A 72,089-nucleotide genomic window follows, 5' to 3' on the forward strand; every position below is an offset into this window, starting at 1 on the left:
TTACAGATCTCTGGCCTTTCATCCTCCACAACAGTCCGGGCTCATTCCCTGGATGGGCCAGGAGTTCTGTGAGACATTGCTACACACGGTGGATCCATTTGACACGAGGGAGGATGTTTCGGGGAAGAGTAGATGTAGAGTGGTGGAGAGGTGGGGATGGGTATAGCATTTTGGAAAAGCGCCTTTGGGATATTTTCCCACCTCTTGTATGTAAGTTTCTTGTACTGTGGTGGCTGTATGTTGCTGGAAGCGATGTCACTGGTATTTCAAATGCCAGCAGAGTCACTCACAGAGAATGGATTTCAGCTTCTAAACTAAGAACAGACTACCAAGAAAATATAGGTTGTCCAGAGACACTCAAAATATGACTAAGAAAGAGCTTCCCTCTCACCTAGAGTCCACAGAAGCTACTTAGATGGCGTACAGTCTGTGGGTGTAAAACTTTCAGTACCTTCATTGGCTGATGGGGAACAACTAAAATTTTGAAGAAACAGCTACAAACATGAATTAATAACTGTACCTGTAAGAATTATGAACCTAAGAAAACTGAAAGTTGCAAAAAAGGAAATGTTTTGCCCATAAAAATAGCATTTGATGCAATAATGAGTTGAACTGGACTGGAATTTGCTCACTGTGAATCAGAAAATGATGCGGTTTATCAGGTTGGGAATGAAACAGTCAGGACTAACATTGTATTATTAATCAAAAAGGACATTTCAAGATCTATCCTGAGGCACAATGCTGTCTGTGAGAAGATGGTATTTATCTGCTTTAAAGGAAATCCAGTCAATACAAATAGTATTCAAATTTATGCTACAACAATTAATGAAGAAGAGACTGGATAATTATACCTATGTCATCAGTCTGAAATTGACCAAGCTTGCAATCAAACTGCATTAAAAATTATTGGTGATTGTAATGTAAAAGCTGGAAATAAACAGGAGGGAATAGTAACTAGAAAACATGACACTGGTGATAAAAATGAAGCTGGAGATTCCATGATAAAATTTTGTGAGACCAACAAATTCATCTGAAAATTCCCTTTTGGAACAACACATATATCTTTCCAGGTGAACTACACGGAAATCAAATTTACATCTTCAGAAAGAAATGATGGAGAAGTTCAATATCAGCAGTTAAAACCTGGCCAAGGATAGATTGCACAACAGACCTCACTGGCTCAAGTTCAAGTTGAAACAAAATAAAACTTTAAAAAGACCACAAGAATAGAAATACTGTCTATCCAACCTGAATTTTGAGAAAATCTCAAGAACATATGTGACTCATGGAATACTAATGACATAAGACCTGAAGAGCTGTGGAATTACATCAAGAATAGCACACATGCAGAAAGCAAAATATCATTAAAAATCAAATTATATGTCAGAAGAGACTCTGAAATGTGCTTGTAACTTTGGAGTATGTAAGGCACGTGAGAGAAATTGTGAAGTCAAAGAGCTGAACATAAATTTTCAAAGGGCAACTAGAGTTCAGTGAGACATTGCCACAAATTTCCATAAATAATGAGATCTGACCTAAAGTTACCAAAAAAAATAAAATGAAGACCACGCTAGGCATATCTTAAAAAGAAAACAAAAACACTTAAGGCAAAAGGCAAACTTGAGTGGAAATGTTGAACGGCTCTGTGGTGAAAATTTGCACAATGCAGGGAGCATCACCAGAAGATGGAGCTAATACACAGAATCATCGTACTAAAAATAGTTCGTCAAGCATTCCAAGATTTATCACATGAGTCAGAACCAATGGTACTAAAGGACGAACTTCAAGCTGCATGGAAAGCATCCGCCAGAATCAAGGCTTAGGAAATAATCAACTACCAAATAAAATGTTTCAACAAACTGATGAAATATTGGAAGCATTCACTTTTCTTTGCCAGGAATTTTAAGGGCTCTACTTGGTCAAATGACTGGATGATAGCCACAATTGCACCCATACCAAAGAAATCTGAGACAACAGAAAGCTCAAATTATAGAACAATATCATTAATATCACATGCAAATAAATTACTGGAGATCATCTAACAATGGTTGCAGCAATATATGGACAGGAATCTGCTAAAAATTAAGGCAAATTCAGAAGAGGACATGGAATAAAGGATATTATTGCTGATGTCAGACGGATCTTGGCTGAAAGCAGTGAATACCAGAAAGATGTTTACTTGTGTTTCAATGACAACGTAAAGGACCAGAATAAATTGGATAACCTTGAGAAGAATCAGAATTGCACAACAATTGATTGTGCTCATGCGGAACTTGTACATGTATCAAGAGGCAGTTGTGTGGGGGGGAAAGGAGCGTTGCATGGTTGAAAATCAGAAAAGCTATGCATGTGCACTGTATCTTCTCACTATAATTTTTTCAATCTCTATATTTAGCAAATCACTAGAGAAGCTGGATTATAAGAAGAACATGAATCAGGAATGGAGGAAGGTTTATCAACTACTGGTAGTCTGAGATGGCACATGTTTGCTTGCTGAAAATAAGGAGGACTTGAAGCACTTGATGATGAAGATCAAGGATTGTATCCTTCTTTATGGATCAAAACTCAATGTAAGGAAGACCAAAATCTTCTCAACGGGGCCAATAGGTAACACAATGATACATGGAGAAATAATTTTGTCTTACTTGGATCCACAATCAATGCTCATGGAAGGAGCAGTCGAGAGAACAAAAGACTAGTTTTATTAGGAAAATCTACTGTTCAAAACCTCCTTAGAAGTCTGGATGACAGGTCAAATCCAGGGATGCACATGGTAGACAACTGGGGAGGATGTTGGGAAAGGAAAAAATAAAGGATGAAAATAAAGAATAAAAGTAGCGGGGGCATGGAGCGCTAACCCACACAAGGAGAGGATTTTATTTATATTTCCACAGGGAAAGAGGGACCAGACTTAAACCCAGTGCCCCAAGGTGTGAATACAACATTCCGGCTTGGAGTCAGGAACCAGTGGAAAGGTCTGGGGGGCTGGCCCTAGTACAAAATACTAAGTGGATTCCTGTCCCTCTCCCAAGAAAAAATTATTTCAAAGGACGGCATTTAATCTGAAACTCCGGCAGAGGGACATGTCTGATTGGAGCACATGGGAGGAGATGAAGTGGGAGTAGGAGAGAGTGGAGCACATGCTGGCCCACCAGGCCTTGAGTACAATGACCCCACTTAGAGCATCCCGTCCACAGAGAGGACCACATGGCCAGTCCCACTATGAGACATGACGTCCCTCACTGACCCATGGCCCCGTGGGGGACAGCACCAGAGACAGAGTGTGAGAATTGCACTGGAACTGATCCCACCACACTGAGGCAAAGCACTGGGGGAGTGCAGCAAACAGCAAAGGAATGGAGCAGTAAGGTCCCCAGTGAATACGGAAGGTGGACTTTGGGTCCAGGGCGTGGTGCCCCAACAGTCTGGACTGGATAACACTCCTAAAGGTCAACAGATGATTCTTGAACTAACTATAAGCTTTTCTTTCTTGTTGTGTTTTGTTTTGTTCTTTGTCAGTCGTTTGTTGTTGTTTTGTACATTGTTGTTTGGTTTTGCTCTGTCTTTTTTGTGTGCATGTTATTATCTCCACAGGTCTGTCTAAATAAGATAGGCTGGATGAACAATCTAGAGGGGAAAAATGGGACTGGTAGTTCCGGGGGGACATGGGATAGGGGAAGTGGGGGGAAAGGAAATGGTGTTAACAAACCCAGAGAAAAGGGAACAACAAGTGATCCATATTGGTGGTGAGGTGGGTGTGTCAGGCCTGGTCGGGCATGATCAAGGTTAATGTAACTAAGAGGTATAGCTGAACCCCAGGTAGGGACGGAGCATGATAATGGGACAGGAGGAAAGTCAAGGGAAATAGAGGAAATAGCTGGGAGGCAACGGGCATTTATAGAGGTCTAGACAAAGATGTACATATGCAAATATAATTATATATGAAGATGGAGAAATAGATCTATGTGCCTATATTTATAGGTTTAGTATTAAGGTGGCAGAAGGACTTTGGGTCTCCACTCAAGCATTCACTCAATGCAAGAATACTTTCTTCTATTAAATTGGCATTCTATGATGCTCATCTTCCCAACACAACCGCTGAAGACAAAGCGGGTGAATAAGAAAATGTGGTAAAAAAGCTGATGGTGCCCGGCTATTAAAAGAGATAGTGTCTGGGGTGTTAAAGTCTTGTAGGTAAACAAGCAGCCATCTAGTTCAGAAGCAACAAAGCCCACATCGAAGAAACACACCAGCCTGTGTGATCATGAGGTGCCGAAGGGATTAGTTATCAGACATCAAAGAACAAAAAACCATATCATTGTGTGCTCACATCCCTAATGCAATCGCTGAAGACAAATGGGTGCATAAACAAATGTGGTGAAGAAAATTGATGGTGCCTGGCTATCAAAGGTATAGTGTCTGGGGTCTTAAAGGCTTAAAGTTAAACAAGCGGCTATCTAGATCAGAAGCAACAAAGCACACATGGAAGAAGCACACCAGCCTGTGCGATCAGGAGGTGTCGAAGAGATCAGGTACCAGGCATCAACAGAACAAGAAATCTTACCTTAGTGAATGAAGGGGGAAGTGCAGAGTGGAGATCCAAAGCCCATTTGTAGGCCACTAGACATCCCCTTAGAGAAGGGTCTAGGGGAGGAGATTAGCCAGTCAGGGAGTGATGCAGCAAAGATGAAAAATACAACTTTCCTCTAGTTCCTAAATGCTTCTTCCCCCGCCCCCACTATCATGATCTCAATTCTACCTTTTAAGTCTGGCTAGACCAGAGGATGTATACTGGTACAGATAGGAACTGGAAACACAGGGAATCCAGGGCAGATGATCCCTTCAGGACCAGTGCTGTGAGTGGCGATACTGGGAGGGCAGAGGGAGGCTGGGTTGGAAAGGGGGAACCGATTACAAGGATCTGCATGTGACCTCCTCCCTGGGGGACCAACAACAGAGAAGTGGGTGAAGGGAGATGTCAGACACGGAAATTATGACAAAATAATAATTTATAAATTATCAAGGGCTCATGAGGGAGGGAGCAGAGGGGAGGGAGAGGGAAAAAATGAGGATCTGATGTGAGGGGCTTAAGTGAAGAGCAAATGTTTTGAGAATGATGAAGGCAATGAATGTACAAATGTGCTTTACACAATTGATATATGTATGTAGACTGTGATGATAGTTGTATGAATCCCTAATAAAAGGATTTTTAAAAGTCATTAAAAAGACAAAAAATAAAAAGACCAAATCAAAGAGAATAGAAAGATATTAATTATTTATAAGATTTTCTGCATATGAAACCTTGTTATTGTTTTACTTCATGCAAGCAATAGTATCACTATTTGCAATCAAAATACAGTAAAACACTTTGAGAGGAATTTTCTTTTTGAGATTTCTTGTTACCTGATGCATAACTCTCTGTGGGTACATGATTTTGGCTATGAAGCTTTTGAATAAATCTTATAAAAGTTCACTATATCAAGAAGTCACAGTCTATTGAAAGGAACAAGTTAAAGTTAAATAATAGCCTAGGGGATGCAGATCTGAAAGCTAATTTTTGAACTTCGGTTCAAAAATAGCGAATACAATGAAAGATATAAAAAAACACAAATGAAAATGTAGATGTCTTTTGCATAGTTTTTCTTCAATTCATGAGGAAGAATATACATGTAGTCAACATTTTTATAGGCTTAGCATTTTCCAAACAGTCAGATGATTGGTATAGATTATTTTTCTTCAATTTAAAACAGTGTTTAACTGTTTATACCATTTAATGAGTATGTCGACACACATATGTCTCTAATTTTGCTAAAACATTGGTTATTTATTTTTTTGACAAAAGAGTAAATGAGAATGCTCATGCTATCACTAGAACTGTTACAAGTAAGCAGACTATAAATGACAACATAATCAGACAAATTACGATAGAAATTGAGTAAGATTACATTTATAATGAGCATCATTCTCTGCTACCAATATTATTACATATTTCTAAAAATTAGAAAATCAAATGTCATCAACAGTGCTGAAATTGCTATGATCATATCATTGACTTCTAGCCCTGCACGATTTTTCCTCATATTTCTCTTATTTGACAAATATATTTACCTTCATATTTTAGTTCTTAACTGTTCTGATTCATAATGGCTTCTATTTTTACCTAAATTATTTTTTATTAATATATGTTAAAGAGCTATTTAACCACAGTGATTTGGGTATTTGCTTATTGGGAACTCTAGTTTTAACTGTCACTGTGGTAAAATGAGATTTATCGTTAACACCATATGCATCATAGGTGAATAGTTTTGTTTTTATCTGCAAATGGAAAAAAATAAAAGCTGTAATTTTACATGGCTTGAGTGAACTTTAAATTGGAAAACACATGTATATTACATAGTTATATATATCTATAGTAGTTAGATACATATTACATGATTTATGTAGATACATATGCAACATAAAATTTACATACATACATATATACATCGATGCAGGTAAACATACAACTACACATGTATATGTGTATAATGAGATGTATATAAATATATGTGTGTTTTTAAATGTCACCAAGTTAATTCAGCTATTACAACCTATATATTATAGAAAAAATATTGCTCAGTCTTGTGACATCTATCATCGCGATAGGTTTATGCTTCATCTCATTCCTGCAATCACTGTGTTAATCCATCTCACTGTTTTTCTAACGATCCTCCACTTTACAAAGAGTGATGTTCTTCTTCAGGGACCACTCACTTATGACATCATATAAGTGCTACAAAGTCTCACCAAGGATTATTCTGGCTGTATTTCTTCAAAGAGATGTTTGCTTGTATTTCTGGTCCCCATGGTTCTTCCAAAATTGCTTACAAGCATGGTGATTCTAGTAATAACTTCTTCCTCGGCCTGCCTTCGTCATTGCGCTGCTTTCATACGCATAGGAGGAAATGGAAAAAGCCATGAGTTTGGTCAGGCACACCTTAATGCTCAAGGTGACATCTCAACTCTTTGTAACTTAAAAGAAGTTCTATATGGCAGATTTGTTCCATGCAACATGTCATCTGATTTCCTCACTGCTGTTTCCATGAATATTGATCATGAGCCCAAGTAAAATAAAGCCTGACAACAGTTACCAGTTTACTGGTCCTGGTGTGAGGATTTTCATTTTCTTTACTTTGAGGTTTTATTGATACTGTAGGCTGCCGTCTTTGATTTTCATCAATTAATCCTCCAAGTCCTTAGATTCAGGAAGCAAGGTTATAATCTATATATGGTAAATTATTGGAGTCTTCATCCGATTCTGACTATTCGTCTTCATCTATTTCAGCATCTCAAAGTACTTGTTCAGTATAGAAATGGAATACATATGGTGAAACAATACTTCTTTCCTGATTGTAAACAAGGTAATATCCACGGTTCTGTTTAAATGACTACATCTCGGTCTAGGCACAGTTGCAGTACGAGCAAAATGAAGTGTCCTGACATTTGCATTCTTCACCATGATAACTAGAATTAGGTATAAACCACCTAGTCCAAGACAGTTGCATAATCAGTACATGTCCGACTGCTAAAAGACAGTGGCTTGGAAGCACCAGCTATTCCAATGGCATGTGGTGAGGCTTTCAACTCCTGTAAAGAGCGACAGCCTTGAAACCCCACAGGGACAGGTCTACCCTGTTCTATAGGGTCGCTTTGAGTTGGAAGTGACTCGACAGTGAGTTTGAGGTTTTTTGCTTGTTTTGAAACTTTTCCATGGTATTCTATACTTTCAGTCAAGATCTGATTGTCCTCAGCATGTGTGAATTATCTTAAGCAACATCTTACTGTTATGTGATATTAATGACATTATCATTAATATCTGCATTCTTTTGAGTCCACGTTCATGGAAATAGTAAAAATAAGAACTTCTTCCAGTCAGTTTTCCAGGTAGCTGTCTTCCAAATGTCAGGACATAGACTACTGAGAGCCCTTATACCTTTATCAACTGTTGAAACATTTTAATTGATAATCCACCAATTTCTGGAGCTTTATTTTTCAGTACTGCCTTCATTGCATCATGGACTGCTTTATATATATAGTTGTTTGCTATAGAAAAAGTTGTGACACATAGGGACTTTATAAGTATAACTGAACAAATTGTTTCCTAGTCCTTTACAGTTATGATTGTGTTTGTGTGAGAACTGATGTCGCTATATGCCAATTCATCTAATTTAGAGTTTTTCTAGTTTTCACTAACACATTTACAAAACACAATGGCCTTTTTATAGTGATAAAGTAGAAAAAATGATTGAGTTCCAGTATCTCCCTCCTGGTGTCTACATAGAATTTCTTATAAAGAATTCTTATTTTATTTGCATTCCTTATATAATTGTTATATCTCTTCTTCCAGAAATCCATTATAAATGCAGTATTGGTTACCAGCATCACAGTTTGGTTCAAAAATTATTTTCCATTTTCATTGCCAATCACTTTTTACAAACAAGTGATGTGATTGAAAATACTTTGAGTCAGATTAAATTTTCTCATCAAAGGATGTATTTGCTTTTGGAACATTAAAGCATTTATTGACAGCAAAATATCCCAATGTAATATATTGCTTGGGTTCTTGATTGCTGATTCCTTGGAAGTTGATTATTGATTTAAGCATAAGAAAATATTTATCAGCTTCAAATTTTTTTAAGCTTCCTCCTAACTCTGTCACTAATTGTTTCAAAATGTCTTCATTTTTTGGCAAACAAAATCGTGTCATCTGTCCACACAAATTGCTAGTGAATCTTTCCAAATTTCTGATCCTGATTTATTATTCATAGTCTGGCTTCGCTGATTATTTGTTCAGCAAACAGATTGAAGAGATTAGATGAAACAATACAACCCTATTGCCCAGAATTAGTATTGCTCGGTCATAAGGTAGTTCAATTTCCATCTATTTAGGTGTCACCATACTGCCTTCAATAGTAGCTGTACGTATTTACAAGTCCACCAGCAGTGGATAAGAGGTCCTCTCTCACCACACCCTCTCCAACATTTGTTCTCGGTTTTATTATGATTACTTTAAGTTGGGCTACAGTAATAGGCTTTAAGTGGTATCTCTTGTTTTGACTTTCTTTTCTTGGGTGGCTAATTACGTGGACATTTCCTCACGTGTTTATTAACCATTTGAGTGTTATTGTTTGTGCATTCTTGGTTGAGGTCTTTTGCCCACTTTTTTGCAGGGATATTAATTTTTATATTGTTGTAAACTTGTAAAATTCTCTATATATTAGTCAATAGTCCTTGGCTATGTCATTGCTAAAGACATTTTCCAAATCTGTGAGGTCTCTTTTTATCCTTTTAATAAAGTCTTTCCACAAAAACAAGTGTTTTATTTTTAATAGGTCCCATTCATCTATTTTATCTTTCAAGAAGTGCTCTTTCCTATGTTAATTCTGCTACCCTGTGTATTCCCTGCACTAGGGCTCCTAGCTTTGTCAAAGTGAAGTTTTCTCACTGATGACGCTGATAGCTCTGGGGTTTACATCTGGGTCTTTGACCCACCCCGAGTCTGTTTTAGGGCATCGAGGGAGATATGGGTCTTGTTTCATTCTTCTGCTCATCTACATCCAGCTTTTCCAATACCATTTACTGAAGATGGCATCTGCTTCCCATTTAATATTTTGGGGGCCTTTGTCAAAAATCAATTTTCTGTATGCAAATGGTCTTATTTCTGGGTTTTCTATATGAACCATTGGTTGAGTATATATCATTATACCAGTACCGGGCTGTTTTGACAACTGTGGCTGTGTAGTAGGACTTGGTGTCAGCTAGTGCAAGGCCACCTCCTGTGTTCTTCTTGTGGAGGAGTTCTTTGCCTACACTGGGATACTTACCTTTTCCTGTGAAGTCAGTAATCAGTGTGATTATATCTAAATGTAGATTGGTTGCTCACATCTTGTATTATTTGTGTTTAGTATTTTCCTTTCTTCTCCTTTATACAAGGGAGTACCCCCCAAAAAAGACAGACTTCTACCCCCCAAATCTTTTTATTTGAATTTTATTACAAAACAACGTATCATCTTCAAAGTATTCTCTATTGCACTTAATATATTTGTCAAATCTGTGATTTTATTCTTGGAAACATTTTTCAAACTCATCAGTTTGGATGGCTGACTGCACCTCCACCCCTCATTTTTCTCTATCTCTTCTACACTGTCAGATTGCTGTACTTTTATTTCTGTCTGCATTAGTGAAAATAAAGAGAAGTTGCATGGTTTGAGATCAGGTGAATAAGTTGTGTGGGCCAAAAGAGGCAAGCTGTTTTTTTTTTGCCAAAACACTGGGGCACAGAGATGGCTGTGTGTTTAGGCGCATGGTCATGGTGGCATAACTAGGCCTCCTTCTGCCACAAATCAGGCTTTTGGGGCACACACTGTAACACAATGCTTACAGAACCTCCAAATAGAAAACTCGATTAGCAGCTTGACCTTGTGAAATGAACTCCAAATGCACTATGAGTTGATATTTTCATCTGTTGGAGAAGTTGATAGCTGTCCAGAACGAGGTTTGTCATCAATCAACATTTTACCTTTTGGAAAGGAGAAAACCACGAGTACGCTGGAGTTTTTCTCATAGCGCTGTCTTGTAAGCTGTGTTCAACATCGCAACAGTTTCTGTGGTAGTTTTCCTGAGCAGACAACAAAATTTCACAGCCATGTGCTATTCTCTTAAATCAGCTATCACAGAACCCGAGACTAGAGCAAAAGGGCTGTTAGGAAAAAATTAACTGTGACCAGAGAGAAACTTCACAGGCAATACCTTTGGGCGCAGTAATTCAGAGTGAGATGTTTGATGTTCATCTAGAGGGAAAAATGCATGCTATAAAAGCTCCGCTCTGCCCAGTAAAAGTGCATTTTTTTTGGGGGGGGGGTGTTGTTAAACCCATCATAGCATGGTGTGTGTGTGTGTGTGTGGAGTTTATTCTTGTCTTTGTGTCTCCATTGGACCTTTAATGTATTGGGAACTATTCTTAGTGTGTTTGCTTTTGGGTGGTGTTACCCCACTCTGATGATCCATGTTCACGGGCTGTGGCTGTTATTTTTCTCCCCGTAAAGAACCGTATATTATTTTTTGTAATGCTGGATTTGATTTTAATAATTATCTAACTTATTCCTTATCAGAGAAAATGTTAGTACCTCCTTCAAATTTGATAGAGTGCAAATTTTATCCAGCAAAGTTTGACAAAGAAAATTATCTGGGAAAGTGAGACCTTTTAGAGAAGGAGTGGGGCTTGAGACCCTCTGGGTTTGACGGCATTCCTTTGTATGCTGTAAAGCACGTCTCCTCTTTCCCATTTCTGAAGTTCATTGTAACAAGTTTGATAGCATTCTCTCAACTTGCCACTTTGTTGAGGTTATATAGCTGCCTTGTACTGAATTGGTGAAGCTATTCTGTGTGTGTATGTGGGGGGGGGGGGCAACCTTGCTACTTCCTTCTGTTGAGTTCTTGCAGGAGTAAACTTAGAAGTTCTTGAATCCACTTGCTTCCTCTATTTGGCTAAAACAGTGCCAGGCATCCCAGACCTCATCACCTGGTATCAATCTGGCAAGAGAAAGGGTCATTTGGGTAAAATCTAGTTGCCAGTCTTTTCCAGGATAGCTTCTTCTTTGCTCAGCTGCATGGGCTAAATATGGAGGTCAACTTGCTCCCTGTGGGTTGTTGGTAGTATTACAGGAGCAATTATGGCAGCATTGGATAATGGTCTCATGTAATCATGTTCCAGAAATGAGGCCCCTGCATACCTGAAATAGATGCATTTCCCCAGTTGGTCCGAGAGCTAGCACTTTCAGTAATCCCCATTGTGATTGTTATGGCAAGTGATCATATCATGTAATCAGTATGAATCATTTAGCTCCCTGGAATATCCCTACTGATCTTCCCAAATAACTCCCTCCATGGTGTATGAGACCTTAGTGTTTCCAGTACCAAGTGTAGGAATACGGTGGTCTTCAACTCTTGGATACTTCTGTCAATCACAGCCCCCTTAGCAGCCCTACATTCCATTGCATTACCAATAAGTACTTCATCTATCCTTTCAAGTGATTTTCTGCGGTGTGATATCGCTACTTCCTTTTAGAATTGAACCCTCTAGGGAAGCTTCAGGATTTGGAACGTGTGATGTTTAGTGATATGTCAGTAGACTCTCCTGGCTAACAGTAGATGTGATAGACAATTTTATGTCAACTGGAAGATGTATACGAGTGTAGGTGGGTATTTCAACTAACCCATTAGGTCACAGCTTGATGGGCTCTCCTCGGCCCATGCACTTCTCATAAAGAGAAACCTGGGAACCTCTCTTCCCTCAACATCATGCTTGCTGGCCACCCTGAGAGCTATTGGGGCCCTGCTTTATGTCCACAGACCAATGGTACGCCAGACTCTGAACCCACTGGACTGTGATCTTCCTGCACTTTGCATCATTTCATGTGGCTGTGTGAGTCTGAGTAGGGATTTGTGAATTACTATTGGACTTATGGACTTGAGTTGGAATGGGCTTGGATGCTTTATTGATATGTAATGACTTCTTGCTATAAAACTCTTTGTTGTAAATATATGAGTGTCTCAAGAATTGTAACAGTCAATCACTGAAGACAAATGTGTGCATAAGCAAATGTGATGAAGAAAGCTGATGGTGCCTGGCTATCAAAAGATATAGTGTCTGGGGTCTTAGAAGATTGAAGATAAACAAATGGCCATTAAACTCAGAAGCAACAAAGCCCACAGGGAAGAAACACACCAGCCTGTGTGATCATTAGGTGTTAAAGGGATCAGGTATCAGGCATCAAAGAACAAAAAAATCATATTATTGTAAATGAGGGTTAGTGCAGATTGGAAACCTAAAGTTCATCTTTAGGCAAGTGGACACCACCTTACTGAAGGGTTGCAGGGAGGAGACAAGTCAGTCAGGGTCTAGGGTAGCAATGATGAAACACACAACTTTCCTCTTGCTCTTAAATGCCTCCTCCCCCAACTCTCATGATCCCAATTCTACCTTACCAATCTGGCTAAACCAGAGGATGTACCCTGGTACAGATAGGAACTGGAAACATAAGGAATCCAGGACAAATGATCCCTTCGGGACGAGTGGTAAGAGTGGCAATACCTGGAGGGTAGAGTAAGGTGGGGTAGAAAGGGGGAACTTATTACAAGTATCTACATATAACCTCCTCCCTGGGGGAGGGACAACAGAAATGTGGGTGAAGGGAGACATTGGACAGTGTAAGACATGACAAAATAATAATAATTTATAAATTGTCAAGGTTCATGAGGGAGAGGGGAGCAGGGATGGAGAGGGAAAAATGAGGAGCTGGTTTTAAAGGCTCCAGTAGAAAGCAAATGTTTTGAGAATTATGATGGCAACAAATGTACAAGTGTGCTTGACACAATAGATGTATGTGTGGATTGTGATAAAAATTGTACAAGCCCCTAATAAAATGATTTAAGAAAAAAAGAATTGTGACACTAGCAAGTCAACAAGGCCTAGTACTGTAGGGATGGAATATGACCTATCAATAGAATTGCAAATGATGACCTCCTTGAGGGGGAAGGACTTTGTGTAAAAGACAGAGAGATTGAGACAAGGCAAATATTCTCTGGCCTACTGTCTTCTTCTGGAGCTGGAACTAGTTCCTGGCGCTGGATCATCACAAATATCCTGAACTTTTAGGAACCCAATAACAGTGGGTTTATTCACTGCTACTTCATCAGCCTGTTTCCTGTTCATCAACTTGCACAATCAGGAAAACCCTGGCCTGAATGGGAGTGAACTTACCTGCTTGTACAACTGTGTAAGCCAATTCTACATGCAAACACATACAATTGTCACTGGTTTTGCTTCTCAAGAAAACCCACTCTAACATAGAGTTCATATTTATAGGGGTGATTCAGGCAGTTCAGTGCATAGTCACTGTATCAGAAAGAACTAGTCAGCATTAAACCTTTTCAAGAGATAGCATGTGAACAAGAACCCATGGTGCTGAAGGAAGAACTTAAACTGCTCTGGAATCATTAGGACAAAACAAAGCTCTGGGAATTAATGGAGTGCAAATTGAAATATTTCAACAAGCTGAGTCAACACTGGAAGCACTCACTCATCTATGCCGGGCAATTCAGAAAACTTTTAGTTGGTCCACTGACAAAAAAAATTGTTCCATATTTGCACTTGTTCCAAATAAAGGTTACCAAACAGAATGCTCAAATTGCAGAATAATAACATTGATATCACATGCAAGTAAATTTTTGCTGAATATCATCCAACAATGGTTTCAGCTGTGTAATTACAAGTAGCTGATAGAGGCTCAGATGTGATTCAGAAGGTGTGGAATAAAGAATATCGTTGGAAATGTCACATAGATTTTGGCTGGAATCAGATAATACCAGAAAGTTGGCTGCTTTGTTTTATTGACCATGAGAAAGCATTTGATTTAGTGTACCATGACAAAATATGGATAGCTTGGATAAGATTGGAACTATAAGAACACTACACTATGCTCATGCACAACCTTCTACATGGATCAAGAAGCAGTTGTATAAATAGAACTAGGGCATACTGTATGGTTTAAAATCAGATAAGATGTGTGTGTGGGTTGTATTCTGTCCCAAATCATCAGTGAAACTGGATTTTATGAAGAGTGGTACGGTATTGGAATTGGACGAAGGTTTATTAACAGCTCTCAATTTGCAGATGACATAACCTTGTTTGCTAAACACGAAGAGGACTTGAAGCACTTCCTGATGAAGATCAAGGATTGAAAGCTTCAGTATAGATTAAAATTCAATGTAAAGAAACCAAAATCTTCACAGCTGGAACAGTAGATAATATCATGATAAATGGAGAAAGATTTGAAGTTGTCAATGATATTTTTGTAGCTTGGATCCACAATCAATACCCATGGAAGTAGAAGACAAAAAAATTAAAAGACATGTTGCATTCAATAAATCTGATGAACAAGGACCATTTAGACAATTGAAGAGCAAGGATGTTACTTTGAGAACTAATGTGTGTCTGATCCAAGCATGATAGTTTTAGTTGCCTCATATGCATGAGAACGTAGACCATTGATGACTGAAGAAACATGTATGCATGCGAATTGTGTTGCTGGAGAAGAATGTTGAAAGAACAAACTGGCCTGTTAAAAACACAAACTGATTTGTCTTGGAATTTTAATTCATGAAGTCATTTTACCTCCAATGCTGCTGCTTTCCGCTCTCTACACAGTAGCTGCTCTCCACACATGTGTGACAGGTGCTCATAAGGACCCACCTGTATTTGTACGGGGTGTATGTGATGGGGTTGGCGTGATTATGTAATCACACCGGGTACTCGTATATGGGTGTATCTGCATGTGGGTAGACTCGCCTGGAGACAGATAGAGAGCAGTGTCTTGGTTCCTATGACCATTAGAAATATGTGTTTTGTGATGGTCTTAGGTGACCCCTGTGACAAGGTCATTCAACCCCCAAAGGGGTCGCAACCCACAGGTTGAGAACCACTGCTCTAAGTTCTTCATTAAAAAAATACACTATAAATAAATTATATACTATTTTTAGTATTGACAACTTACCTCTTAACATCATTATCTCAATTAACATCATTGTTTCAATTATCTGAATTAAGTTTTAGTGCTCAAATGTAGCACTGCATGCTAAAACCTTGCAAAATACTGTGTCTATCATTACTAACATTGGGAGTACTGACTTGACTATGCCAAAAAATTTGGATTACAGCTACCTAATAAAAGAATAGTAATATTTCTGTATTTGTACCCATTTCAAAGAAAGATGAATCCACAGAATTCACAAAGTATAGAACACAATCATTAATATCACATACAAGTGAAATTTTGCTGAAGATAATCCAAAAAGAGTTGTAGCAGTACATTGACAGGGAGCTACCAGAGATTCAGGATGGATTCATAAGAGGACATGGAACAAGGGAAATCATTAACGTTGTCAAGTGGATCTTGTCTGAAAGCAGAAAATACTAGAGAGATGTTTAGTTATGTTTCATTGACTATGCAAAGGCATTTGACTATGTGGATCATATCAAACTGTAGACATCCTTGAACTATTTGAAATCCAAAGACAATACACTGTGTGGATGTAAAACATATACATGGATCAAGAGGCAGTTGTATAAACAGAGTAAGGGGATACTGCATGGTTTAGTTATGTGCATAAGGGTTGTGTCCTCTCACCATAACTATCCGATCCGTATGTAGATCAAATAATTAGCCATGTTGGATTTTATGAAGGAAAAAGAATGACCTTAGAATTGAATGAAGACTTATTAGCAGCCCATGATATGCAGCTTGCACAGCCTTGTTTGCAGAAAGTAAAGTGGGTTTGAGGGACTTGCAGATGAACATCAAGGACTGCAGCTTTCAGCATAGATTACAACTCAGTGTAACAAAAACAAAAAGCCTCACAACTCAGTCACATCATGATGAATGAAGAAAAGACTGAGATTTCCAAGAGTTTTGTTTTGCTTTCAAGCACAATTCATCCTCCTGGAAGCATCTGTTCATAGATCAAATGATGCATTGCTTCGGGTGACTCTACTGCACAAGGCCCCTTAAAGTGTTGTAAAACAAGGGTGGGGCTCTAAGGACCAGAGTGACTCTGGCAGTGATATTTTCAATTGCCTCTTATGTGAGTGAAAGTGCCTATGAGAAGTGAGTCAAGAATATGGAAGAAAATCAATGTCTTTGAATTATGTTGCTGTCAAAAATATCAAAAGTACCATGGACTTCCAAGATAACCATAATCTTGTCTTTGAACAAAGATGGCATGACTTCATCTCATGTATTTGGGACATGTTATCACGAGAAATTCATTCCCCGCAAAGAATATCATGTTTGGTGAAGCAGAGATATTGTTAAAAAAAATCATTGAAACATTTAGTAACCAATAATGTCTATATTTTTTTCTCAATGTTTTCTTCATCTATCTTCTTCTGATCACATTGTTTCCATCTCTGTATCACTTCTTGAAAAATGCTACACTCTTTGATTGTTACCATGTCAAAAAGGAGTTCTGTTATCCTCACTGGTCTCAAAAACTTTCCTTTTAAATGACCCTTGAGTTTGGGAAATAAAAATAAGTCTGATGGGCCAAAACAAAGGCTGCAGAGTGGATGGAGTAGGGTTTCCTAGTAAAGTCCTCAGAGGTCATCCCTTTTGTGGATGCAGTAAAAGCAATTGTGGGCTTCAGGCGAAGCAGTCTCTGTGCAAAAGGCATGACTTGAGGATGTCAAAGGGGGAACAGGGTGCATTTCCGTGATGGAGGAAAAAATCCTCCATGGATCTTTCTGGGTGTTTTTGTCACCAATGCAAGTTTCTTAAAGATTATTCCTCATGAGCTTCCGTGATTGTCTAGTCCTTCAAAGGAAGCTACTAAGATCACCCTTTTGCTCCTGAATATAGAACTTTGTAAAATATAAATATCATATTTATATTTCACAACTGTAACAAAAATACGGTTACTGAACATTACTTTGGATTTGATGTTATACCAAAATTGTATTGTATGCCATTGAATCTTCATAGCCATTTGCATGAGTTAAATAGTACTATTAATATGAAAATTATCAATGTTATGGCCAATACTAATGGATAAGTGAATTATCCGTCAAAAGGTTAAACTAAAAGAAAGTAGCAGAACTTACAATCACAACTAAAATCAAAGAATAGAACTTTCACACTTTTACAAATACTACATTATTTTGCTGCACATTTTATTGGGTCAGTAGACTGTCAAACACTGAAAGGCAAAACTGTTTTACATATTTATGCTTTCAATGTCTAGTCTATTACTTGAATTTTGATGTGCTATCTTTTAAGAGAAAATCCGCAGTAAATGCATGCTTCAGTTAGTTGTGCAATGAACTGAAACCAAATGGACAAGAAACTATAAAGTAAATACTGTACAAACCCCATGAAAAGAATCTGCGAATCTTCTGCACAGCAGTGTTCCACGAATGCAGAACACACCATTGTATTTAGAAGAAGGCTATTCAATGTTAAGTGAGTGCTGTCATTTACAATAACAGGGTAAATACAAGGATGTGATATTGAATGATGTTGGAAGGATGGGGCTGAAGGAGAAGTCAAGATTTAAACAAAGCATACAAGCATTGTAGGAGAGAAAAGAGAGAGAAGCAAGCTGGAAACTCCCTAAATATAATGCTGGAGATAGGTCTGCGTACTGTTTCTTTTACTCCTCTTGAATCTCAAACAGACACAATTCCTGATTCAGAAGTTAGTATAAAGCATGGAGCAGTGTTTAGGTGTTGGAATCTAGCCGCAAGGTATACAGTTCATAACCACTAGCTGCTCTTCTGGAGAAAGATGGGGCTTTCTATGCCTGTAAATAGCCAGTTTATCAGAAACTTACAGAGTCATTCTAGCCTGTCCTACAGGCTCACTATGAATCTGCATCGACTCTTTGGCAGTGAGTTTAACTTTTATATCTTTCTAAGATCTAAAGTAAAGCAAAAGCCAAAAAATAAATGAGTTTTCAATAGTTGGAATGAGAAAAATTTACCCAAGTTGAGGTAGGATTGCATAACCAATTAATGTGAATGTTTTCAATAGGTTGTCAACCGGTAAAAATTTGAAAAATTCTCTGATAGGGATAATGACAAAAAGTAAGAAAAAGAAAGAGTGACTATTGCACCTGCTCATTTACATCCAAAATTTTCATGAGATTTGGCTTTTTGTTTTGGAGATTAAACAGCATGTTTTTTTTTTCATAAAACACCATAGTTAATTGGCCAAATAACTTTGACGCCTGTCTGTTTTATTTCCCTGTTTGTGGGGTAGTGTCTGGTAGTGCGTGGCATCCTAAAAGCTTACAGAGAGCCATTTCAGGTTGAACACCTGGTCTCTGTTTGCAACAGAGGAAAATGGAGAGTTGGACAAGGGAGTGAAAGGGGATGTGTGGCTAACAGCCTCCACGAAACCATTCATCTTTTGGTATGTGACACAGAGAACTCGGTGTCAGGCTATGGCGGTGAAACATTTTGATCAAAGATTCCATAGAAGAAACAGAATTTCAAATCTTCATACAATTCATACATTCTGGGGCCATCGAGAGTGGTGAAATCCCCCAAACTATTGCTCTGAAATCATCTTTAGACCTTAATCCAAAAATGTCCCCTGAAATCTACTCTAAATCAAACCATAGTTTACCTTAAGTAACAAAGAATGCCTTTTTATTTATTCTTTTTTTAAAGAACTATCTGCATGGAATTGACAATGACAATTTAAACTACTAGATAGGAATCCTAGGGGTAGCGAGTTCATACCAATGAGCGGACAGATGCAGATGCAGCTATGAAACAGAAGGTGGGAACAGATGCACAGTCAGAGGCAGGTCATGCAGGTCACTGACTTGAGGTGCTGTGCGATGCGCTGTGTAGATTCTCAACAACCACCCACCACAAGAAAAGGAACGTGGGGCAAAAATTAATGTATCCAATGCCAGGGAAGAAAGCATGCAGAAGTGGTTTAAATAAAATCTATTTAAACAATGAAAACTCAGAATTGTACCATTCCTTCCATAAGCCGTTCCCAAACACCCTCTTTCTTCCCAGGTACTTTGACATCATCTCCCCTTTATCATCCTCACTCATCATCACCCCTTTATCACACTCACTCCCCTGCACCCTGTCCCTGACACCCTTGTTCTCCTTGCTGTCCCACAGGTTCATCAATTCTGGGTTTCCTATACCAAAAAATAGAAAATGTATTTCACAACTTCCAAAGGGTAATCTCACACTCCATTGCACCTCTGAGATACACCCTGATATGAACAAACAAAAACCAAATATATCAGTACATTCTGCTTGGAGATTTTGAACAATATGATTACATGCCATTTGGGTTAATTCCCTAGTAAGAATAAATTGAAAGACCAAAGCAAACAAACAAATTCATATAGGTCTTTTTGACTCACACTAAATCAAGTCAATGCACATGGAAGGAGTTCACCATCATCATTCCCTGAAGGATTGTGAAGCATACGATCCAAAATTGAAGGGAGGGTTAGTATCAGAGCCTCACGTCTGAGAATCTGGTCTGCAGACAGCTATGGGGGATCGTGGGAGCCCCAGGGTCAATGATAGGACTATACAGGAAATGGCCCTCCAGTGAACTCCCTCTCCACAATTGAGGGTTAGGAGGAAAGTGGTCAGCAAACGGACTGCATGGCTGAGTTGAGTGTAGAAGGGCAAAGGCAGAAGCCTGACTTAAGCTGTTAAAACTTGTCAGCAGATTCCCCCCCAGGATGCCTGCTAGACCTGATCTGATTTCCCAAATCTTATATATTTCGGGATTGTTTTGTGTGTTTTCTTGATTGTACATTTTAGAGTGTGTAATGGGAGTTGGTACCCCTCTTGAATTTTTGGTATATGTTTTTTGTTTCTTGGTGTATGATAACCAGGATTGATGAGCCTATAATGTCAGCAAGTGGAATAAAGATTTGAGAGAGAGAGAGAGAGAGAGAGAGAGAGAGAGAGAGAGAGAGAGAGAGAGAGAGAGAGAGAGAGAGAGAGAGAGAGAGAGAGAGTTTGGGGGGAAGGCAGACAACACGGTGGGTGAAGGGTTGATGATGTGAAAGAATCCATTTAGAAAAGGAAGGTTTGAAAACAGATTGTTGGTAGCAAATGCACAATTCTACCGGACTTGACTGAACTATGGAATGATTTGATATATGTATTAATTCAAAATGATAAAAAAAGAAATATAAAAAAAATTTTGTGAAACCTTGAATTGGATTTGGAAAAACTCAATGTTCCAATTTCGCAATGACTGTACAAAAGAGACAGAGGATCCCTGGGGGAGCCATAGAAACTGCTCACCTTCTGATATGTTGCCAGTTTAAACTCATCCAGTATCACCAGGGAAGGGAGTCCGGGTGGTCTGTTCCCGTAGAGGCAAGCCGAGGAACCCCTAGGGAGGGGTCTACTCGGTTACCTTGGGTTTCTGTGTTCCAGGAAGGACTTGAGGGTCTCTAACCAAGGTAGCTCGTGCTGTGGCTCTTGCTGGTAGATAATTCAGCTGTGACTCAAAGCCATCTTCTGTCAAACAGCAAACGGTCGTCCACTCCTGCGTGATCTTCAGAACAGTGCTCATGTGTGAGACAGCCCATGCACCGTCGGTGTCCATCCATTCAGCAACTCCTTCTTTTCCACAGACCCGTCTGTCTTCAAGGATTGGTTCCTTCCGATAACATGTCCGAATTAAATCCGCTTGCATCTTACATGCATCCCAGTCTGGCTTTCTCCAGGACAGATTGGGGTTTTAGTCTGTCTGTCTGATGTCCGTGGCATTTTTAATCCTCTTCACCATCATTGAAATAAATCAGTTCTTTGGTAATTCTTTTCCATTGTTTCGTTTTCACACACGTATGATGAACTTGAAAGTACCGACACATCTTAGCGTTCCAAGTGAGAGCTTTGCTTTGAGCCTCTTTTGCTATCCTGGGCTAGCCCTCGTCTAGACGCCACAGTCAGAAGCTACTTGATTAGGACAAGGGTGGAGAGGTCGGGTGCGAGGGCCCATGCAGGGTGCCTCTCTGGCCCACCCCAACGTATGCAATATCCCTGGGTTATGATGACCTCACAGAGCTTCTCAGTGGCCATGGGCCACTAGAGGGACAATCTAATGCCCTCGGCGACAATTCCCTACCACTTCTCTTTGAGAGAGCAGTTGATAAGGTTGCTGGATAGACAACGTGTGAAATGATTTGTGCATTCATTCTGATACGTCCTGTTCCCTGGGAAGGAAATGCAGCAATGCAGCATGAACCCTGCACTGGCGTCTGTAATAGAAGTATTTTTTTTCTTACACACAGCATCATCAGGATGACACCCACCCATCCACTACAGTTTATCAATCCCTTCAAAGTAGTTGCAAGAGTCTGTGTGTCTTCCGGAGTGCCCAGCCTACTCATGATTGACCACACACGAGGTGTTGTGCATAGACAAGTTACACTTTAATCTTTATCAAGCTACTGTGCCCCATTGACTCTCATGAAACTGCCTCCCGACCTATCATCTTCACCGTATTGTCCTGAGATATAGCCATAAGTCCTTTCAGGCACATAAACCAGAAGACATACACCTTAAGATATGTTTCCTGTATTGTGGCAGGGTATGATTGATAGGTCATGAGGAATGTACTGGGGAATGTACTTTCTGGTGAATGGGGTCTCAGTTTCCAAATCTGCTATCGGCACAGGCTCTACAAAGCTCCCTTTACAATTAAAATATATTCTGTAGGCGACCCTGAAAGGCAATGGGCTAGGACTGTGTTTTAAATGACAAGTGGTTAAGAGGACTTCATCCAGTTATTTAACATAGCAGCTGCCAATGCATTTGGACAGTAATTTGGTCTATTTTTTAAAATTTTATTTAATTGGGGGTTCTTACAGATCTTATCACAATCCATGCATATATCCATTTGTTGAACACATCTGTTTTTTATGTTATCATCAATTTTTTTCAGAACATTTTCTTTCTACTTGAGCCCCTGGCATCAGTTCCTCATTTTCCCTCTCCCTTTCCCACCCTCCCTCCCCCATGCCCCCTTGATAATTTATAAATTATACTCCTTTTTTTCTTTTTTCATGTCTTACACCAACTGCTGTCTCATTTCACCTACTTTTCTGCTGTCTGTCCCCCTGGGATGAGGGACATATGTCAATCATTGCGATCGCTTTCACCTTATTTCCTCCCCACCCCCACCCTTACCCTGACCCTCCCAGTATTGCTGCTCCTCTTATTGGTCCTGGGCAGTGTATCTGTTCTGGATTCATTGTGTTCTGACTTCTTATCTGTACTAGTATACATGTTCTGGTCCAGCCAAATTTGTAGGATAGAATTGAGCTCATGGTAGTGGGCGGGGAGGAAGCATTAAAGAATTAAAGGAAGATTGTGTGTTTCATTGATACTATACTGTGCCCTGACTGGCTCTTCTCTTCCTCGTGGTGCTTCTGACAGGGGGTGTCCAATTGACTACAGATGGACTTTTACTCTCCACTTTTCCCTCCCCCTCATTCCCGTTTTCTTCCCTAAAATCTGCCTTATATCAAAAATTCTCATGGACCTTTACAGGAAGCAAAGTTGCTTGTCATTTAGTAGTTGTTCATATCTGCTTAGATTAATTATAATAAAATTAATTATTTTGCCTAAGTCTGACAAAATTATGCTTCTGTAAATGCTTGTATAAATACCATCCCTAGTTTGTAAAAAAGTGTTTACAAAATGCTGTCTTTAAGATTCAACAATGACTTCTAGAAATGATCATTCCATAAAGCAAAGGGTGATGTGTGCAATTAATTTTAGTGTTCTTCAGGAAAGAAAATGTAAACAGAAATAAAAATAATACATTTCCGTGCAAAACTAAAAAATAAGGGGGCGGGGGCTTCATCCAGCAATGGGGATATGAGAGAGGGGAAACCTGGACAGCCATTTGTGTAAAGTATGCACGGCTTATGAGTTCCATTTTGCTTCGTAGCTTCAAAGCACCTCCCCACTCGAGGACAGTGCCATTACCTGTATGTTGGGTGTGGACAATCTCATGGTAGTTGCCATGGGGGGACATACAGCCTAGGTGGTGGCTCACGATCCTTTGGGAACTCTCCTATAGTCCCTCCAGCAAGAATGGGTGCAGCAGAGCCAAGCCCCAGTCAGCTTCCTGAGAAACACTGGCCCCCAAAGAGACATTTAGCTCCCACAGCGTTCTACAACTACTAATTGGGCCATCAAGCTTGGGACCATGTGGCCACCAGGTGGCAGGAGGCTTATCTGCACCATAGAGAGAACCTGCCCATGAAGGACCACAGGTTGTCTTTCAGCTCCACCACAGGAGGCCGGCTTCAGACATTCTGCCAGATCCCTCCCCATGCCCAATGTGAAAAGGGGCCAAACTGGAGGGCTTACTAGCCCCTCCCTGGGGTGATCCTGGTCTTTAGTCCCAGATTTTACAGACCATGTAAACTTCTACACCAATAGCAATCCTTCTACCAACAAAACATATTTTTGACAGTTAAAGCATATTTTAGAGGCCTTTGTAGAATGTTTGCCCTGTATAATATGGCACTTACATCCCTTGCTGTTCTTTTTCATGGACATTGATTGTGGACTCACGTGAAATGAAATATCTGAGCGCTGAAATCATTTCTCCATTTATCATGATGTTGTCTATGGGCCCAGTTTTGGGGATTTTTTTTCCTTTACATTAAGATATAATTTATACAGTCTGCATGTAGTCTTTCATCTTCATCAGTCAGTGTTTCACATCCTCTTCACTTTAAGCAAGTAAATGGTGTCATGACAAGTTCTTACTGAGGTTTTCTAGTGATGCTTCCTACCCACCCCCATCCCAGGTAGTCCAAATTCTTGAATTACATAGATGCCCAGTGAGGTAGTTTAGTGTGCCAACCTGGCTGATAAAACACATGTGGGGATAATTGATGGATGGAAGGATAAATGGCTCGGTGAGCCTCGCCTTTCTAGTTCTAGGTTCTCTTGCTTTGTGATGGTCGGACCTGGGTGCAGCTACCTTAACCAGTTCCCTGCTTCAGCTTGCAAGGCTCACGTCCTGCAAGACATCCCTGAGGAGAAGTCACATGCACCTACCCTGATGCAGCCCTGGGTTCTGAAGCAGCCATTTGGAGACCTCTGCCAGCGCCGAGATGCTTACACGTTCACTGATTTTTCTTTCTTCCTGCAGTTGGCATCATAGTGTGTGTTTTATGAGATTGAGGAGGACTTTGTGCATTGATGTCAGACATATGGGTTACTGTTGGACTTGTGGGTCTGGGAATCATGGGTTGGGATTTTTTTTGATGTGCACTTACCCTTTATATAAAACTCTCTCTTATCCTTGAGTTTCTGTGGATTTGTTTCTCTAAAGTACCCAGACTAACACACCCAGCATGTAGACTGAAGTATATGACATTCAAACACCCCTTTTCTTATTTTAGGACATACTGTCTCTGCTTATTCTGTTCAAATTATTTACTTCTTGATGTATGTTGTGTCTGCATAAGCACATTCCATTCTTTGAAATATTGCCCACAATTTGCTCTTGTCTCTGGTCACAAAGTGGCTGAGCACTAAGCTGCTAACCACAAGGTCAGCAACTTGTACTAGCCAGCTGATCATGTAAAGACTTGGTGAATGTACCTTGCTTTCCTAAAAGTTATGAGAACGAAGTATATCATAAGCTGTATCCTATTTTGATTATATAAAACAAAATGATAAATACAGGCTTTTCCATAGCAGGATAATGAACCACTAAGTTAACTAACCTGTGAATTCAAGTCGTTACCTGTTTTATTTCATTCTGGTACAAGAAGTAGCTCACAAATCACTGAGGCAACTCACAACAAAACATGATTTAATTGCTCTCTATTATAATCCCATACTGATTACAAAATTCCACTCAATAACTGAATAGTCAATTTCAAGTGCCTTATGAGTGTAAAGCACTGCAGAAATTTAAAGACAGTAACATATGCTTCCTCAACTTCAAGGAGTCCATTAGTGAGACAAATACCCTATTGGTTTTGTCGTGGAGAATTAAGTAAATGTGGATGGAAATGGGAAGCATTGTAAACTCAGAAAAAACACACACCTCCTTGTCATTGACTCATTTCTGACTCATAGTCAGTCACTCTCTATTGGCATTCTGAGATTGTGTGACTTTCTGTGAGCTTTCTCCCATAAAGTTTTATATCTTCCTCCAGGGGCACAACTGATGGGTTTTACGTCTGGTTAACAGTTGAATGCTCACCCAACAGTGTCCTCAGAGTAAAGCATCTCTACAGCAGCAGAAACTGGACGTGATTCATTTACCCTGGAGGAAATGAGGTAGCTTGTTGCAGCATTCAAAGCTCACATTATAAAGTATGTTGGAAAAACACTGGGTAAATATTAGTCTTAACAACTTTCTCCATTTAGTACAAAATACTTAAAAAATCTCATTGTGATTATTATAAAATGCTCTTAAATTTCATGGGTGGTATAGCCATTCTTTATCTTCATAGAAATTTTAATGTACACTTAGCGTGTTTACCAATACTATTCAACAGACGAAAAAATACAATTCTTGGTTTTTGATGTAAAACATGCAAACCACAAAAAACAATAATAGTAATGAAATCATCTTCCCTTATATTCTCCCCCAAATAGTAGTGAACACAAATATAATGAAGCATCTTTCATAATTGTTATGTCTGTGATAAAATGGTAAATGCTCATAAGAAACCTATACATATTGATGAATCTATTCACTCTTCCTCATTTATTTATTTTCAGATTTTGGCCACAAATTTTACTCATTTAAGACATTGGTTTGAGAATGATGATGGCAACAAATGTACAAATGTGCTGGACACAATGGATATGCGTATGGATTTTTATAAGGGTTGTATGAACCTCCAATAAAATGATTAAAAGAAGTAGACATTGGAAACATCCTCTGCAAAGTGTCTGCTAGGTAAATTCCTTTTTAAAAATCAAACATCAGTGATAGGTGATGTACAGACTCACTCACATTGAAACACATACATTTTCTAATGTAAAGAAGAAAATGTCTTAGATATTTAGCCAAATTTAGAACAACAACGACAAAATAAACACAAAATCATGTATATCAATATGGCTGAAAACAGGAAGTGAATTCAAATTAAATTAGAGATGTGGAAATGAAGCCCTCATAATTATTTAAGGTAGATTTGGGTCCCTAGATTTAATCTGACATGCTTCTGAAATTAACAAGGAGAGAAGATTCAAATTCTTGTCATTGTACTGTTTATTTTAGCAAAACTACCAGCATTCTAATTTGTCCATAAAAAGCACCCTACCATCTTTTTTTCTCCGACACCAATTTGTAATTTGCTAGCTTCAATTTCACCAGGGAGGCCTGGTGGCATGAAAGTTAGAGTGCTCAGCTTGTAACATTAGGGTTCACCGTTTGAACCCAGGAGTGACATGGGAGAATGGTGAGGCTGTCTGCTTCTATCAAAATCTACAGCTTTGGATACCTAGTAAGGCAATTCTGCTCTGCCTTACAGGGTCGCTATGACTTGATGGCTATTGGCAAGAACTTACTTGAATACACCTGGTACATGCTCAATGTGCTGGATCCTACAGCCTCCCCAGCCTCCCCACCATCCTTCAGGTTTTATAATTTTCTTTGTTACACTCAAAAATCCCACTGCCATAGGATAAATTCTGACTCAAAGACACTCTAGGGAGACGTAGTAGGATAGAGTGGACCATCCCTTGTATGTTTCCTAGGCTAGACATCTCTATGGGAGTAGAAATCCTCTACTTACTCCTAAGGAGCACTTGGTGTATTTGAACTGCTGACGTTTAGATTAACTGTCCACTACACCACCAGAGCTGCTTTCTCATCTCCACTGTCACAATATTATTCTAATATGTCACCTTAATTTCAGAAATACACTTTTTTTAAAAAAAAGTCCTCTATACTGCCATCATCATGTTTGAGACAGATAAATCCCAAAATAAATTCATGTACTTCCCCCTTGTTTTCAATGGCTTTGTCTCAAAATCTCCTGTCATGTAATCAGTGCATATGTAAACAATAGTCAAGAAATCAAAATTTAAAATCCCATTGGGCAAATCTGTTGCACAAGACCTCTTTAAAGTGTGAAAGACCAAACATATCATTTTGAGAACTAAAATGTGCCTGACCCAAGTCATGTTATTTTCATTCACTTCATAATCATGTGAAATCTGGAAAATAAATAAGGAAGATCAGAGAACAATTTATTTGGATTATTGTGTTGGTAAGAACATTAAAGTACCATAAACTTCCAGAAAAGCATAAAACTCTAGTGCTGAAAAAGGACATTCAGAATGCTCCAGAGAAGCTAAACTAGCAAGACTTGCCTCACTTACTTTGGCCTCTCACGAGAAACTTGTACTTGAAATGAGTATCATGCTTCATAACTTTCATTCATTGCCATCACTTGCTGAGACTGAAACTATGTACAGGTGTAGAAAGCCCAGTCTTTCTTCCAAGGAACTGCTGGTGGTTTTGAACTGCCGACCATTTGGATTGGAGCTCAATGTGTAAGCATTACACCATCAGGATTTCCTGCTTGGCAAAGTACAGAGAAAAAGACAAAGACTCCAGCAAAATTGACACAGTGGCTGTAAGAATTCAGTCATACATATAAGCAATTGTGAGGATGATTTCAGACTGGGACATGTTTTGTGCTATTGCGCAGCACCTAATAAAAAACTGTCTTTGAGGTCTCTAGCAGAGCAAAGTCAGTGAAAGCTATAAGAATAATGAGAAAACCTCTGGCAATGGGCAAAGAGACACCTGATTGGTGGTGGTGCTCTTATATCAGTCAGGGGCAGAGCAGACTGGCAGCCCTTTGTTCATCCTAGCTTGATGCCTAGATCGAGGCCAGAGCTGTTTCATGCTTAGGACCCATTAAAAAAAAAAGAATAAAGAGAAAAAAATTTCAATGATAGGACTTACTCAATTGTGCGAACAAAGGGGGGGGGCTGGAAGATTTCAAATCTGTGAGCCAGGTAACAGCCTGGAGAGTTATTTTGGTGCATTTGGTTGTGAGTGTAGAGGAATAAAAATTGTTTGGTTAAAGTTGTAAACCAAAGGCTTCTGCAGAATTATATTTCCAGAACTGTATAGGAGGGCACAAGAAGAGTGTAGGAGACATCGACGGAGCTGTTCAAGATCAGTCACTTACAGTTTGGAGTCAGGCCATACCCCTATGGAAAATTCTCTTTCAACTGATAAGCTGTTCATGCCACATCACAAAATGGAAAGTGATTACATACTACCTGTCTAACTACTTAGAATTAGACCCGTGTCTCATTGGCACATGGCATTAATTATCACATGCTGTGAACTCTCAGATGTATTTCACAAACGGTGACAAAAAACATCTATTTTTCAAAAGCTCATCGCTTATCATTGCTCCAGATGTTCTTGCCCTTTCACTTTGTACATTTTATTTCCACCTATATTCATGTAAAATAAAAATTTTACAATGTAAATCTTATTTTTCGTCACAATGTGCCATAAACTTGACCAACCCTGAGCTGTACTCCATTTTCTGCGCACTGCCATTCTTCCACCTTGTGAAACACTCAGTCAATTTCAAATCACAGAGACCCTATTGGAAAGAATAGACCTTCCCTAGTGAGTGTCTGAGACTGTCAGTCTTTATGGGAACATACAGTCTCTATCCTGGGGACTTCTTGGTTGATTCAACTGCTGCCCTTGTGTATAATGTCCTCCAAAATCATCCATGTTTCTGAGTGTTTCAATTTCATCGATATTATTTAATGATGCCTAGTCTTCCACTGGGAGCCCTGGTGGTGTAGCGGGTTCTGTGTTGGGCTGCTAATTGCAAGGTTAGCAGTTCAAAACCACCAGTCAATCACAGAGAGTAAGATGAGGCCCTCTATCCCCCCAAAGATTTACCATCCTAGAAACACACAGGAGCAGTTTGATTCTGTTCTATAAGGTTGCTATAAAAAAGAAAAAAAAAGATTGCTATGAGTTAGAGTCCACTTCATGGCACCTTGATAATTGATTAACCATAGGATTTTGAATTAACATATTATAAAGTGTGCCCACTAACCTTCACGTGGCTTGCATGACCCTCCATGATTCAATCCCATCATTTTGCCAACCTCATTCTCAATAATTTCTCACAATACTTGCAATAGGCTAATGATATTTCTGCTTCCCAAATACACTAGGCATCTTTTTAATTTGCAGATATTTTTCTAACCCATTTCGGAAGTCTGAATGCTTCTAATTTGTTTCCCAAAAGACTTATTGGCATGTAATTCACATATCATACAATTTAGCAGTTAAACCACACCAAGAAGTGTTGTAGATCATCAAATATTTTAGAACATTTTCTCCAATCTTGTACTCAATATTATTACCTCCCACACCCCGCCCAAAGCCTCCTCTGCCATACCCCAAAGGCACCATTAATCTAGTTACTCTCTTTATAGGTCTAGCTAACCTGGATTTCTTTTTTTTTTTTTAACAATTTATTAGGGGCTCATACAACTCTTATCACAGTTCATACATCAATTGTATAAAGCACATCCATACATTCCCGCCCCAATCATTCTCAAAGCATTTGCTCTCCACTTAAGCCCTTTGCATCAGGTCCTCTTCCCCCCCTCCCCCTCCCTCATGTGCCCTTGGTAATTTATACATCGTTATTTTGTATACAGAAGGCATTTAAAAAAACAAAAACAAGAATAGCACAGTAAAACAGAAAAGCTTCCATTGAAAGGAACGGAGAGCATATCCAATACTAAAACAAATTTAAAAGGATCATAAAGGAGATCCAATGATAGGGTGCTAAATTTTACCCAAAATCTATCTGCAAAAATCCATTCTACAATGCATTCTACATGCTAGTAAGACTATTCAAATCCCAGATCCATGATCAGAAATGAATCCCCAGGGGATCAGTCCATGTGAATTTCTCCTCCTCCTCCTCTTCCTCCTCCTCTTCCTCCTCCTTCATTGACAAAGCTTTAAAACGACTTGTGCTCTGCAGGTTGGCAGTTCAAACCATCATCAGTTAAACATAAAGAGTTAATGTTACAGATGTCCACAGGGGTCACGCTGAGTGAGCGCTGAGTGGGCAGTAGTGAGAAAGGAAGTTAGAATTTTAAGATATTACATTTTTACCTATGTCTGCCCTAATCACAGTGACATTCACAACCCTCAACTAGACCCAGAGGGGATCACCCGAAGCTAAATCCATGTGTGGATAATGCAAATGACTTTGAACTTCCACTGTCATCCATCAACTTCTGTAAATTGGATGTTCCTAATTTTAACTCTGGTGCTATTCCATCCCTTGTATTTGGAACGTACTAGTCGCAGTCCTTGGATCACACAGGTTGGTGGGCTGCTTCTGTATGGACTTACTTGATGTCTCACTTAGACGGTTACTTGTTTGAAAACAAGCCTTTAACAGCCCAGACATGATTCTTTCTGATAGGCGCCATCTAGTTTCCTCGCCACACACTGCTTCACCCAGAGATCGCTCCATGAGAGGGGAATGCTTCTCTTTATTAGGCCCTTCATCAAAACTCCAAACTCACTGCTAACAAATAGCGACCCGATAAGTCAAGGTAGAGCTGGCCCTGTGAGATTATGAGAGATAACTCTTAATGGAAGTAGAGAGTTTGTCTTCTCCTGAGGAATGGTGGGTGGTTTCAACTGCGGACCATGTGCTTAGCAGTCCTACTAGGAACCACTACACAAACAAGGCACTTAGATTATTCAATTACCTGTAATGTGTTTTCATGAAAATCTACTGTTCCACTAAATGCATTTTATAAATAATACACATACTATAGAAATGCTTTGAAAATGATGAGGGAAATGAATGTACAGATGTGCTTTACACAATTGATGTATGTATGGATTGGGATAAGAGTTGTATGAACCCCTAATAAAACATTTTTTTAAATGTACTGTCTTCTACATTGTCTTTTGCTTTATAGCATTTTATTTACAATCCATAGGATTTGTTGCTTAGCCATCATTCGAGACATTTTAACATTGAATTTCGTTATTTATTTTCTTTTTTTAAAATTATTTTATTAGGGGCTCATACAACTCTTATCACAATCCATACATACATCAATTGTGTAAAGCACATTTGTACACTCATTGCCTTCATCGTTCTCAAAACATTTGCTCTCCACCTATACCCCTAGCATCAGGTCCTCATCTTCCCTCCTCCCTCCCCGCTCTCCCCTACCTCATGAATCCTTGATAATTTATAAATTATTATTTTGTCATATCTTGTACTGTCTGAAGTCTCCCTTCACCCACTTTTCTGTTGTCTGTCCCCCAGGTAGAAGGTTATATGTAGATCCTTGTAATCAGTTCCCCCTTTCCACCCCACCCTCTCTCAACCCTCCCACTATCACCACCATCACCACTGGTGCTGAAGAGATCATCCTCCCTGGATTCTCTGTGTTTCCAGTTCCTATTGTACCAGTGTACATCTTCTCGTCTACTGGATTTGAAATGTAGAAATAGGATCATGATAGTGGGGGTGGGGGCGAGAGGGAGGAAGTTGGAGGAAACTTTTTTTTTCATCAATAGTATGTGTTGTTTATTCCATTATGCTTCAGGTGATGCTATCTTTTTTTTTTAACAATTTATTAGGAGCTCATACAGCTCTTATCACAGTCCATGCATATACATACATCAATTATATAAAGCACATCTGTACATTTTTCGCCCTAATCATTTTCTTTTTTTTTTCCTCCTCATTTCGTTTTTTTACATTTTATTAGGGACTCATACAACTCTTATCACAATCCATACATATACATACATCAATTTTATAAAGCACATCCATACATTCCCTGTCCCAATCATTCTCAAAGCATTTGCTCTCCACTTAAGCCCTTTGCATCAGGTCCTCTTTTTTTTCCCCCTACCTCCCCTCCCCGCTCCCCCCTCCCTCATGTGCCCTTGGTAATTTATAAATCGTTATTTTGCCATATCTTGCCCTATCCGGAGTCTCCCTTCCCTCCCTTCTCTGCCGTCCCTCTCCCAGGGAGCAGGTCACATGTGGATAATTATAATCAGTTCCCCCTTTCCAACCCACTCACCCTCCACTCTCCCAGCATCGCCCCTCACACCCTTGGTCCTAAAGGTATTCATCCACCCTGGATTCCCTGTGCCTCGAGCCCTCATATGTACCAGTGTACAACCTCTGCCCTATCCAGCCCTGCAAGGTAGAATTCGGATCATGGTAGTTAGGGGGAGGAAGCATCCAGGATCTGGGGGAAAGCTGTGTTCTTCATCGGTACTAGCTCACACCCTCATTGACCCATCTCCTCTCCTGAACCCCTCTGTGAGGGGATCTCCATTGGCCGACACTTGGGCCTTGGGTCTCCACTCTGCACTTCCCCCTTCATTCAATATGGTATATATATATATATATATATATATATATATATATATATATATATACACACACATACATATACATATATATATATACATACACACCCACATATATATACATACATACACACCCACATATATATACATACATACACACCCACATATATATACATATACACACTTATATCTTTTTTTTTTGCAAGATGCCTTTATACCTAGTCCCTTTAGCACCTCGTGATCGCACTGGCCAGTGTGCTTCTTCCATGTGGGCTTTTTTGCTTCTGAGCTAGATGGCCGCTTGTTCACCTTCAAGCCTTTAAGACCCCAGACACTATCTCTTTTGATAGCCGGGCACCATAAGCTTTCTTCACCACATTTGCTTATGCACCCATTTGTCTTCAGCGATCCTATCATGGAGGTGTGCAGTCAATGATATGAATTTTTTGTTCTTTGATGCCTGATAACTGATCCCTTTGGGATCTCTCAATCACACAGGCTGGTGTGTTCTTCCATGTGGACTTTGTTGCTTCTGAGCTAGATGGCCGCTTGTTTATCTTCAAGCCTTTAAGACACCAGTCACTATCTGTTTTGATAGTCGGGCACCATCAGCTTTCTTCACCACACTTACTTGTTTACCCACTTTGGCTCCAGCCGTTGTGTCGGGAGAGTGAGCATCATAGAGTTCCAATTTAATAAAAGAAAGTATTCTTGCATTGAGGGAGTGTTTGAGTAGAGGCCCAACGTCCTTCCGCCACCTTAATACTTAACCTATAAATATAGACACATCGATCTATTTTGCCATCCTCCTATATATATTTGCATGTACATGTCTTTGTCTAGACCTCCATAAATGCCCTTTGACTCCTAGCTCTTTCCTCCATCTCCCTTGACTTTCCTCCTGCCCTATTACCATGCTTCATCGCCACCTGGGCTAGAGTATATCTCTTCTCTACGCAACCTTACCCTTGATTATTCCCCACCAGACCTGCCACTCCCCCCTCTCTACCATTTGGGGTCCCACGTTGTTCCCTTGTCCCTGTGTTTGTTAACACCACTCCCTTACCCCCACTACCCCCCCACCCGATGTCCCCTGTTGTTTTTCCTCCAGATAGTTCATCCAGCCTGTCCTATTCAGACAGACCTAACATGCATGAAAACAAGACAGAGGAAAACAAAGCAACAGTATACAACCAGACAACAAAACAACAACAACAAACCACTGACAAAGAACAAAACAAAACACTTCCCAAGAGAAAAGCTTGTAGTTAGTTCAGGGATCGTTTGCTGGCCCTTAGGAGCGTTTTCCAGTCCAGTCTGTTGGGGCACCACGCCCTAGCCCCAAAGTCCACTTTCAGCCTTCCCTGGGGTCCTTGCCACTCCATTCCCTTGCTGTTCCGCTGCACTCCCCCAGTGATTTGCCTCGGTGTGGTGGGATCAGGTCCGGTGCAATTCCCACACTGTGTCTCCGGTGCAGTCCCCTGTATCGCCCTTAGTCACTGATTGGCATCATTTCTCATAGTAGGGCCAGCCATGTCGTCCTCTCTGTGGACTGCCTGCTCTACTCAGGAACATCATCCTCACGGCCTGGTGGGCCAGGCTGTGTTCCACTCTCTCCTCCTGCCCCTTCATCTGCTGCTGTGTGATCTGATGAGATATGTCCATCTACCGGAGCTGCAGAGTCAATGTCGTCCTTTGGAACAAATTCTTTTCGGGGAAGGGGCAAGAATCCACTTAATTTATCGTGCTGGGGCCAGCCTCCCAGACCTCTCCACTGGTTCCCTACTCCACGCCGGGATATTGCATTCACACCTTGCGGCACTGGGTTGAAGTCTGGTCCTACTTTCCCTGTGGAGATATAAACAATACCCTTCCCTTGGGTGGATTAGTGTCCCTAGCCCCCACTCCCCTTTTCTTCCTTATATTCATCCTTTTGTTTTCCTTTCCCCTCCTCCTCCACCATTGTCTACCATGTGCATCCCTGGTTTTGGTCTGGTCTCTGGCACACTACATAGTCTTCACCCCACAAATGTTTGTATACAGTAACTTTTTCCCCTATGCCACTTTTGTTTTTTTTTAAATTTTTTTAATTCTTACCTCAGCGGGCTCATGTTGTACTTGTCCTTTTATGCCTGACTTCCCTTGCTTAGCATGATTTTGGAGGAAACTTTTATGTTTCATCATTGCTACACTGTACCCTGACTGGCTCATCTGCTCCCCACGATGTACAATTGCCTACAAATGAACTTTGAGTCCCCACTCCACACTTTGCCTCATTCACAATAATATGATTTTTGTTCTTTGATGCCTGATACCTCATCCCTTTGACACCATGTGATCGCACAGGCTGGTGTGCTTCTTCTACGTGGGCTCTGTTGCTTCTGAGCTAGATGGCCGCTTGTTTACCTTCAAGCCTTTGAGACCCAGATGCTATATCTTTTGATAGCCGGGCACCATTCTTTCTTCACTCCATTTACTTAATGCGTCGATTCTCAAGGACCATGTGTCTGCTACTGGTTTTAGTTATCTCTTCCCTAAGCTCTTATATTTCCCTTTGGTGTATGCACTTTATCTCCCCTATCATTTCATCCTGTTTCTGTATTGTTTACCTCATATCCTGTATGACTTCAAGCAGGATTCTGAAAATTTCCTTTTGTGGCAACTCAATGTCTATTTATTTTATGCATGTCATTATGTTTAGGACATCTTCTGCCATTGCCTTTTGTTTCTCCTCTTTCTTCGTTGAGGCCGTTGGGGCTGATGGCTGTTTACATTACATCGTTTTAGAGGAACTAGGTGTCATTTTCCAGGGAGTCAAAGAGCAATGACTCTCAATACTTGTAGGAATGCTTCTTTGAACTGTCTACTGCTAATTTCACTATGGAATTAGCCTACCACTTTATCTTCCAGTGGCTTCCCTCTCAGAGGAATTCCCCAGAAAGCTAGTGAGTTTTCTGCTTTGGTGTAGAACACTGCAAATGGTGGGCAGAATTACCTTGGCTAGGTAGATCACTGTGGAGGTTGGGCAGAGGTTCCTGCAGCAGCTTGGAACATTAGCGTGTGCTGGCTGAGCTGACTTAGGGCTTGCGAGGCACTAAGGTAGGTGGGAGGATATTCCCTCAGTCACGTGGGCTCACAGAGGAAAAAGAGGAGCTCTCCCAGCCACACAGACAAGAATTTCCTGGTAACAAGTTGGGCGGAGTATTACCTGGTGGAGGTTTGCTGCACAGGATGGAGCTCACTTAACTGGGTGGAGAGGGACGTAAATGCCCTAGGCTAAGCGGAGTGGTCTGGATGTCCACAGTGGCATGTGAGAGAACAGGGAGGAGACAGAGGATTTAAAAAAACCCCTAAACCTGCTGAGACTCGGGGGGTGAGGGGCAGGATAAATGAAGAGAGGGAAACAAAAGTAACAATATAGCAGAGACCTGATCCCTGCCCATGAGGCTGCAAAGTCTAATCCCTGCCCTGAGGTGGTGACAAACTATGGTTGTGTTGATTTAAAGTCCCTGCACCGGTTCCAAGTGGTCCTGGCTCTGGCTGAGACAGTGGTAGGGCTAAGGTCAAACCCTAGCCAGCCTCCACTGTGGGAAGCTAAAAGCCCCCAGCCCCTCAAAACCTTGTGGATCTGTGCCTACTTATCTTCACGATGCTCTTCCTGTGATACAGCAGTGCTGAGTTTCTCTGTTAATAACTCTCTTGGGCTGATTTTTGCAGAGTCCCTCTGGTATGTGTTACTCAGTCACCAGCTTCCCTGAAGTCCCATTTACTTACTTTTCAAAGCACCGCCTGACACCATTCTCCATTGAAATTATAGATGAATGCAGTCATGTAAGTATAATCACATGTTTAAAAATAGTCTTTATATATTATCACTTACATGCATGGATTTGCTCAAATTATCCACCAAGAACTTTGTTTCCTCTATTTTCTAAATTCCTGTTGTCTGCTTATTAAATTTTTAAAGCTTATCAAAAATAAAAATTAGATGAGAAAATTTTCCTCTTGTCCTTGACTGAGTGATTTAGCTACATATAAACTACTTCAGTATTTACTGTTAGCGTCCTCTTTGTCTTTGAATAATTAAAATAAATTATGTTTTGCATAATGATGGCATAGTTTACTAAGCAAATTAGAACTTCTTCCTTATCATATAATATGTGTAATTGAGAAAAAGAATTAAAAGTTGCTTCCACCTCATAGTTTCCCTATAGAATAGAAGATAAGTACTTCATAGGATTGGATTTATGTATATGCATGGTTTCTTTTTTTTTTCTATAGTGAAAAGTCACAATTTAGGCTCACGCATTTTAAGAGAAGAATTGCGTTATTTATGTGAAAGACAATAAACTATATCTACAGCTTAATTCATTCAGAAAGAATTACTCTGTTCCATTATTTTTTGTAGTTTTTTAAATTGCCAAGTAATAATACGTAATTTTGATTTCTATGGAATGGAATGAACAAGAAAATCATTTATTCAAATGAATTAGATATAATTAGGTTACTGCTAATTATATTTCATTTTAATGGTTAGCAATCAAGGATCCACTAAAGCTCAGTAAGATCATAAGGAAGGTTAATGGCAAGAGAAATTAATTCGATTTGTTTCTTATTGCAAACAGTGAACCCAAAGAAGTTTTCTTTTCCTCTGTTGACTGAAGCAATAAATGGTCTAGTAACAATCCTTTTAGCATATTAATGTTACAATGAATTTTGAGTGCTCATTTTGCATCTCAAAATTGCATCTGAAAATTTCTAATGTTTAATATTCATATTAATATTTTAAACGGAGGACATTTAAATTCTCATCACATTCATATAAAGCTCTGTATTAGGAAGAAGACTCCAGTTGTCTTAACAGTAAAATCCTATCACCAGAAAATATGCTTTACTCGAGTTGCCCTTCAATTTAAAAATACTCAAACTTCTCACTATCAAATGTAGTATGTAGGAAATTTTATTTTAAACATTATTTTCTATCTCTTATGTTTAGATATTAAGATATTCAAATTCACCGGCACCTTGTTGACTCTGATTCTTACCCCATTATCCTAAAAGAGAGCATAGAATTATCCCTCTGGGTCTTGAGATTAGAAATATTTTTATGAGATAGTTTTTACATAATTTCAATCTATAGAATATGACTGCATTGTTTGGAACCAGAGAACCTACAAATGACAGATACGATAGCAGGCAACCCCATCTTCCTCCTGGAAAGAGGCTGGCGAGGTTCAAATGGCAAACTTTTGCATTGTAGACCAATGCTTAACCTGTAGTGCTCCCAGGGCTCCTGATTAAAATGCCGCACTAAGTATGTGTACCTGAAATAACTTTTTTCTTCCTCAAAAATAGTACTAGGAGTGATATCCTTTCAAAAAGAAGAATATATTTCTTAAACTTGAAGCATCAAACCTGTTATATGAAAGAATATTCATGATAGCATTTAGCACTGTGTAAACATAAAAATGGTAGTCATGGTTACATTTAGCATATGCAATTCACTGCAAATATAAAATACATATATTACCTCGTAGAATTGCCTTCCAGAGGAGGTAAGGATAAGTGAGGTAAATAGCAAGTGAACTGTAAAGTACTGTATTCAGAAGGAAATGTGACATAAAAGAAGATGAGGGAGTAACTCCCCCAAACGGATATTTTTTCAAAGCTATATACTTAATTTTTTTTTACACATCAATCTTATCGTCTTCAAAGTACTCTCAATCACACTTAATACATTTGCAAAATTCTTCCATTCTTGGAAACATTTTTCAAAATCATCGACTTAGATGGCTAGCAGCAGTTTCTTCTTTTTTTCTCTCCACCTTTTCTATATCATCCTGTTGCTGTCCTTTCCTGTCCCTCTTCATGTGTCGAAACAAAGGGAAATGCACAGAAGGAGATCAGGTGAGTCAGGTGCTTGGGACAAGAGAGGCATGTTATTCTATGCCCAAAACTGGAACACTGAGATGACTGCATGAGCATGTGCATTGTCATGGTGGCAAAACCAGTCCCCTTTTTGCCCACAAATCAGGCCTGTTTTTTTTGTCTCACTTTGTTAAACAATCTTTTCAGAACCTCTAAATAGAAAGCTTGATTAACAGTCTGACTTAAAGGAATGAGCTCCTATTACACTATCCTCCTCACATCCACAAAATATTTTCAGTTTTTAGTGGGGTATGATCTCATGTAAAACCAATGCTAATCATTGCAATGTAATCCTGGTTAGTTGCCTATCTAATTGAAAGCATATTGTCTAATACTCAACACACACACTAAATAATTTCTGACTATCCATCTTTAAATCCTTCTTTGTCATACACACAGCATTTGAAACATGTAGGTATCACTCAGAAGCATTTCGGTTTAAGGGGAACAAGTTCAGGAACCGTGTTCACCATCAGTCTTACATGCATTTGCTCCATACTTTCCAACTCTAATGAAATGAAGTTATACTACTCAGCTGGAGGAAACTCTCAACTGAAAGAAAGTCCTCAGACATTAAGGGACCAACAATAAAAAGCCCACTCTGAGTTTTTTGTTTGTTTGTTATAAAATGCAGTTTATACTAAAACATCATGCACTACAGTACCCATATTGGAAGCACATATGATGAAGGAAAAAAAAGTTAAACTCAAAAGACATTATATTTGACTGTGATGATTTTTTCCCTAATCTTAATTTTTTTAACTTACCTCTTAATAGGATAGTAACATTTTACAAAAACAATAGTTCTAAGGAAACCCTGGATGTGCTGCCATATTCTATTGTTTACCCATGATCATTGAGTCATGTGCATGAACCCCCTCTGTCTTCTAACCAGTGGGTGGGAGATTTGAACTGCTGAGCAGGGGATTTCAGCCGTTGCATAACTACTAAGACACTAGGATTTGTATCGTTTTTAAATATAGATGAAGGTATTGCTGTAGGTGATGACATACGTTCAGAAATGAATTCTTTGAAAATGGTGCTTTCTCTCCCATCTCCTGACTAAATTCCTCCTATAAAAACCCAGTGGCATTTGCTCTTTTGATTTAGTTTTTGCGCAGGCTTCACATTTCCAGAGAGGCCTTTCTTGACCTGGGTGATCTACAAATACTAAATAATATTGTGGTCATTAGGCGGCATGTCAACTTGGCTGAACCAGAATCCTGGCACACTATGAACTACCATAGGCTGGTTAGCTCCATAATGGGATTTTTTGTGGAGCAGACAGGCAGTTTGGGGAAATAGAGAGTAGAGTGCCCCCTTTCTAATCTGGTCACAGTCTTGATAAAATTAAGCCAGGTTTCGTTTGGGGGTGTGGGTCCTGCATTTGCTGTGTCCACCCCGATCCCGGAAGTCATCAGTGCACTGCTGTTCTTGGATTCACTCAGCATTGCATCCACCAGTCTGTAGTCTTCCTGCATTCTGCTCATCAGCCCCTGAAGCCAGAGAAGAAGTCTTTATTTTACATCTGACCCACAGGCTTAAATGAGACTGGACTTTCTCACTTCTACAACTGTATAGACCATGGATTGATACAAATCTCTTTGTGTATACATACATACCCATACAAACGTGGCTTGTTTAGATTCTTTTGAGAACTAGCACAAGTACCTTTTTTGAACTTTTACAAAACAATGCTTTGTTTTGATAAAAATTTGCAGAGAAAGGTAAGTTCCTTTTAAATAGTTTCCATACGAGCCATACATTGACATGAATACATTTCCCAAGTGTGTGAATATTCTCTTTACTTGTATCCCAACTTTCCATTCCAGAACTCTAGTTTCCCTGACTCCAATCCAATTATTTCTCACTGACACTCTAATCCTCTCATGTGTATCCATTTAGCCCATCCTCCATCCGCCACTTAGTTTAGCCAAGAGTATTAGCTGGGGAGTTACTACTTCTGACATCGGGATACCTGAGAGAGGGCCTTGTGAATTTATTTCTTGTAAGTAACCTTGCAAATTTATTTCTACACTGTGATTTTAAGTACCTTCTTACTCTTGTGATCCTGCCTAGTACAGATGAATTATTTTGGACAGATCTTCTGCACAGACTTCTTTAAAGTGTTACAGATTAAAGGTATCATTCTGGCTGATTCATGTCATGCTATTTTAAATCATATCACATGTATGTGAAAGACAGACAATGAATAAAAGTCTGTACTGGAGAAGACTGATGCACTTGAACTAGGGTGCTGGTGAAGGATACTGAAGATTCCGTGGACTCCCAGAAGGACAAAGAAATCTGCTTAGGCAGAAGTACAGCCAGAATGATTCTTAGAAGTGGGGATGGCAGCACTTTAACTCGTGCAGTTTGGACTAATTATCAAGAAAGAACAGTCCTTGGAAAAGGATATTGTGTCCATGACAAAGAGTAAGATTACCCTCAAGAGATGGATTGACACAATGGCTGCAATAATAGTCTCAAGGACAACATTTGAGGGGCTGGTATAGGACGAGGCAGTATCTCTTCTATTGCACATAGATTTGCTGTGAATCAGAATCGATTCAACAACACCTGACAACAGCCATCTAAAAGTCTATCTCTCTGTAAGTCTGCCTTATTGTGGTCACTTGGGTGTTTCCGTGATGCTGGCAATTATGTCACCAGTATTTTAGACACTAACGGTGTCAGTCAAGATGGACAGTATCGATGGGGCAGCCAGACTAAGAGGACACTACAAAGAAGGAAGAGCCTGCTCACTTCCGAGGGATTCCGGACCTTCCAGACTCACCGCCATAGAGGGGATTTTGATGGAAAGCCACATGAATAGCAGGGATCAACGTCAGATCTTGTACCTAAACATGAGTACCTCGGGTTTGAAGGCACGCAAAATACCAATGGGAGTGAGCTGACTCCTCAAAGTGGAGCAGAAAATAGTGATGTGGATGGAGCTGCTCTTCTGCCAAAGAAATAAGAATGAGCACCTGTGAATAGCTATTCATAATAGGAACATGGAATAGAGTAAGTCAAATTTAGGAAAATTGAAAGTCATCAAAAAATGAAATAACACATAAACGTGGATGTCCTAGGTAGACAGTGAGCTGAAATGGACTTGTCTCAGTCGTGCTGTGTGACAGAATCATGTGATTTACTATACCATCAGTGATGATCTCAAGATGGGCGCAGTATTCGTTGCCAAATAGGAAAATCCAACGTCATCTTGAAGTGTGATGCTGCCTCTGATAGGAAAATATCTATCATCTAAAAGGATGTCTAATTAATACAACTATTATTAAATTTGCACACTGATCAAAATAGTCATGAATGAATTAATACATTTTTAAATATCTTCCATCTGGAATTGATCAAATATGCACTCAAAGGCATTGATAATGATTAGCAATTGGAATTCAAAAGTTGGAAACAAAGAGGAAGGAACAGCAGGAAAATATAGCCTTGTTGACAGAAACATAGATGGAAATAGAGTATTGGAGTTTAAGAAGGTCAAGGATTTATTTGAAAATATCTTCTCCAATTTTAGTATCTGTACCTCTGAAGCAAGACTCCAAATAACTTTTCAACAATACCAACAGTAGCTTTCAAGTCGTACACACAATGAGCAAACACAGAACTACACATGTATTACTCTATAATGTCCATGAGGAAACAGGTGTTGAGCACCCACGGGCTGCCGAACTACCAAGGAGAGTAGAGCAGCAGACCCATGGGGAGTTTCTCACAGGGGTGCCATGGCACGAGTTCTCGTGCGGTATTGAACTCTAGACAAGGGGTCAGTCATTTCAGTCTGTATTTTTGTCTGAAGAATCTCTCCCACCAAGGTCCCTTTTCTGCTCCTCCCTGTCGCAGGGTGATCTTTCCTAAGTTTCCCGAAGATTCAACAGCACTGCCTATCGAAACCAAGGGCTCCCTTCACCCACTCCCAAGTCTTCGGCTCACAAACTCCTATAGGCAATCTGTGTAGACTTTAAAATCAAACTATAAATTCCATGGTTTTGCGCTTATTCTGTGCTCCTTGGGTGACGGCCTGGCCCAGTCCCACCGTGTCTGTTGTGAGTGCCGGAAGACAGCAGGTAGAATTTTGAGCTTCTGTAGAGTCCCTTGATCTGTTTTGGTTTTTCATGTTGATGGACTCAATTAACTTCTCTAGCACCTCAGTTGCTCTCCAGAGTTCTAAGTGTCCCTTTTTCCCTCTCATTTTTCTATGGCTTTATTGCTTGGGTATAAATGAGCGCAGCTAGACACTTTGCCATATTATTCTGCCTACTTATATTTCTCTTAGATATGCTTAAATCTGTGTTTCTTACATTTATTTCCTTGGAGAGATACATCGTTTTTCTATTCAACCTTAGTAGATGGGTACCTTAGATAAACTGGAGAAACTAATGTAATTGTCTTATGATTTTAAAAGAGGACTTCTGGTTTTATATGGCTCACTGTTAGTGTAGATTGTATGAGGCGGCTTCAAAAAGTTCATTGAACAATGGGATTATAAAGCAATAGTATTTTCATACAATGTTTTTGAAGCTCCTTCATATGTGATTCATCAAAGGCAAGGAGCGCATTCCGTAATCAAATCTAAATAGAAACCCAAACTCTGGAGTACAACTAGCATTAAATGACAGCAAGTTCAATACCATTTGAATATACAGTCTTGGCATAAGAGTATAGGATAAAAAAATGCCAAGAAGAAGCCTAAACAAAAACGAAAAAGAATGAGTCTATCAATTTTATGTTGCTGTGTAACAAATCACACAAACTTCTCAGCTAAGAACAGTCTGGATTTATGAGACTGCAGTTAGGTTTTGACAATCGCAATCAAGATGATGATTGAATTTGGGTTTCTAAAATAGTCCACTTCTAACTTTATTAATATTGGGAGAGGAATTAAGTTACTTACAAACTATAAGCATGGGCCTCTCCACTGGTGGATCCCCACTAGTCATAGGCAAGGATCCCCTACATCTTTATTATCAGAGAGGGACCCATGGTATCTGTGAGTATACCAGATCAAACTGGATTCTTGGTCAGTTGACTTCCCTCTTGACCCAACCTGAAATTCTTCAAGGTACAAATATTTCCTGCTAGTTCCATGACAAAAATTTCTTCCCTGGCCTTTTAAATATACACCGTGGACTTTGCTTTCTTACTCACTATTTGTATTTTCATCTTTGTGTTGTTATTTTATTCTTATCATTTTGTTTTGTTTCTGTTTTTGAATCATTTTATTGGGTCTTCCCCAAAGAGGAAAGTGCCAGAGGGTGACATGCTCTTATTTATTTCAACTTTGTGTTATATCCTCAATTCCTGTGAGATATTATGTGTGAATTATGCAGCCCCTGAAAGTGTTCAAAGATCTAAAATGGTGTGAGAGCAATTGTGACGTTCCACAGAAATGGAAAGGGTTTTTAAAGCGATGAGTATAATGTGCTCAGAGAAGATAAATCACCTGTTTCTAATACATTAATCACAAAGGTCTATAGTCTTTACTGACTACCTCTAAAATAATGGAATCTGACTCCTACAGTGAAGAGGTGTTTACCGATAAATCACACAACCAATGATGCTTGGGCAGAAGTGAAGAATATTACAAGTGAGGACGCCAATCAATAAGCAACATGTAAATATCTTAAATACCAGTTGTATTGTTTTAGCCAAGTATTATTATTTTTTACTTCATATTTTAAAACTCTTTCTTAGAATCTAGTTTAGTGTAACTCTTTGCTTATTCTTTAGGTTTAAGTGTACTTCTCAGTGTAAACAGGTTGTAAAACTATTTGCATCCCACAACTGACACAATACCAAAAATGTACCATTCTTCACCAGGATGGGATTGAATTGCAGTCTTACGCAAGGAAGGAAGTGAGCAGCTGCCAGAAACATTTTCAACTCTGCATCTGCTCTGCCTGCACAATGTGACTCTGGCTCGATCCCACAGGTAAAGAACGGTTCCCAGAGAAGTCTCTTCCCTCCCTGTTGGTCTGGGCCCTATCCCTCTACTGTCTAGAATTGGAAATCTTTCCAGCAGGTCACTGTCAGGACCATTTAGGGTAGAGCTCTTTTGTTGTGTCTGTGAGCTAGGCTTTCTTCAGTGTCTCTCTCTTGACCTTGAAAACTAGGTTATTGTTTCCTGGAGCTTGTTCTGAAGTTTCAAGGTCGTGAAGAATTTGAGTGTCTTCAAATAAATTAAATCTTCTGTAGCCTCCGATATAGGAAAAAGCAGCTGGTGAGTTTGGTGTGTTGAATGCCTGTGAAAACATGGGCTCACTCCTTTACACCAGCTGGTCACCACCTGGACGCCACACGCACTTCCTGCCCTGGATCAGACAGCCGGCATTTTGAAAGTCCCACCTGATGTCAGGAACATTGTCTGTGTTCTTCCATTTTCTGTTACTAAATGGCTTTACCTATTTCTAAAAGGAAAATCCTTCTAAAGAGTGCTCTATTTATTCTACTTTAATATAACAAAGCCTTCTAAGATAAAATGTTGGTAAAAAGATGTTTTACTTCTGAATTATAATTCGATGAAATGTATGGAGATACATTTTCTTCCCTTTAGAGCTCAACTTTGATTTTATGACATGTACATGCATATAAGTCTGTTTTAATATTTAGATGTAAATATATATATAAATATATATATACACATGTGTATACAAATATATATATATATATACATAATTTTATTTTTACATTTTAAAGATCATTTTAATCGGGGCTCTTACAGCTCCTATGACAATCCTTACATCAATTGTATCAAGCATATTTGTATATATGTTGTCATTATTTTCTAAACATTTGCTTTCTATTTGAGACCTCGCTATCAACTCCTCTCTTTTCTATTCCACTTTCCTCCCACGCTCGTGACATTTGATATAGTATAAATTATTATTATTTTCATACCTTCCTTCGACTACTGTCTCCCTTCACCCACATTTTCTATCATTTGACTCCCTGGGTGCAGCGGTGGTGGTTTTGTGTCTATCATTGCAATCAGTTCCCCCTTCAACCCTTCATCCCCCCATCACCTTCCTACTTTCCTGATATTACTCCTCCCGTTTCTGTTCCTGAAGGGTTTATCTGACCTGGGTTCTGTGTGTCCTGAGCTCTTATCTGTACCAGGGTACATGCTCTGGTCGAGCTCACAGTGAAAAATCAGGACTGGGTCATGATAATGGGGGGTGAGGAAGTCTCAAAGAACCAGAAGAATATTGTGTGTTTCTTCGGTGCTATACTGTGCCCTGACTGACTCATCCCTTCCCTCCCTGTGACCCTTCTGTGAGGGGATGTCGCATTATCTACAGATGGGTTTAAGGTCTCTGTTCCAACCCCTCTCTTTTTCAACATTGTGTTTTTGTTTGTTTGTTTTTTGGGGTCTTTGGATGCCTGTTACCCAACCCTGTATCTCACAGGCTGGTGTGCTCCTTCCATGTGGGCTTATTGCTTCTGAGCTAGATGGCTGCTTGTTTAACTTCAAGCCTTTAAAATCCCAGACGCCATATCTTTTGATAGTGGGCAAGGCCTGGAATTATGCATGCCTTTTTGGCTAATTATTATTTTCCCCTTCTTTTATCCCATCTTTAGTTTTGTCTCCATGGTCGTTGGCCTGCCTACCTACATAAGCTAGCCATGGGAAGCAAGCTCAAGGATAAAGTAACAGGACTGAGGTTCCAGGAGGAACTTGTGGGGAGCAGGAGGCAGAGCAAGGGAGCTGTGGGCAAACAACCCCATAGATGGGTACGACTAGGGAATTAAGATCAACAACCAACAATGAGGAGGACGTAGATGTCCTGGAGGTACTGGAGCAACAGCAATCTAGCTGAGAGGAATTACTAAGTGGAAGAAAAAAGGCGAGCATGATGATGGGAAAGGAGGAAGGTAAAAGGGCACAGAGGAAAGCCGTAGGAGGCAAAGCTCTGGATAGCAGTATACACGTGGATGCATGCATGTGCAAATACATTAATTCACAGAACAGAGGTGTTTGTGTATGGATATATATGGCAATATATAGAATCCATAATCCCAATCTCTTAAATTACTGAAATCAAATGAAAAATTATCTGCTGTAGCTGTAAGTTTGCTTATCTTTGATAAAGCTATGCCTATGTTCATCTCAAAAGGCTCACTATGCGAAAGGTTACTTCACATATGAAGACCCAGCTCAATATTGGAACCGGGCTTTCACCAAAGTTGGCAGGCTTATTTATTGAATACTGGAGCTTATGCGTATTACATATTTTTATAAGTAATAGTTGAGGATTTTCAAACTTTCACAATATGTTATATAATGATAATATTTTCTACAAAACAACAATGAGGTTTTCAGCATTTTGTTTTAAAATATTTCCTTCCAACATGTAACTAAACATGTTTGGTTTTGCTTTGGTTTGCGATGTCTCCACTTAAGTCTTTGTTTTTTATAAAAAGGAAAAGATATCTGTGTAACTAAGTGTGTCTGTCTGTGATTTACTGTGATGTAACCATGCCATATTGCGTTTACCACCCACAGATAAGCTTCTGTTTTCTGTACCTGCAAAGATAGTTAACCAACATTTTTCTAGAAACCTGGACTTATAAAAAGAACTGATATGCTAAACTTGAAGTCAATGAGAACACATCAAGATTTTTAAAACTCTAAAAGGTGACAAGGCTTGTGAATTACAGTAGTAGCTACTAAATTGGTGAAATGTTTTTAAACTTTTAAAATCTTGGAATACATGTACATTTTAAGAGTAGCCTCTGTATATAAAAGCTAAGGGGCCACTTAAAAATGTTTGCTGTGATTCGATCCATATTCTTGTCTTGGGAAAAGCCACTATCCCCAGAACACTGCAGAAATCTCTCCTTTGGGTCCCTGTCCCTAAAGCATAGGGGAAACTCTCTAGTGGCTTTGTGTCTTAAGGACTGGGCTGATGATCAGCAGTCCAGTACCATCAAGGACTCCTTAAGAGAAAGATGCAGCTATCTGTCCACACAAGGATTTGCCTGCTCTATGGTGCTGCTTACATTTACAGTTGGCTTGGTGCCAGTAAATAGAAACCATTATGAAAAAGATGTGGAATTATATTTCTAACCACTTTCCCCCGCACCAGTTTTAGGACACAAGGCGCTAAGGTGTGGTTTTACTTTGTGGGTTTGTGAGAATTTTCTAATCCCCAAATGATCGTTATCTCTAGGTTGGCATTTTTTCATCTCAAAAACCATGCAAGAAGCATAGGACGTCTTTTTGACCCTGCAATCTCTCTTTGCTGATTCCCCTGTTTTCAGGGAATGATCAATAAGCCAGAGCTTTCAGCTCCTATGAAGAAGGAGGGAGGAGTGTGTTGGAAAAATTTCCCAGGAGTAGGGAGAGTTAGGCCACATCAAGGGCGGTGAGGTAGGAGAGTACCCAGTAAGAACCCAGGAGGTTACGCAGTAAGAACTGGTTAATTCTGGAAACACAGGTTCTGGACATGGTGGTAGGTTGGGGACAGTCTCCTCCAAAGAGGCTTATAACATGGTAGAAGAAAGAGGCTAGCCAAGGGCTATGCTCTTTTATATGGGAAACCAAGGTATAATACTTCCAGACACAACTCTCGAATGCAGCCTTAGGTACTGAGACAAATTCAATCCTCAGACTCTACAAGAGAACAACATAATATTCTGTGTAATACGTTAAGCAGCATGAAACTTTAGTCTAAAAACAGTATTCTGCATGATGGCAAACTACCTATTATTAAACACGGCTCTCAAGAGAACCTGATAACATTTTAAATGTTAATAAGATATTATAATAAAACCTATTGGTCTGGGGCCTAAGAATCCCACATCAAAAATGCTGTTAAGGTATAAATGTTTAACCCCACGCGAATTTATAAACCTATCCTCTGATATCTAAATGAAATTACAAGTAATGCGAATAGGTCTCAAACCCTACAGGTCTGCCTATTAAATTTTGAAAAAGCAGTGGGGAGTGGTATGCCCATAACAAATAAGTTTAATAGAACTTTGTCTGTTTGCCATTAAACCAATTCCTTTTAGATTAGGGGAAGTTAAATATTTCATTAATTTTTTAACCTGAACTGCCTACTGCAGGCGGAAACAATGATATTTCAAAATCTTCTAAAGGCATTGGGATTCTTGAATTTCCATTACTTCCAACATTGCCTAAGAGCTGTTTGTCCCCTGGTGCTAGCCTATTCTGCTCTAGTCTTGCAGGTTATGTTTGCCTTATTGAACACGTGCAAAATCCTACGATGCTGAAAATTACAGGGCATAGCATTTTAGCCGTATCGTCCTCACTTAACGGAGGCCAGGTTCCGCACTTGTGTTCAAACTGTCTAGAGAACGGAACTTGGAATTTCCCTCCCCTCTTGAATCAATCACTCCTCAGCCTCCCTTCTGATGGCAGATTCACCTGCCAGTGTAATTTGATTTTCACCATGTATGCTACTCGTTATATCTTTTCATCTAAAATTATGTTAACTTCCTGTCTAGTTACTGGTTTCCTTTTGGGGGGATATGTGCTTGAACTCAGAATGCCTCCGGTGGACAGCCAAAATCCATAGTAAGTGCTAGTAATCTAAAGAAATCTTAAATTTGCCACAAGAACTATCATTGTAACATCTCGTTTAAATCTGTTTCTCATTTTAAATTATTACAAAATTTTACCACATGGAATTAAGCTTAAAGTATGGACTCTCAGTAATCTCTTTATCTCTAGTGCCTTGTTGTAACTTCGCTTAGAGTCTAGTTAAATTATTATTTACATGACACTCAGTTACTAAAACAGTATCTTCATTTGCATTCCAGGGAAAATAGATGTACCTCTATTTCTCTTGAGATTTAGGTGGGTGGGAGAGAAAACGTTATGACGACGTATTAAACCTGTGGCAGTGCATGATGTAAAATGAGAGTAGGAAGGAAGCATTCAGCTTGGGGATGAACCGTCTTTGAGAGCGTTAGTCCCTAGTTATGATATCGTTGACTTGGAACAGTGTCCCTGAACAACAGCTTTATAGTTTATTTTTACCAAACCAGCAAGGTAAAATCTGTGCAGAACTCAACCCTCTTCGTGGGACATAAATAGATACTATAAAGAAGGTAGAGCAGAACATATACAATGAGCCACATAGCTACACACTACATCAGCCTTACGGGCACCAGATTTAAAAAAAATCATTTTATTGGGAGCTCATACAATTCTTATCACAGTCCATACATCCATCCATCATGTCAAGCACATTTGTACATTTGTTGCCACCATCATTCTCAAAACAATTGCCTTCTACTTGAGCCCTTGATATCAGCTCCTCATTTTTCAGGCACCAGATTTACTCAAGTAGCTACGATCGATCAGAAGTAGATGCTTAAATAAAGTCAACATTGCAAGGGATTTTACTCTTCATTCCACTCACAGTATTATCTTTCACTGGTGCCTCACACGTGGTAGAAGGAAAAAGAACAGCTTGCACCAGGTGAGAGACATAGGCTCTGGTCAATGCTAGAAGTCTCCTGTGAAGACAGACAAGCTGATACCCGGTGGAAAGCCGTGCTGTGAATTTCGAGAACTTGCTATGACAGCCATGGAAACCCAGGCTAATTAATCATCAGTGTGCCGTGTTCAACCTTTAATCCAGAAGAAGAAATCTGCTGAAATCTGCCGCCCCTCTCCCTGTTCCCAACCTATGCCTTGAATCAGGCTAACGTCCTCTTTAGCAGGCTTTCTACAAACATGTTTGTAACCAATAAACTACATGTTACCAGGAAAACTCCAAGCAAAGGTAGGAGAAACAGTGTATTTACAGAAAGAAAGAGATGCAGGCTCACATGCACGCACTGGAAAGTATGGTCTGAAAAATGTCCTTTGACATTCTTGTATGTAAGAACAAAGAGTTATCTCTTTTTTGTCCATTGATTTTAGTGTGTTAGACCAATCAGTCCCTTCCTGCTTGTGTTTACCATGAAACTTACAATAAGAATAGTTGAGAGTAAAGTAGGGAAGAGAGACATGAATAATAATAATATATGCTTTTAGTCTTGTATTGTTCCTGGGTAAACAATATTGATGGGGTGTCCATCTGCCTCTCTTCTCTTTGGCCACAATATGACTGTGAGAAGTTCCTCTATGAACACCTTTGGCATGACCATCAAAGATGTTCTGAAATAACAGATGCAGATGCTAAAAAAACACCCAGTCTGAAGACGACGGATACGCCCAGCCAGTGAATGAGTCAGAGGCTCAAGACTTGCTCCCCCACCTAGCATGGATTGGGAGTGATGTCTGCTCATGTGTGCAGGGTGGGGCACGACACCCCTCCGGCAAGCAGGAAGCAGCTACAGCAGGAGACACTTCCACCTCAGATGCCATAAAGAAGTATGTGTGTGAAATCTCTGAGGGGAAGCAAGGGTGAAATAGATCACAGGATGAAGGTGGCTATTAGGAGAGAGCATGTGTGGAGTTCAGTACATCATCTTGGGACTACATTTCCCAGAATTCCTTGCAACACCCCCCAATATTCCTGAGAATCTTGGACACATGGGAATCCTTAAAAATGATTGGCAAGAAATACTATGGCTGATCATTATGACTAGTAAGATTTCCTTCCTCCTAGGACTCCCTATAGGAGCCCTGGCTACACAATGGTTATTCACTGACTGGTCTGGTATCATAGGGTCAGCAGTTTGAAACCAGCCTCTCAAAGGGGGGACGATGAGACTTTCTACTCCTGTAAGCAATTATACCTTGGAAACACACGAGGACATTTGTACCCTGCTCAGGAGGACCACTATGAGTCCACATTGAATCCGTGGCAATGAGTTTGGATTTAGAAATCTCAGTCTACAATTACCTTACAATGCTCAAGAATGCTCAATGTCTTCCCAAAGCACAACCTTCTCTTGGTAGAAGAGAAACTCAATACCATGTAGAAAAGTAGAGAAAGTCTGTCTTTTCTTATACCAAAAGCCATAATTTATTTTTCACTCATGGAATTTCAAAATGGAGTACTTTATATTTATTTTTTGGTGTCCAAAAATAGTTAACACTTCAAATTTGTAATGTGGAGAAACTGAAAACAGAAGTCAGATTAGAAACTATAGTTTGAAACTTTTGCTACCTTAGGAAAGCTAGAGAAACATTAAAAAATCTTAAATTAGGCCCTAGCAACCTTTGACAATCTCTGAAAGAATAAAACCTTATTAAAATAGAATGCAGTCATCCTGGTAATGGATATGAGAATTCATTTCCTCATTATTTCTACATTTCATAATGTTTATTTCACAGAATCTAATCACAGAGCCTAGGAAGGCGATGTATGGAATTCGTAACAGTTTTCAAGGTTAATAGGCCACTTTCACTTGTCAGTTACCATCATTACTGTTCACAGTGAGCTAAACATAAAAGTGAAGTTTCAATTGTAACATCTAAAGGCATGTTCTTTATATGTTGAACCACCTATGATATATAAGGGAAGATAAACCATTTAAAATATCACTTGGAATTTTAGAATTTGTAACTAAGCCTAAGAAAAAGTGTATATTTAAATATGTGAACAGAAACCAAAAGACAATATGTATTAATGCTATTTCAGTCTCTCTATCCTAAAAAGGAAAAAAAATGGTTAAAGATTTATTTTACTATATTAAAAATTTCACGTGTAAATTCTAATTCCTTTTCTCCAGATTAATTTTTATAAATACATTCACTTAGGTTGGCCAATGCCATAGTCCTATGGCAAAGAAGTTGTCATTTGCCATGGAGTTGGCTCTGACCCATTACAAACATACACACATAGCCTTCCTGTGCTTTCCCACAGTTGTTCTGGTGCTTGGTCCCATTGCTGCAGCTTTGCTGTTTCACTCCCTCTCTACTAGCCAATGACGTCCTTCTCCAGGGACTGCCCTCCTGACAACATGTTTCATATCAGTTTCATTGTAAGCTCCGTAATTACTCAAATAGACAAAATTCCTTGGAAAAATTGTAGACTCAGTGGGAGATTATTTTAATCTCCGCAACATCCTCCTGCATCATGCTTGCTTTCCTCTCCAGGCACATAATTTTCATGAGGAGCATGATTCTAATCAGGGAGTCAATCAGTACTCATTTATCTCTGATGAAGGGATTGTTAGGAAAGTAATTGCTAAGCTGATTTGTAAGTGAAGAATTTTGTTTAAAAAATGAATTCTGATAACAATGACACCTGTAAAATATCAATTGAGTTTTACTTAAAAATATATAATATTAGGAACCATACTTTCTACAAAATGTACATAACTTAAAAGGTTTAGATGAGAAAATGGGAAGAAAACCCCTAGTGATTTAAATAAGAAGATGTTTATGTTTGTTACATTCTTATATTAAAACAATGTGAAATTAACAGGTAACTATATTGAAAATTAATATTCAAGTATTTACAGACCTTCTGTTATAAAAATTTGACAAGCGAATACTAAACTGACTAGATACCAGGATGATACTTAACCTGAAATCTATATTGTGAAGATTAAATCAGTGAAAATAAGGAATTCATTTTGATGCAATAACTGGGCTCGTATTTAAATGTGTTCCCATCTCTTACACCCACTAAATTATAAAAGTACTACTTGTGCAGAAGCATTGTCAATTCAAAAATAAAGACCTCAGCCAACTAACTATAAAGACTGATATAACGAAATTGATATGCTTACATTAAAACAAGAAGAAACAAAAATTATATCTATCTGCATATTTTTCAGAAGGACAATTTGACTTGTGGTTTACATTGATTTTTGTAAGTTGTAACAGACAACACATCAACGAATGGCATTCACCAGGGTAAGAGAGAATTTAAAATATGTACAACAAGACTCTCTTCCTGTATCATTTGGGTTCAAATTAGAAATGCCATTGATTCCATTGGTGATAGAGACTTTCCTCTACTGTCCCAGTGTGTCAGATATGTTCTGTAGCCTTCTGCAAGTTGACCACAGCACCTACAAGCATCTCATACTGAATGGGAATGTCCAAGCAGGCTGAGAAGGCAATGAACTCCATTTGGACCTTGAATCCATGATTAATGAACAAAGCTGTTATCACATCTTTCAAAAAATAACATATTTTTGAGTATGAAATAGCATGCAACTCAATCCTTGCCAACATAGCAGTTGATTTTTTCAATGTGCTTTGAGGAACACACAGAGATCTGCAGAGACAAGAGCAGTGCTGCAGTGCGGATGGAGTGAGTTTTCCCGAGGACCTTCTTAAGGATCGTCCTTGCTACCCGCAAGGATTGAGCAGACGCATTATTGTGATGGACAATATTTCCTAGCCCCAAGTTTTCTGGCACTGTTTTTTAGCAATGCAGCTTTTAATTTTCTTTAAATTTCTTCCTCATAAGGCCTAGATCGCATGCAGCATTCTGTTGTTCTGTTTGTAAAATTGCCTTTTAAACCATGTACAAGTTCTATACAAGCACAAGGAAGTGACCTGGAATTCCCATTCCTCTCACGGATATCCATTGTGTGTTAATATCCACAAGCCAAATACTTTGCATACATCTTTTTGGTAATTTCTGCTTCCACCCAAGATTCATGTGACATCAATCACGATATTCCTTGTCCCGCGTCCCAGGTTGTGTTGTACCTTAATACTTATTGTGAATTATTAAATGTGGATTTTAAGGAAATTTTGTTTTGGTTAGTTTATCAATAAGTTTCTATGTCATAATAATTGCATATAGTAGATTATTACATTAAATAACAACATGAGCATAATTGAGAAGTCACTACCAAAACTTGTTAATTTTAAATATAAATATATCTAAGAGTATAGCATTTTTTTCTTTAACTTTACATTGTAATGCAATGTAATTTAATATATTTGTATATAGGTATATATATTCATGTTGTCACTTCCATAATTATCCTTTAAATTAAAAAATGTTTCAAAATTCATAGGATACTTATGATTAATGAAATTATTACAACATACCAGATGTTCCATTTTTACACATACCATTAAGAAGATGGTAGTCAAAAGCAACTAATAATTGCATGGTGATCTTTATTCCTAATATTTTTTGGGGTGAATTGGGTGAAAGTTTAAAATCACACATGATTGATTAGAACTTCACAGTTACGAGGCTCTGATGTCAACAGGCTTATTTTAAAGTTGATCTAGTTCTTTCAATAGGTCATCAGCCCAAGAGACACTGACTTGTAGCCATGATCCAATTTCCTGGCACATTTTTTAAAAGTGTGTATGAAGCATTGCATAAAAGCAACCTGAAAATCCAAAAGTTATAAAGAAAAAAATCCTAAAACTAATGTTTTTACTTAGCAATGGATATTTGATAAAAATACTGTAGTTTTAAATGAGATAACGGGTAATGAATATTTCCACCTAGGCAGTGTAAGTGATTAAGGTCTGGTCCACTAGAAGTCAACTTCAGAAAAATCGTAGCCCTAAAAACTCCAGCGAACAGTTTATGCTCTGAGTAAGAATCAGCGTCAGAAAGACTAATTTGCCTTTAAATGAAGATCTTAGGACCAAAAATAAAATGAAAAGGTATACTGTGATCTACAGCTTCCTTTTGACATTTACAAAGCTGTGCAATGAGATTATCTTCACCAGCAATATATTGACAAAGATCTGAAAATATGTATTGGAAATATATATTGAAAATCCTTATTACAAATACATTTTATACGTAAAATATTCAAAAAACCTAAATATACATAAAAACCTTTTGATTTTGTAAATAAGAATTCACCACTATTCTAGTGAAAAAGAGTAATTAGCATGGTCTACACATTCAAATACAGGGTGAACTTAGAATTCATTTTAATTGCAATGAACAAAATCAAACAAAGGTAATATTAATATATCACTTGTATGAAAACTGTTATTTATAACAGTTCTAAGAATTGTTCACTCCCACAAAAGAGCATAGGGCTTTCTTGGAGGGAAGTTTTGTTTTTGTATTTCTTATTAGTAATGTTTTCATTCTATCATGTGAATATAATAATATTTATTATAGAAAATAAGTTACTAAAATTAAAATATCAAAAGGTCCAGGTAAGTATTTATGAAGACAATCATCAAGTGTGTAAAATCATGGGCGCTCTGTCTTGGAATTAACTCCATGGCAGTGAGTTTGGGATTCTTTGGCTTGTCCAAATCAGGCTTCTCTCCTCTCCACTGAGTGCTGAACTGTGGTTTTCTTCTAAGCCTGAGCAAGCACTAAAATGCAGACCAGGCCCCCATTAGCATCTTCTCCTGAGAATTAGCTGAGCACAGCTAATTTAATTTGACATTTTCTGTCAAATCTAGCCAGCCATGAAGTTGGCTGCTTCTCTTTTTTGTAATATTCTTAGTGCACAGTCTTCCTGCTCATTACACTGAGGAATTAGAAACAGGAGACATCCCAACAAGTTGCAATAACCTCATCTACTAACTTGGCTTCTTTCCCGAAACAAAAACCTCTGTTAGTATCATTAAAACAAAATTATATGATATTTCTCATTTATTTCTTTTCATTCTCTCTGGAACTACTTCTACAGCAATATTAATTTTTTTCAATTAAAATATGGAAGCTGCTTCTATTTAGTTCACAATGACATCAACATTGCTCACTTGAATGGCAACTTTTCACATAATGTTTGACAAAGTTAATCTCTACACCTTTGTTGAAATATTATCTTTAAAACTTTGGAAAACCACCATCCTCTCCTGGCGCATCTCCTCAATCAGGAGTCACTGCTGCCAGTCCACTTTGTCCTTCGTTTCTGTCCTTGCCATCACTTAATAAAGTCATGCTTCAGGGCTAAGCTCCGAAATCTCTCCTCTTTACCAAAATACACCTTTATCATTTTCTAGGTTTAATGATTCTAAATATCATCTAAAAGTTAATGATGCCTGAATTAATATGTCAGCCTGAACTCCACTGCAATTAGTGGGCTTGTATCCAATTGTGCAACCAACCTCTCTTCCGTCCACAGGCTTCCCAAATTCCCTCTGTACCCTCCCTCTCTCGCTACACAATTCATTTTGCACAAATAAACAATTTCTCTTTTTTCCATAATCCTTCTTGTAGACCTCACAATAAGTTCATTAGCATATCTTATTGACTCTATGCTAACTATATATATCATCTCTACCCACAATTATTACAATTAGCATCTAAGCAGATTTATATTGTAGCTGTATTTTACAATTGTAGCTACTCTCAGCCAGAGTCAAACCTGAATCCCATAATGCCATCCTCTTCTCATACTCTTGGCGGGCTTTCTACTTCACCCACAAACCAGATCCACTACCACCGAGTCTATTCGGACTCATTGAGTAGAACTTGGGGTTTCTGAGGCCGAAAATTCTTAAAGGAGAAGATTGTTGGGCTTGAACTCTTGACCTTACTGTTATCAACCCATATGTCATGTCTAGACCATTAGCGCTCCTAGTCCAATATCCAGTAAATGCCAGGATCTTTACCATGACTATCACGATATTTGTGGTGCTGCCAAAGGACATCGAAGGTACCATAAACTGCCAAAAGAACAAACAAACTGTCTTGAAAAAGTACATGCAAAATGTCCCTTAGAAGTAAAGATGGCAAGATGTTTCACACACTTTGGGCTTGTTCTTAGGAGAAGCACGTCCTGTTTGGTGAAGGAGAGGGGCAGCCAACAGGAGGAAGACACTACACATGGTGGATTGACACAGTGGCTCCGTCCCTTGGCATAGTGACAACAATGGGCTCAAACTTAAGGACAATTATTAGCTTAGCACAAGACAGGACTGGTTTTCACTCTGTCATCCATATTCTCCGGTCTTTATAAGTCAGACTATTAACAGCAAGGATAATCAAGGTCCTGAATGATATTTCCTTTCTTCTTTGTCCTTTTTTCCTTCCTTTCCCACACTCTCCATATTATTTTCTCCACTCGCTTATACTAGTATTCTTGATTTGTCTAACAAACGAATATCTGTAACAAGACTCAGTGACATGTTTTCCCGTGAATTTTCACCTCCACTCTGAGCTATAGCATGCCCCTTCTGTTAGTGGCTCCCTCTGCTCCTGGCACTTCCCAACTCATTCCTTGCTTATTTTTCTTCCTCTATGTCATCACAATACGAAGAAAAAAATCTTTGACATATGAATTTGCTTACTGCCCATCTCCATTCCTGGAAATTCAGTATATAACAAGGCTACTAAAAGGTCAATGGAAACTGAAATGAAAAGATAATGAAATTTCCCATGAGTATTTTGAAGTCTCTTTGTGCCTGAGACTTGGAATGCCCTGATGTTTTTAAAGGTAATTCTTTCACTTAAAAAAAGTGCCTGGAACAATAAAATAAATGCTGGCTAAATCTGACAAATAATGCCATACTGGTTTCTATGGTTGTTTAATGTTCAAATTCTCATGATCAGAAAGTTCTTTTTCACAAACATTCATTTCATTCTTGATTCATTGTGAATATTGGTTGGTAAAATATTTATTTATTATTAAAATGTTTATTTCCTCAAATCATGAGTTATTTTAAGCATTGTTCTACTTTTATTTTGTTTTGCTATTTCTTCTGTAATTAGAACCTTGCATAACTTTTATATTAAAATGTGTTCTTTCTCTAAATGAAATTTTTATGAAATTAAACATTTTATGAAATAAAATATATTTGGAAATTTTGCATTTTGATTCTATATTGTGTTTCATATATCATCTAATTTTAATTTTACAACTTTTTGTTATTTTTATGTATTAATTTTAATAAATTTTAGTCAAATTTATGTATTTAAATATACTTGTCACTTGGCCTATTGGTCTCTGAATTATTAGACATAGTTTTTTAAATTCCATCAAATTTAAACTGATGTAGTTAAAGGCATATATATGTGTGTGTGTGTGTCTGTGTGTGTGTATTCCCAAATAAGAATTTGACTAATTCAATATACATAGTTAAAGGTTTATTTGGGAAGATTTAGAAATATCTTGATAGAATATAGATAGATATAGGTATAGAAGATATAGATATGGATGTATCTTTATGTGTGTGTGTGCAAAAAGCTCACGGGAAATTTCCATTACATTTATAATCTTCCCAAATAAGTCTTTAACTACCTCAATGTGTTGGGTTGGATTTTCTAGAGAAGCTAAAACAATGGCTCTTGCATATGCATGAACATAGAAACAGATTTATATCAAGAAATGGCATTAGTTCAGTCTGGTTTGAGTGTATGGGTGAGCTGTAAGCTGGAGGCCTTTTCTGACTCAAGTAGCTATAGGTATTGGCCAACAGGAATCAGGAAGATGAAGCAGAAAGAATACAGGCTGGTGATTGTAGAGCTGAATGAACATGAGGTCAAACAGGTGACTCGAATGATGGGGGCTAGGGTTTTTGGCAGGTTACATAAGAGGAGGTTGGTAAATGTATTCGGTGGGTTCTCTAGTGAAACAAAGCCAGTGATGCTTGTATGTGCTGCATATAGGAAGAGATGTACATCAAGAAATGGTTCACACAGTTGTAGAAAGAGTTAACCACAGTCTCATTCAAGCCCAAACAGTCCATGGAGGGCTCCTGGAATCAGAGCCAACACAACTGGAAACTGAGGAACCAGCCCCAGATGATGATGCAGTGACATCAGGGGGCATAGACTGGTGCATGCAGATGTCTGAAGTCAGCCAAATGAATCCACTGCTGACGGCTCTTGAGTTCAGCCGGTGATGCAACTAGAGAAGGGAACCCAGGTGCAAGATCCACCTCCTGCAGAAGATGAAGGTTTGCCTCTCTTAAACAAACAGGTTTATGATGCCAAGGAGATTCCATCTGGATGTGATGCAATTGATTAGTTGAGCTCCACTCCTACCCTTACCCAGGTGTGCCAAGTTGACATAATCCCTAACCATTACAATGAACCAGCAGCAGAAATGAGGTAGCTTCTGTACATTGTCAATTTAAGAGTAAGCCATCCTCCTAATTAAACTCCCTTCAATTATATCAAGAAGACTGTGACCAGATTAAGGAGGTGATAATCTATCCTATCTTTCCTAAAACTTCTCAGCCACATCCCAGGAGATCTCATCATGTAGCTAACCACACTATGCTAGAATATATCATGGGAGAATGCTGGGCCACCCAAGTTGACATAAAAGCTAACTAACACAAATACATTTTGTTAACTTAATAAGTAAGATGAGCATAAGAACAAAGACTTCTTACTTAAAATGTATTGTATAATATAGTCATTGAAGAATTTCAAACATTTATACTTGAAGGACTAAGAAATGTATCCCTATTTTGTTACTTTTTAAAAACAATTTTCCTGCTCTCTCTCCCTCCACGTGGACCATCAAGCAGGGCAGAGGCCAAATTGGTGAATTAAATGGGGATGTAGTAGGAATCACCACCCCTGCATCTTTCAAGTCTTTGATGGTGGCACTGATCTCTGCAATCCCTCCAGGAATGTGGTACTGCTTTGGATTTACTATTTTCCTGGGCAAAGGAGATAGGTAGATTGCTCTTCAGCCAGCAAGGCCCAGAAGAAAGCAGGGAAGCTGATGTGTGACCTGACCACCCTGTTCTGTTACTGAAGTTATTCAAATCATCAAGGAGGCCTGGCAGATTCCTGAGAATGGCGACTGCTGACCGCTGAGATATTTCTTCCGATGCTGATGTTGTCTAAGAGACTTTGGGACTCTATCATAACTGAACATTTTATACAATAGTGACTGTACTATTACTGCAGACTTTTGCTAAAAGATCAAGATTTTGGACTTCTCAATGTTATAATGTGATTGGAATGTAACTGATTTCTGTGTAACTCCTTACCTATATAATGTAACATTGCATGATTGGGATTTGATTAGGAAACATTTGCAAGGGCTTAAGGGAAACATTTCATTAGATGCTGATCAGCTTAAAAAGGATATTTTCTATACATTCAAAGAGAGGCTTGAGGCAACTCCTGGCTCTGATATAATTAAGCAATTGGTGAAGAGCATGGAAGGATTGGACCCTCGTGCTTGGGTTCAAAGTATTTCTCATAGCCTGGGTTCCAGCCTAACAGTGCTGCTCATTGTCACAATTTTTGTCCTGGCTATCACGTGTGGCTTCTATAGAAAGCTGAGGCATATGAAGGAGAGTCATACGGCCTCTATGGCACTTTTGAAGTTCACGCATAAGGCAAATACCATGAGGAGCAAAGAAGGGAAGAGAGTGTTTAAGGACGAATCCTCCATTGTCTCGCAAAGGAGTCTGGAAGGCTAGTTTTGTAGTGGGAGTGGGGGACCCCTACCCTTGTGAGTTATAGGTGAGTCCTAATCACATTCTCATGGCACTGTTCCTCAGTTTACCTTCCTATAGGGTGCTGATCTGAGGTTGTCTCTTACAAGCACATAGCTCTTTGCTGTGTGGCCGGCAGCTTTAACTATAGAAGCAGACATTCCTATTTGGCTCTACTTCCCGCCGCCGCATCCAGCCCTTCTCATACCTTCCTCCAATAGCAGTTGGGCATAAGGGGTATTTATCCCCAGTGCCTGGATTCAAAATGTTTCTATTAAGCCTGAATTTTTGGCTATATTAATTGGATCATGAAGTTTTGCCTCGACAGCTTTTAATGTATAGAAAACAACCATGTCACCTATGTGGCTTTTGAATTTTATATGTAAAGTAAAAGGGGGACTTGTGGGGGGAGGTTAGCCACTCATAGCCATCCTCCAAGTTGCCAGACTGCAGCAGGCCCCACTCCCTGCTGTTAAAGACAATGGATGCCTGCAAACATCTATTTCATTCCAGTAGGTGGGGTTTACACCCTACTGATAATGGTTCCTATGGAGATCTAGGGAATAGAGCAAAGTTAAGCAGCCATCCTAACCCTAGGATCGGCCCATCTTGTCACATGTATAACCCCAATCCCTCCCCTTCCTATTGCCTGTATGTCCCTAGAACACCCCTCTCTCATTACTGTATTACCTATAGGACAGCCCCTTCCAGTGATGTATGTCCTTACCTGTAATTAGGGGGCTTGCACGCCCCCAGAATATATAAAAGGGGCCAGGGCTACCATTAAACTCTCTCTCTCCCTCCACGCGGACCATCAAGCAGGGCAGAGGTGAGCATGCTACCAAAAAAATCCAAAAAAAACCCCCAATTTTCCTAGATCCCAGGGTGATTGTTAATAATCTGCTGCTTTCCAATGCCAACATATTTTTTATGGAAGTTTCTTGTAGGACTGTGGACAAAATAATTATATATTCTAGATGTACATCGACACTCTTGAAATTTTAGAATTTCATAAAGTTGTTGCCAATACATAAAAAGCAATCTATTGTGTCACTGGACTTTAAATCTGGACAATTTAGAAAGTGGTCTTCCTGTTTGTACTTTGTACTATCTATCTGTTACTGATTAATGGACTCTTATTTTTCACTACACTTTTTGGGAAAGGGAGGGCCTTTGTAAATTATCATAAATATTGAAGCAAGGAAAATCCTAGTTTAGACACTCAGGAAAAAGCACAAATCTACAGATATTCATTTCAGAGTGTATGTTCATTAGCATATGTCAGGGCAATACATTTATATAGAAGAGATAAAAAGCTTAAGTAAATAATTTGGCATCTAACATATAAAACAAAACATAAATCTCTGTCTTCTAATCAAAAGAAAAAGAAGTCCTTTAAATATTCCACTGTTTGGGGTCCCAATTCCATGAAATCGCACTGGCTCCTAGTATTTCATAGTAGACGAGAGATTCATTTTCTTTCACCTGCACTTTAATAACATAAACAAAAACCGGTAGGGTCTGAAGGACCCAATCATGAAGCCACTTCATTTGAGCTTTCTGAACAGAATGGGAGACATTAGAACTGAGAGAAGACACATTGTACATAATGAAGTAAGATGAAGAGCAGTGGGGCAGGAACTAAGCAGATGGGGTGTAGAAGGGGATGGGCACTGTCAGTAGGGAAGGACAGAGAGGAATACACAAGCCAGAGGATTTTTTTCAGAATCCAGAACTTAGAGACATTGATGATGTTTGCCTGATGTTGTTTGGTTTACCGCTATAAGCACACTTGCTACAAAATGATACAAATGTAACAGACTATCCAAAGATGGCGAAACAGGGTGAAAGCAGTGATCTGTGAAACTATCCTTTATTTCTCTGTTTGCATAGATCTGATTACAAATATAGATAAATCCCTTACTGTTGATGGGCATCTTATTTAAGTTCTACGTAATTTATATATGGGAACTTAATGAAATGTTTGCCCACATCTATATATTCTTAGCATGTTATTAGCGCTATTAGAGATCCAAAAAAATTTTTATTCCATGAAGCAGTAGTAATGGACAGTCCAATTTTTCTCATATATAAAATATTTACAAGGTTAGAAAAGGTCCCTTGCAATCGATGTTAGCTGTGTTTGAAAAATCTATTGTTGTAAAAATACATAGAGTGCAATATTGGACAATTCAACAATTTTTCATGCGTGCAATTCTGTCATAATTGATCTTATGTAACAGGGAGAGTTCGTAATATGACTGCAGGTAAACCTGATGCACCTAACCGCAGGCTGACACATGTATTGCTATGCAAAGGTAGCGCGTGCTTTGCTGTAATGTTTTGTATTGGTGACATGAAAAATGGAAGCAAGAAAGAAAGCTTTTAACGACAAAGGAACTAGTATTACCACTTAGTGACTTTGTACAAGTTCTTAATTTCCATGCTAATCTAAATGACTCCATTGTCCTACTACACTTGGGAGGGAATAAACGAGTCACCTTGTTTCACACCGTGAAGTGTCATCTTTGATATTATTAGTGGTTGCAATGCATTAGACAAACTGATTTTATGTGCCGGAGCAAAGCCCATGGCTCATAAACTCCACAGAGGTGAATGAGTTATGATAGTCTTAGAAATATATTAATGAAATTCTGCAAATATCAGTATGGTACATTACTCTTCATCACATTTGACTTTATTAAACACACAGATAGATGGGAAGCTGTCATGTATGCCAATTGTTTTGCTTTTACCAAAATATCCTAAGGAAATTTATGAAGTTTTAAAATTTTATTTTCCCTCCAGATATGTTAAAGTCATGTGTAAATAATAAAAGCTGAAAGTTTGATGATTTAATGACACTTTAAAATTTTATTATTACCATCATTTTTAGTATTAATCAAAGAATGATAATACGTTGGTTACCACAAAAAAATAAGGACACTGCAAATATAAAGTCTCTGCCTTAATGAATGTTGGATTATATTTTCTAAATGTTAGAGGAAATATTTGCTTTACAGTGCATATTTTTGAAATCTTAAGCTCTCCACACATACTAAATCACCAGGAAGGACTAAACACTAAAACTATCTGTTCATTTGCAAGCATATCAATATTACGTCCGAGGTAATAAAGCAGTCCAGCCCTGCACCATCTTCACAATTGTTCTTATGCTTGAGCCTGCTCTTTTAGTCATTGTGTCAATCTTTGAATGTCTTCCTCTTTTTCTGTTTTACTAAACACGATGTCCTTGTCCAGGGACTGGCCTATCCTGAAAACGAGGGCAAGATAGGTGAGAAGAAGAATCGCCATGCTTCCTTTAAAAGAGCATGCTGACTGTTTCCACAGCAAGTTGGTTCTTCTATTAGTCCACAGTATGCTGCTCTCGCTCAGGGTCTCACAGTCCCAGGGCTGCTCCTTACCAAAGATGGCTGTTTTCTATAAGGGAGTCTCTAACTTCTGCCCCTTTCCACAATTGGAACACTCTGCCATCCTATGATTTACCATGAAAGCCCCCATCCAAAACCATTACCAGGGAGGTCAAATCCAGCTGAAAGGCTGCTGTGCCTGCCCTGCTTGCAAAGCTTGTTCTTGAGTTAGTCCTGATTCATCCAGGCCAAAGACAACCCCCACAGGCCCCGCCCCCAGTCTCATGGGGCCCCTTTCAGCACAGCTGGTATAAGAGGTGCAGTAATTGGGCAAAGTGAGGTATGAAAATCCTCCAGAACCAGCCGCCTAACAAAAGTCAGGAATTACTTAACCATTATGGAGTGCAGAGGCCTGTATTTTACCTATAACAATCTCAGGAATGCCTTTCATCTTACCAGACAACTCCTGTGCATCTGACCAAGAACCCAGTGTCTTGCATTTTGTTTTCATTGACCACCCTTTGAGAAAAAAGGCAGCTGCTTCGAAATCTCTAAGAGAATCATAGGTTAAAATGATATCACCAATATAATGACACAGCACTACTGACTCAGGTTAGGACCGGGAAGCCAGAGCCTGCTATGAGACTGTGGCATTCAGTAGGATGTGCAATATCTTGAGACAGCACAGCAATGGTCCATTGGCAATCTTAACAATGAATTGTTCTTGGTTCTCCTCGGCAAGGTCCCTTGAGACAAAAGTGTTGCCTAAATCCATGAAATGGTGATACTTTACCACGGTAAGGGAAAATTTATCCATTATGTCCAAAATCGAAGGGACTGCTGCATGCAATGGAGGGGCCACTTTATTAAATTCCCAATAACACATTGGATCATTTCTAAATGTAACAGTCTTAGAATCTCATGTTTGCATTATATCAAAGACTCCTGATATCTCTGACATCTTACTTTAGTGTAGAGCTCCATTGAGTCAGAATACTGACATCACTCACTGACCAATCATTGCTACCATATTTAACAGCCTGAGGAAAAATATCAAATTCAAAATACTGGGTGAACTCATATTTTAAATTGTAAATATTCTAAAAATAATTCTGTTCCCTATATCTAGCAGTCAATTTTTGCCCATATGTCTGCTTTATTGACAAATGGTATAGCTAAATTTATATTATTTTGATTTGTAAATATTCTCCTATCAAATTTGATTATAAATTGTTCCAGAGGCTATCATGCACCTCTGAATTTTAGACAATGAGTGTATAGAATGAATACATTGTTCAAACAAATTTTTTCCAATGTTTTCAAACAAAGGAGCAATAAGTGACTTCTTCACTTAAGAGAGAAGACATGCAGATTCTTGATGAGATTTGTGTGTGTGTGTGTTGTTTTTCTTTTGTGTTACCAAAAGTTAAAAGACTCTTATGTATTGACTCCAAGGATTGTTATTTTTTAAAAGATCATTTTATTTGGGGCTATTACAGCTCTGATAACAACCCATACATCCATTGTATCGAGCACATTCGTCCATATGTTGCCATCATCAGAAAACAAAGTTCTGATGCATGTGACAACATAGAGTAACCTTGAGAACATTATGGTTACTGAAATAAATTAGACACAAAGAAATACATATCATATGATCTATTTATATAAAATATTTCAGTGTTTATCAGGGCTTTAGTGTTTATTAGGGGAAGTAAGTCAAGAGCAGGTGAAATGACACAACAGTAGGTGTAAGACATTTTAAAAAAGAATAATTTATAAATTATCATGAGGGAATGAGGGATGGAAGAAGAGTTGGGGGAGCGAGGAGGAAACATGAGGAGCTGATGCCAGGGACTCAAGTAGAAAAAAATATGTTTTAAAAAAAGATGATGACAAAGTATGTAAAGATGTGTTTATAAGAACACTTTGTTCTAACAATTCGGCTGTCTGAGATGCTCCTCTGCCTGGCACGATCGCTGATGACAATGGGTGCACAGGCAAATGTGGTGAAGAAAGCTGATGGTGCCAGCTATCAAAAAATATAGCACCTGAAGTTGCTGAAGACAATGAATGCACAAGCAAGTGTGGTGAAGAAAGCTGATAGTGATCAGCTACCAAAAGACATAGTACCTGAAGTCTTAAAGACCTGAAGATAAACAAGCAGCCATCTAGCTTACAGACAACAAAACCCATATGAAAGAAGCACACTGGCCTGTCCCAACTCGATTGCTGAGGAAAAAGTGGGTGCATAAGCAAAACTTGGAAACAAAGCTGATGGTTCTGGCTATCAAATGATACAGCATCAGGGGTATTAAAGGCTTGAAGACAATCAGGTGGCCATCTAACTAAGAAACAACAAAGGCCACACGGAAGAAGCACAGCAGCCTACCCCGACGCAAACGCTGAAGACAAAGTCGGTGCAAGGGCAAGTGCAGTGAAGAAAGCTGATGGTTCCCAGTTGTCAAAATATTTAGAATCTGGGGTCCCATAGGCTGGAAGATAAACAAGAGGCCATCTAACTGAAAAATAACAAAGCCCACATGGAAAATACACACCAGCCTGTGAGATGACAAAGCATCGAAGGGATCGGGTATCAGGCATCAAAGACAAGAAATAAATAAATAAATCGTAGCATTGTGAATGAGGGGGAGTACAGAGTGGGGACCCAGGGTCCAGCTGGGGCAAATTGGACATGCCTTTGCATAAGGGTTGTGGGAACGTGACGATCCAGTCAGAGTGTAGTGTAGCAACGATGAAACATACAATTTTCCCCTGGTTCTTGAATGTTTCCTTCTCCCACCCCCCCACCCTCAACCCACACACACTCTCATGATCCCAATTATACCTTACATAACTGGCTGGACCGGGAGATGTACACTGGCATGGATAGGAACTGGAAAGATGGGGAATTCAGGACAGATGAGGCCCTCAGGATCAGTGGTGAGAGTGGCAATATCAGGAAGTTGGAGGGAGGGTGGGGGAGAAACGGGAAACAGATGACAAGGTCTACATATAATCTCCTCCCTGGAGGACGGACAGTGGAGAACTGGGTCAGGAAGACATCGGATAGTGTAAGATATGATAAAATAATAATTATTTATAAATTATCAATGGTTTGGGGGCAGGGGGAACGGGGAGAGAGGAGAAAATGAGCTGATGCCAGGGGCTCAAGTGGAGAGTGGGTGTTTTGAGAATGATGATGGCAACAAATGTACAAATGTGCTGGACACAAATGATGTATGTACAGATTGTAAAAAGAGTTGTATAAGCCCCTAATAAAATGATTTAAAAAATAAAATAAAGGATAAATAGGTGCCACAAAAAAGATGTGTTTGATAAAATGGATATATGTATGGTTTGTGAAAAGAGCTGTAAAAGCCCCCAATAAAATAAAAGAAATTTTAAAAGAGGTTTCAGTATAGCAGAAAAATATGTTTATAGTAATGGTTCTCATCATTGGTTGCATTTTAAATTACCTGGAAAAATAAAAGCAAAATCAGCAAACAAACAGAAAATAAACTTGCTAAGTGCATACCGCTTCAATAAATTTGGAGTGGGACAAAAATTGGAACCAGTGGAAGAAGTGGTTAGAACGTTTATCACTTTAATCATTTTAAGTGTATAACAGTATCATTAATCACATCTATCATGTTGCACAAGCGCCACCACCATTCAGTTACACGTGCTTCCCATCACCCCAAATGTAGCCTGTTTCCACCCCCTGCCCCAAACCCCTGACAAACAAACACTAACGTATTTTTAAAATTGTGAATTAGGTGAGGGTTTACATTTCATATTATCAGTCTTTTATTCAGCAATATAGGCTACTTATCAAACATCTAATAGTGTTCCCTAACTGTATTGTCCTTCCATGGCAACACCTTTCTGGGTCTTGTCAAATTGAATGTGCTGAGCCCTGGGTCCACACATCCCAACCTTAGTTAAGGTTTATTGTGCTAACCTGGCCGATAAACACATGTGGGATTAATTGAAGTGCGGAGAGATAAATGGCTCCACAAGCCTTGCCTTTTGAGTTCTCTTGTATCTTGCTCTTTGATGGTCAGACCAGTGTGTGGCTGCCTTAGGTAGTTCTCAGCCGCAGCTGGCAAGGCTCACTTCCTATGAGACACCCCTGAGGAGAAGCCACATGGACTTACCCTGATGCAGCGTGGGTGCTGGAGAAGCCGCGTGGAGAACCCTGCCACGATGAGATGCTCACACCTGTCACTGGATCCAGAGACTTTCTACCAACCTGCCTGTGATCCTCCTGCATTCGGTGTCACCTCCAGGTCGTGGGAAGAATGACTGACAATGCCTTTGGGGACCCCCAGGGGGTGCTGTGAGGGCATACACCAGAGGTACTACATTGACCCGGGCTTCTGAATGCGTCCTAGGGACTCAGGACAGTGTCTTGCTGAGTTGGGACATTGGATCTTGGATCTTCAGGGCACACACCAGGCTCTAAAGGTTGCAACAATGAGATCCCCCATGGGAACTGTACTGGGTGATTTGGACTGTACTGAAGACACACCTAGAACATGAGGACTTAAGTCAGAAAACACAAGGTTTTTGAGGAAGCAGAAGACAGCTGTACCAAATTTGGAGAGCTCCTGGTAAGTAAACAAGTAAGGCCTGGTTGCCTCAAAAGTTGTAATATCCTGGCAGACCTGTGACGATCCTTTTGATGTGTTTGTTTTATGTTTGTTCATACCAGGGTATATCTCAGAGGTGCTATGGAGTGTGGGATTACCCTCTTGAATTTGTTAAATAAGTTTTCCTGGTCACATTAATCTTGATGTAATTAAGGGTGGTTTCATTCAGGGTATGACCTTTTACTTAGAATAGATTGACAGTATGGTGAAGGTAGCACATTTCTACTGGTGGATCTCCATGACTATAGAAACAAATTCATAGAATTTCATATATTTATAAGAGAGTTTTATATAAAGGGTAATTGTACATTAAGAAAGCATCCCAACCCAGTCGAGTCCAAGGCCATAAGTCCAATATTAGCCCATATGTCCGATACAGATCTGTAAAGTCTTCTTCAAACTCACAAAACACATGCAATGATTCCAAATGCAGGACAATCACAGGTCAGTGAGTAGAAAGTCTTTGGATCCAGTGGCAGTGTAAGCATTTCAGCACTGGCATGGGTCTCCACGCGGCTGCTCCAGCACCCAGGGCTGCATCAGGGTAGGTCCATGTGACTTTTCCTCAGGGATGCCTCACAGGACGTGAGCAGAGAGAGAGAGAAGTGTCTCCCGCCTCCAAGGATGAAGTACCTGAGTTCCCAGAATTTTGCAGAGAAGGCCATGCCCACACAGAGGCCTCATTGGCTATGACCTGATTGACAGACGAGACTCCAACCTTTCACTCTTAATCCTCTCAAGTCCTAAATTGACACCAGGTTATGTAACTACCACAGACCTCCTGTTATATGCCAGCTGATCCCAAGAGCCAATAGCAGACTGCTAACCTTGGATTCTTTGGGCAGAGCTCAGATTCACTCACTATGCAACCACTACTCTGTGGTCTTATTTCTTCATTACTGTTTCCTTCTTGTCAACCACTGCAGCTACATGAATTAAGATCAATTTCTAATTTACATCTGCCCCGTGAATTTGAACTGGACTAGATTTACCCGCTTCTGAGCTGTGTGAGCCATTTCTTAATATAAACCTCTATCTGTATACACATACAAGCTTCATTGACTTTGCGTGTCTAGGGAAAAATCATAAAAATGAATTTTATAAATTTGTTCTTAAGTCTGATTGCTCCTAAAAAAAGCACTGATAACTCAGCCTCTGTCTCCATTACTAAGGACAATTCTGACACTACTAGTGACGAAGACACTGTTAATCTGCGATGTGAAGTAGCCCAGTTGATACCCAAAATAGCACCACAGATGAACGAAGTATTGCTGAAGGCACTAGGTGATCATGTGATTCATCTCTCTCTAAAATTGTGTCAGGATGAGAAGTATAGGGAAGCTGGATGGTTGGGACTGCTTACAAGAGACAAACGGGCAAATGAAAGAGATGGATTCAGAGCTTCAGAAGCTCAGTTCAAAGGCGACAAGACTGCAAGGCATCTACTTGCGCCATGAAAGATAGTCTTAATTCGCTTAGAATAAGAACTGATATTGCTGAAAACAAAACCCAGAGTCTGATCATATGAGTAGCTAGACTACAACAGTGGCTTTATTCTCAAACCAGAATGTTTTGTTTTGTTTATATTAATGTGAGGGCATTGATGAAAAGGAATAGGGCCATGAAACTTGAGATGGGAAATACTGACTGATCATCTAGGGCACGACGATAATGAGTCCCTAGATGCCATTGAGCCTCACCGTCACCAGACTTCCTCCCGTTTGAAGAGCTGAATCCACTCCCGGTAAAGCCATTGTCCCCTTCCAGTACTCCCTAGCAATGGGCACCTAAGATTAGTCCAGCTTTGAATGTTAATGACTGGCATATTGGGGAGGGATTGCTTGGCAAACTTAGAAGATATGTTACCTCCCTAAAACTACAACAGAGAGATTTCATATAACAATATTTCTGGTTGCTGTTAGTTTCCACTGAAAAGGCTTTGTTGACTCCATATGCAACAGACGGAAACATTGGGCAATTCACCACTCTCGGCATGATCTTTGGTGTTTTTTAACTTTTTGTTGCAACCTCTGTGTATTTTGAGTGCCTGGCAATCTATAGTGACTCAGCTTCCAACACAATACTAGGCAATCTTAGGTGTGTCAGGGTTTTCTTTGCCTAAATTTCAGAAGTAGATCTCCAGACTTTTCCCTTGGGCTGTCTTAATTTGGAATTTCCCCTGAAAAGTGTCTACCATGGGCTACCCATCTGACATTTGGAATATCAGGAGCAAAGCTTAAAGTGCCATAGCTTACATAATAGCTTATAGAACAAGCCACAGTATAGCACACTAAGAGAAAGGGGCTAAATACAAAATTTCATAGTGATTACTTATAAGCTCTAAAACCTACAAGAGGATAAATAAAACAATATAAGATATAGCAGTACAAAACACTTGTAAACAACTAATAAATGAATTAGAAAACACAATAGCACAATACAAAAATATATGAACAAATAATATACATATTTTTAAAACCTGACAAATTAAGGGTGCACTGAGTAACACTAATGAATGAATCCAAATACAGTACAAAAGCCATACTGAAGAATGAATATAAACACATTAAATCCTCACTATTTGAAAAAAATAAAACATACATCGATGTTTTTTAGTACAAATTAAGGAAGCTATATAATGTTGGTAGAAATTTTGGGATTGCAGTAATTATGGTAAGTAGGATAATATAGTTGATAAAAATACATCTGATATCTAATGTTTTTATAAGATATGGCTCAGAAAACTCTAACATAGCCTATAAAATAAAATTTGTAAAAAATAATTTTAATATTTTTGTGCAGTGGCATTTGGGAGTGGTTTAAATGTCCACTTTTGAGGATAGAGATAAATATTGAGTACACC

General features: G+C 39.1%; 1 non-coding gene across 1 annotated transcript; it reads left to right on the forward strand.

Annotated features, from left to right (window-relative positions):
• Positions 1–28,370: 28,370 nt before the first annotated feature.
• LOC142462063 (small nucleolar RNA SNORA48) lies at positions 28,371–28,514 on the forward strand. The gene has a single exon (XR_012787208.1). It is a non-coding gene; the product is annotated as a small nucleolar RNA SNORA48 (small nucleolar RNA).
• Positions 28,515–72,089: the final 43,575 nt, after the last annotated feature.

Source organism: Tenrec ecaudatus, chromosome 11 (assembly GCF_050624435.1).
Source record: "Tenrec ecaudatus isolate mTenEca1 chromosome 11, mTenEca1.hap1, whole genome shotgun sequence".
Taxonomy (NCBI): Eukaryota; Metazoa; Chordata; class Mammalia; order Afrosoricida; family Tenrecidae; genus Tenrec; species Tenrec ecaudatus.